This window comes from Lepisma saccharinum, chromosome 29 (genome assembly GCF_977018435.1).
Source record: "Lepisma saccharinum chromosome 29, izLepSacc3.1, whole genome shotgun sequence".
Classification (NCBI taxonomy): Eukaryota; Metazoa; Arthropoda; class Insecta; order Zygentoma; family Lepismatidae; genus Lepisma; species Lepisma saccharinum.
The window spans coordinates 24,415,937-24,488,025 of NC_139257.1; the positions used below are offsets into that span (position 1 = coordinate 24,415,937).

Consider the following 72,089-nt stretch of genomic DNA (forward strand, 5'->3'; position numbering starts at 1 on the left):
CACCTTGCTTGAAAGCAGGGACTGCAGTTGAAACTTACTTTCAGTTTCAGTTTCAGTTTCATTTCGGACCGGAATGAAACATTGCGGTTCACTTTCAGTTCTCGAACTGAAACTGGATTGAAACCGGAGTATATATGTCCGAACCAGAACTGGAATGATCTGATCCAGTTCGGCCCGCAATGAAACCTTTCAGTTCGTATTTACTTCTCGAACTGAAAATGGAATGGAACCGGAATATATATGTCCGAACCGTAACTGGAATGATCTGAGGTTATGGTTTCAGTTCGGTCTGGAATGAAACCTTTCGGTTCACTATCAGTTCTCGAACTGAAACTATAATGAAACCGGAATATATCTATCCGAACCGTAACTGAAATGATCTGGGGTTATAGTTTCAGTTCAGCCCGGAGTGAAACCTTTCTGTTCACTTTCAGTTCTCGAACTGAAACTGGAATGAAACCTGAGTATATCTATCCGAACCGTAACTGAAATGATCTGGGGTTTTAGTTTCAGTTCGGCCCGCAATTAAACCTTTCAGTTCACTATCAGTTCTCAAACTGAAACTGGAATGAAACCGAAATATATCTATCCGAACCGTAACTGAAATGATCTGAGGCTTTACTTCTAGTTCGGCTCGAAATGAAAGTTTTCAGTTGAGTTTCAGTTCTCGAACTTAAACCGTTTCCAGATCCAAATGTTAAGGATCTAGGCGTGTTTTGCGAAGTTTGAGATCGAGAGAATACTGAGTAACTTTTACATTTTCTTCATTTAAGAACTGTATCTCACATTCTACTGACAATTGTACTTTTTTTGTAATTATCTGTGAAATTAAAACGAAAAGTTTATATGAATCCGCCGCGTCATTTTTACCGCAGTTGGTTCAGTTCAAAATGGCATCACACAACGGGATGAAAATTAACTGTGAAAAAGTTACGTATATTCTACTAAGAAAATTAACTTAAATCAATACAAATTGTACATACGATCATAATAAATAAAGCAATCTAATTACAATATACCTCTTATATCTCATGATTCCAAAACAAGATTCTGGCTGATGATGGTATAAACTTATTTTGAGATTTTTTTTCAAGCTTCTAAAATTTTCACTTTTTGAGAAATTGTGTTGATTTGAGTCAAATCATTTGACATGGAATAATACAACTATGTATATATATATATCTAAACATAAATATATATATATATATATATATATATATATATATATATATATATACATATAAGGTATTAAAATGACAGTTATTTCAATATATCTATAAATAATCTTTAAATAACGGCCCTAATAACGGGTACACAGAAATATTCAGTTATGTCAAGGGGGACTCTCAGGCAAAAAAGTTTGAGAAACACTGCTTTAATGGCATTTCGGATCTTATCTATTTCCAAATTTTCTTATCTGGCACCCCCCAAAATACCAAAATTGTTCACTGTTTTATTCTGAAACAGAACTTAAATTGAAAGTACCCGGGATTGTAATCGTGCACGAGAATGTAGCGAAACATTTCAGTTCAGGTGCGAACCGAAATGTTCACAACGAGGATTCATTTCGGAACTGAAACTGAAACTACATAGAGGATTATGGTGCACCGGAATGTAGCGAAACATTTCAGTTCAGGCTCGGGTGTGAACCAAAAGTGCAAAAGTGTTCACAATGAGGTTTCATTCCGGAACTGAACTGAAACTGAAAGTACACGGAGAATTATGGTGCACCGGAATGTAGCGAAACATTTCAGTTCAGGTTCGGGTGCGAACTATAAGTCGAACTGGAGCATGTTTCAGTTCGAGTTCAAAGTCGGTTCGCAGTCCCTGCTTGAAAGTACCATTTTTCCAGCTAATAATAGGAATCGACAAATGACAATTTGCTCATTTTAGCATTGCATATATTTTTACTAAGAAAAGTGCACAGATAATGTATTATTTGTAGGTGTTTTAATGATCAATGGAATTCAGAAATGACCCTGTAGTTCTGGGGATTCCCCAAATCTGATGACATAGGCCTTTGAAGAATCTGCGGCACAGAATATTTAATGCGATGGAAGTCAAATCAAGTGCCCAGGTGTCACTTATACCCTAGTTCGGCATGAAGTACAGATTTTATAGAATTCCACATTTTCTTAATCGTGATGACGTAGCAGAAGCACTACTTGTAATATTAGTGGAATGGTATTTTAAATGCGTGAATATTGAAAAATGTGGTGTCTTTTAATGTATTTGTTGTGTGTTGATTATATAACACAAGCAATGGAAATGAGTGCTCCTGAATCATCAGGGTAGGCGCCAGGAGGTGCGAAGATGTGCTTGTTCACCCCTTAGTTTTCTTCTGCACAACACTTCAGGGGCTCTTTTCCAAAACATATGTGCAACCGTGACTCTTATAATGATAGAATGTACTACATAAGTTCAAAAAGTGTGTTTTTACAGCCAAGGTGAATTTTAATTATATTTACAAGAAATAAGGCAGACTGTAGCATCCATCTCGAAATATGCCATTCGTTAATTTGTCATTTTAGAAATTGCCTTTCGATAGTAATATTACCTTTGTATGCTAATTAATGTAAAGTGACTGAGCCGTTTGCAAGTTTTGTGGGTTAAGCTGATACGCTGTAATTCAAGAAATTTTTCTTTTTACTAAGAAAAGTGCACAGATAATGTATTATTTGTAGGTGTTTTAATGATCAATGGAATTCAGAAATGACCCTGTAGTTCTGGGGATTCCCCAATCTGATGACATAGGCCTGTGAAGAATCTGCGGCACAGAATATTTAATGCGATGGAAGCGAATTTCTCGAAAAATCATGCTTTCATCCCATTGTCGCAGAATTAATAAGTTTTTTAGGCTCAGAACAGTGTAATAATACAACATCTTTCTGAAAATTATCTCTGGTTTGATTTGTGTAGAAAATCAGTAGAAGTTCTTCAATATTTATTGTTGTTCACGAAATATTTCAGGTGGTAATTTTAGGTGACTCACCCTGTATATGGAGGGTGTTAATTTTTCTTTGCATCAATGAAATCATATACTTTTATTTTTATATCTATTACGATTTTAGGACTCTACCAGTACGTTACGTAATGCCTTTTAATATTGAAATATCATTTTATTAATATTATACTATTTAACAGAAGCAGAAGTGTGCCTTGTGGGCCTATGAACAAACAACTAAGAAATAGACTAATAAAATGTTTTGTTTTTTTGTGGATGATGTAAATAAGTGTGGAAAAGCGACTAGAAGTTTTAGAGAAGTAGGTATGGTGAGAAATGGAGAGTGTGAAATGAGCAAGAAAAGTAAGAAAGTAAACTGTGTTGGAAAATGTTCGTGAAAGAGTTCGAGAAAGGAAAAATAAATTGGCTGGGAAGGAAGTTCCTGTTGAAAGACGCACTGGAAATAGTGGATAATTGGATATGGATCAGAAGAAGTATAAGGTATCAAATTACAGTATTAATACTAATGGATCCTACCCTGGAATGAAGGAAGTAGATTCCAAATCCTGCGTAGCTTGCAGTGAAAAATACTACCTACTAAGGAAGAGAACAATAATTATATGAATATTTTTATGCAAGTAAACAGAAATTGTTGCATTGCATAGATAAATAAATTATCTGTACAGAAATCTAAACGTAGAAGTAAATGCAGAAAAGCATTCACTATTTCGCACACACTCCAACATTTTCACAACATTTCAATTGCTTCCCATTATACAAACTACGAGTCCCTACCTCAAAATCCACCGTTTTTCAGACCTAATTTTCCCATTTTATCTCCATTTGCCACATTCATCCTGGTTCTAAAAGTAAAGTCCGTGGCGCATGGGTAACAGTCCAAAACATCATTGAAAATTTTAAGAACAAACATCTCCAAATCCCAGACATTTAGCCATTACTTTTCCAGACAGGAAATATCATGAATCATCTCAGGAATGCCTTATTCAGACATTGCCCAGCATCTCCACCACGAAACATGCCCATCGGTATGTGGGATCGATTCTATTGGGTGTATCTATGTCATCGTTCAACCTCGACAAATGACATACTCGGTGTTCATGGTAAGCTTGATGGTAAGGTGCGAGAGGTACTATCTTACACACATATGAATGGCAATACACAACACTTGAGTTTAAAGCTCCCAAAGACTGGATCAGTATGACTAATGGAAAATGGTATACCTGTCTCTGTTTCAGTATGTTAAGTTCTGCGAAGGATTGTTATGGTCGTGACTGTTCAAAGGGCCTGACTTGCTACTCGCCCTAATCGCCTTCCTGCCTCTCTCTCTCTCTCTCTAATGCTCGTAATTCACTGACCACTGACCCCGTTCTCCCAGGCATTTATTCCAATCGAATTTACTCAAGAATGCAGACTCAGTTCCCTTCAGTCTCTTCCTTGATTGCGATTATTTACACATGTTTACAAAGATGGCGATCAAGGAAGCTTGACAATGTCTCAATAAGGCATTCCTCAGATATTTCTAGATATTTCCTGTCTGGAAAAGTGATGGCTAAATATCTGTGATTTGGAGTTATTTGTACTTAACAGTTTCAATGCTTTTATGGACTGTTACGCATGCACAATCGGATCATTAAGTTTAATACGAGCTAGATCTTCTCTCCACACAATTTTGTTTTTATTCTTAGTACTTTCTGGAAAATCATTAATAGAAATTGAATTAGATTGTTGTCTAGCCACACAGACACGGACCCTTTAAAAAGTTTCGATCTTTATATTTGCTAATTCATAACATATGATATGATAGGGTAAAAGAAGGGATGTTCGCCATGCTGGGAATTTCGCCGTACTTGTGGTTTTTGTAATCGTAGATAGAAACTATATTTTGGAAACACTCAATGGTGTCTGTACAAAATCAAGTAACATGTGCCTTGCTTCCACTAAAAACTACAGTGTGGTGAACGAAGAAGCAAGCATGCTGTACAGTTTGGAATGCGCAGTTGCGTCTACACAGAGGACAAAGAAAACTGCCGAATTTCAATACTACGTTGGGAATTGTCATTTCGTGGCAGATAAGAATTATTATTCTTCCTTTTAATTATTGATATCGTAACCTCAAACCTTAAGAATGTCGTGAAAAGATTTGCTTTGGAAAGCATGCATGTACAAGTAATAAGTTGCTTTCTTTTGACTATGAATTTGCTGGTAAATTCGCCAGAGTAACAGAAAATGTGTCGAATTTCCCTTCTTACACGCGATCATTCACACACAACTTGTTCACAATGCATATGAACATTTAGACCTATGTTTCTTAAACATTTTTGTATTGTATCTTTTTAAGCAGTTTTAAATTGTCATTTGTAGGTCTTTTACACTTTGTTGTCTGAGTTATTGGCAACAACTTGGTATTTCATACACTTAAACTGACGATAAAATGATAAATATGTTATTTTCCGAATTTCCCAGCATGTGGCGGGGATTTCGCAACTTTTTATCATTTTAATATTTTTAATATTACGTCATATGTAACACAGTATTTATATTATATTTCTCATAATCCACAATGACTACTTTTTGTATCGTATAAATTTTGTCCTCCTCGACCAATTCGTTTAGAAGGAAAAAAATGAAAAGCATTTTGGTGGCGAACTTCCTCTCCTTTACAGTATTATATTTGTTATTTAGGTTTGCATTTATGCCATCTTTGGCTAATCGAGACGATGAGGATGATATTTGAATGGACACATCTCAAAGAACACTCTAATGGTGTCTCTCACAGCCAGACACACTGGCCTACAGAATTAGTTTATATTGCAGAGAGTTTCTATTTGATAGGTGAGCCAAACTTGGTTTTGGTGTTGTTAGAGTTTCTGAAATACCAATAACTGACATGGACGCACAGACAGATAGACACGAATGTTGTATAAGTTTATATTTTCAGCTACCAATATTTAAGTTAGGTGTATTAGTTGTAAAATTTTTATGGTGTAAGTTAATGATATCTGAACAAAACTATATCTTATTGCTATTGATGCACGACAAAATTGGTGTTTACGAATTTATATTTTATCTTTAAATTGCACAGTTAATTGCCAAAATATATGTTACTACGGATCAGCCCTCTAATTTCATTAGTACCGCGTCTTTTGCAGACTATATAGAACTGAGATTCTGTGTTGCTATTAAGATAAATTGAACTTAATGTTACAAAAAAATTAATCTGATATTAGGATATACTCCATGGAGTACAATCTAGTACTTCGAAGTCAAGTTCTTGATATAATTATTATTTTATTTTTTATTTTCAGACTTCGACACCAAAGAGAGATGGAGATGAAATATGAATAATCATGTGCACTACAGATTTTATAGTTTTAGTTGTATCATTTCCTGTCACCGATTCAATGTATTAACATTACAATAAAATAACTAGCAATTTTAAAAATCATATTCCATTATTTTCCTTCTAAACCAAAGATTATAATGCAGTACACTACAAAACGTAGTTTGTAGAAAGAAACTTTTGTAGTTATTTAGATACCTTTCAGTCACTAGAAGTTAATCGTAATGATTGATAAGGAATTTATGAAATGAAAATGGTTCAGAAAAAAATACAAATTATTTTATTAGCTGTAGTTTCTCTCTTTTGAATTGCTCTGTAGCGAAAGTAGTTTGCAATGTTCAAAGAAAGTATTGTTGGAAAACAGTCGCGTTCAACTTTTCTTCAAAGGTGATGAGTTGTAATGGGGAGACGATTAACAAATTACTCTTTTCTATTGAGTGACTTGGGAACCATTTAATAGGAATAACTTTATTACAGAACTAGTGTTATGTTATTTATATGTTCACTATATTTTTTTCTGAGTAGGTATTTTGAATGACGTCTGATGTCACAATAGGTACCGTGAGTGTGAACATTAGGGTGTTGCTTCCATAGGTACCAAGCCTGTTTTTTTTGTTTCGTTTTTTTAACACAAAGAGAACTTCTCTGTCGAACCAGACTGGGTATTTGGTAGATCTCGGTTTGGCAGTCGGCACGAAGTCCTTTATCGTGGCATGCAGAATTTCAACAAGTTCTCAACGGCTTCATTCACTTCCTCTTCCATCAACAAAAAACAAGTGTAGGCGTTGATCGCACGTTGAATGACATTCCTCGGAGCTTTTCGCCATAGGTGGTGTGGGGGTTGGTTCTGCTTGACGGAGTCCCTGTCTTTCTTCATGGCACGCAGGTGGGTTGTGACGTCGAGTGAGTCATGGTCGGAGGTTAGAAGATTTTTTCCTGTAGTTATCTGCAAAATTAGGCAGGGTTGCCAGAACATATTGAAGGTTGCTGTCACCACGTGTTTTATGCAAGTTGAACAGGTTTAACTCTATTCCGTGAATGAATGTATCAATAAACCACTGGTCATTTTGGCAGTTTATAGTTCCCGTATTTGGGCTTTCCGAATTGATGGACAGGTTGAAATCACCAAATAACACAATATCTCCACATGTCATTGCTGCTATTACCGAATCCCTGCAGGCTTCGAGGATGAAAATGGGAGAGTTCTTATGTGGGCGACAATACGACCCAAGGAGCAGTTTTTTTTTTTTTTTTGTAAATTGAGTTCTATCCAAATAATTTCACAGTCATTGGTTAGGTCTCTCCGTAAAACGGGAATCATTGCGACCTTCAAACGAAATTCAGAATTCATGGAACCGATCATCTCCATGCCTTCCTTAACAATGTATTTTTCCTAATGCCGTTAGACCAGACCAGATTGAATTGGTGGTGACCAACGAAAAAGAAGAGGTTGTGGATTTGGCACGAGCCCCTTGCACTGCCATCGTGGAGATCAACATATAAATAACTACAATCGTAAAAATGGAATAGGTAGGAAGTTACGAACTGCAATCTTTTCCTCCCAACCGTCGCACGTTCTCAAACCCCAACGAACCGAACCGAGAGATCGAGTTCGACGTGGCCTCCCCGCAACGCAGTGGTAGCGTTGTCGCCTTGTAATCAAGAGGTCCCGGGTTCGATACGCGGTGCAGGCACATAGTGGATCGGATTCCACTTTAAACTGTAGGTCCAGTACCGATTAGCCTTACTGTGCATAAACTGGACTTAAAACTCCAAATCAAACAAAAAAAAAAAACAATCGAGTTCGACGTGGACGTTGAAGACGGATTCGTTCATCCTCACAGGTCAGACCTGTAAGTTAAATTCGACGTAGTGAAAAACGAAAGTGGAGATGCATTCTCGCCCAACGCAAATTTAAAACTCGTAGACAACTTCATGCCCTACCTGTTCTCGCAGGTTGAAGTTAGAAATCATCGATCGAGTCGACCATCGACCATCCAGGCATCACCTTCACGGCCTTGGGGACTTTGAAACTGTCCAAGGCCGATGCCACTTACTACCAAGCAGGAGGATTCGAAGCAGGAACGAAAATCTTGACAAGAAATCACACGGTACAGTTTCCTATGCGTCTACTTCCGGGTTTCTTCTCAGACTACAAGTAGATCATGTGGAAAGGAGGTTTGAGAATCACTTTTCGCAGATCCTCGGACGACAGCAATGTTTTCATGCGATACAGTAACTTGAACGCCGACGGCACCGCACTCCCCAATTTCCTACCCGAAGCTGCCAAGTGCGTGATCCAGAGCATGGAGTTGAGAATGGCAGTGGTAGAATACTAAACCAACTACGCCCTCAAGTACAAAGCGAACATCTTGAAAAGTCCACAAGTATTCATTCAGTTTTACCTTTACCAGTGCGTGCAGAAACCCACTTCGGGCAGCCATTACGAATTCCACATCACGACACCGTTCAACAACATACAGTTCGACATGGCAGATTTTGTGGTTGTGCTTTTTCAGACCGGACACGATAACAACAAGGAGAAAGATTCCAGCATGTTCAACAACTGCAAAATCAAGAAAGCCTACCTCAAGAACGGAAGAAACGAAGTTTTCCCGCTCGAGAACTACAACCTCGACATCGCAACCGGTGATTACCCCAAACTGTACGAAACATACGCCGGGTACAAGAGGATAACCACAGGCAACGTGGACATGTACTACACACACAGCGAATTCAAAGCACAGACATCTATGTTCGTAGTCAACACGTCGAAGAGGAAACAGGTGGTTGTCAACGATCGCAACAACATCAAAATAGTGTGTTTATTTCACGACGCTCTTCCTGATGACACCTTGTGCAGCGTAATCCTGGTGGCAGAGAAGTCATTCGTTCAAGATGCCAAAAATGAGAGGGTCACGGAACAGTTCTAACGCCAAGATTAAGGAAGAACAAGTATAAAAAATTCAAAATACTAAATTATTTAAATTAACTGGCGTCCAGAACCAAATGCATAAAAGTAAAGTGTTCCCCTGTGCTTAGCACCACGCCATGAAGGCGTATAGGGGGTGTGGGGGTAACGCCCCACACTTTCTTGATCCGGTCGTGAGTGGGGGTGATGTGATCAGCACCACGCCCCTGACCGCCTTTACCACCCAGGGTTTCCCCCAGGTACCCATGTTATTCGACGCTGGGTGGGCGCCGGGGCCGCTTCCAACGTTAGAAAAGTTCCCGGATTTGAACCGGCCGGGGATCGAACCCGGGACCTTTAGCATGGTAGTCAGACGCGTTACCGACTGAGCCACCCGCGGCCAAATGCATAGACTATAATTTTTTTTAAAAAAAACAGTAGAATTTATTAATGATAGCATATCATATGCAGTTTTACAATGTAGGTTTCTAATAAATGTTCATGTACCAACGGAAGTTAAAGATAATTCTTATGCAGCGTTAGAACAGGTTTTTTGATAAATTTTGCTAGTATGATATGAAAATTCTGTTAGGTGATGTGTAGATTGGCAAAGAAGAGGAATTGGTAAAGAAAGTCTTCATGAATTAAGTAATGATAATTGTATAAGATTATTTATCTTTGCAACCTCAAAAAAATGTATTGTGAAAAGTAGCATTTTCTTCTGCTTTCCTCCAGATGGAAAAATTATTATATACTCATTGATAAAAGAAGCTATATGAACATAATTGACGTTCATTCACATACAGGTGACCATTATTTACTAATTGCTAAATTAAGAGAAAGACTCTCGGTGATAAATCATAAGTAACAAAATCTAAAAGCTCTTAAATTTAATATAGGAAAATTTGCTGATGAAAGATTATCAAATAGATTAGATATTTTGCAGGAAGAAAGACGTAAATGAGAATTGGGAGCACATACGTAATGTAATAGAATCAACAGTTAAAGAAAGTATAAATCAAGAAAAAGTAAGCCATGGTTCTATAATGAATGTCATATAAGAAATCAAATTAGATTTAGGTGGTTAAGTAATCGCACGTTTAGAAGTAATAAAAAGAGATTATTTGGAAATTAAAATTAACGAAATCGAAATAAAAATATCAGAGGTGCAAAATAGTTTAGAAAGGGGTGGCAACTTGATAAAAAATAAAAAAAGGCAACTTTTTGGCTGACCCAAGCGATATTTTAAATTGATGGAAGAACTAATTAAATGTTCATGTAGGAGATAAATCGGAAGTAAATGAAGTACACACAGCAGAATTTAACTTGATTGAAGTTAAATATGTTATTACAAGACTAAAGAATGACAAAGCACCTATCATTGATTTTAATATCAGCTGAGTTATTTAAATATGATGGGAATTCATTAATATGTCAAATTAATAAATTGATTTGTTTAATATGGAATATAGAAGAAATACCACAACAGTGGAAACAATCCATAATTGTTCCTGTGTTAAAAAAAGGTGATAAAATGAACTGCAATCATTACCGTGGAATTTCTTTACTCTCAACAACATATAAAATATTATCTAACATTCTTTTAGCAAGACTAACCCCATACGTTAATTAAATTATATGTGATTATCAATGTGGATTTAAAAGTAAAGTAGATCAAATTTTTCACATCAGACAGACACTTGAGAAAAGTGGGAATATAATCAAAATGTCCATCAGCTATTCACTGATTTAAAAAAACAACAACATATGATTCATTCAAAAGAGATAAATTAGTCGATTTAGAATACATAAGAATCTTGTTAATATGTCTGACAAATGTACAATTCATGATAGGTTATATAAAAAAAAGATTCAATATCTCCATTGCTGTTTAATTTTGCCTTAGAATATGCTGTTAGGAAGGTAAAAGAAACTAACGTAAGTGTTAAAATTAAACGATGTGACTCAACTGTTCGCATATGAAGACTTACTGGGGATGATGTAAATACAATTAAGAATAATGATAAAATATTTTTCAAACAGCTAAGGAAGTTAGTAAAGGGAAAATTACAACCCGAAACCTTGTTATAATTACTTGTTTGAACCAGTTTCCAAATTCAGGTACTTACGAGTAATACTGACAAATGAAAATGATATTAAGAAGAAATGAAAAGAAGGCTTAATGCGGAAAAGGCTTGTTATTTTTCTCTTCATAAGCGTTTGTCTTCTCGCTTAATATCTAAAAAACTAATAGTGAAAATATACAAAACAGTAATTTACCTGTGGATTCGAAAGCTTGATCCCTTACATTCAAAAGGTAAATACATTGAGAGTATTTGAAAATAAGATCCATAGGAAAATATTTCAGCCTAAAAGGGATGAAGAAACAAGTGAATGGAGAAGGTTACATAATTTATGAGTACATAATTTATATTCATTTCCAAATATTATTAAATTGAAGACTTAAGTGTGCACGCATGGGAGAGGAATAAAGAAGGGTTTGCAGGATTCTTGTTGGGAAACCTTATGGTAAGAGACCAAATCGAAGATGGAGATGGACCTAAAAGAAATAGGTAAAAATGGAATAGAATATTTATAAATCTTGCTCAGGATAAAGGACAAATGGAAAACCTATATTGCTGCAGCCATGAACTTTTGGATTCAAGATGGCTAGAGAGTTAGTTAGTTAATTAGTATTCAATGTAATATAATTTCACATATTTCAGAACCAAAGGCAGCATCATAGAATTCATATTGACAAGGGAATTCCTATAAGACTCATTTTCCTCGTAAGTTTACCAATAGCACTTACATCATATTTTACTTCAAATCTTCAATTACCAATCCTCATTGTTGCGATGCAAAGAAGAGAAAAATTTCCGTGACTTGATAACATGAATTTGTGTGTTGAAGGAAAAATGGAAATGTGAATTAAACAGCTATGCTTAAGAACCAAAGAAACACGCTTTTGACTGACGAGCGGGAAACATATTTGAAATCAAGGACGGAAAATATGAACAGCGAATGCTTGCTTCAGAGGAGAGGGGTTATTCAAAAGGACGTGGAACACGGAAAGGCTCTTCCATGATAATTTCTGCTTTCTGACTCCGAACAAGTTCATAAACACTTTTGATTTAATTATTATCATCATTGAATGGTTAATTAGGTGCTCTGTTTACGTTGTCCCTCCAAACGAAAGATAGATCACACACAATCCTGTGCCTCCTAAATTCATCGTGGCTTTAAGGATGAATCGTGAAATGATACGAACATATATACCGAACCAGAAATTTCCAATAACTTTATTTTTTAGAACATGCTTCATTAAGGATGTCAAATGACATATTCCGTAATTGGATTGCTATCCTCTTTATAACTTGTTAATTTTATTACGAACGAAGAATTACTATCCTATGTACTGACATCTGTGCTCGACGTCAACATTTCGTTATACCCTGATGACCTTGGTGTATGAATTTTATAACCTCCTGTTGCAGTTAACCTGGTATTACAATAGGAGAACCTTTTAACACTGTATCATGTATTATTGAGGAATCTAATTTATATTGATAGTAAGGTAACAGTTCAACTGCAATTTTATTCTTCTCAGGCCAACCATTCAACGTATAGTACTTACGTTTCTTGCATATGTTATCATTTACTTGACACTGTTTAATTTTGTGTAAGTAATAATCTTTCACAGGACAGTATTGAATAACAACATTTACAAAAGTATGAACGTCTTCACCTAATTCCTCTCTCTTACATCTCTCAATAGGATTTTTGGACAGAAAATCTGCTAATATAAGTTCACTGCCTGGTAAATAATTAACTGTATAGTCATACCTCATTAAGCTTATTCTAAATCTTTGCAATCTAGGAGTTAATTCATCAATATTCTTAGAACATGAAATCTGAAATAATGGTTTATTATCAGTTTCCAAATTCACTTTTAGACCTGAAATATATTCTGAAAATTTTTCCATTCCCCACGATAAAGCTAAAGCTCCCTATCAATCTGTTCATATCTTTGTTCTGTAGGTGTCAATTTTTTTAGAAACACAAGCAACATTTCTCTTTTTGTATCTTTCATTTGAAATAACACAGCACCTATGCCGTATTAAGGTGAATCTGCACTAACAATGCACTGTTTACTAGGATCAAAATAGGCTAATGTTGGGGTTGTAGTTAGAGCTTTCTGTAGCATTTTGTAATTACATTCTTGTTCCGCACCGCAAGTAAATTCTACACCATCTTTAAGCAAACCAGTTAAAGGTGGTAAAATATATGATTTATTTGGAATAAATTTTCCTGCCTAGTTAACCATACTCAACAATATTTGATGCTCTGATTTGAAAGTAGGCCTTTCCAAGTTTACAATAGATTTTACCCTCTCCGGGCCTATCGAAATACCATTCTCAGACAGGATATAACCCAAATACTTAACTTTAGTTACACCAAAAATACTTTTGCTTTTGTTAATATTAATACCTTCTGCTTTCAGTTTATTTAAGACTCTTTTAAGAGCTTCATCATGTTTTTCTATAGTACTAACCAAAGAAAAATATGTCATATACATGAAAAATTACAATTCTTTCACCTAGCAATAACATGGACATATGTGTTGTGAAACAATCCGGAGTACAAGACATCCCAAATGGCATGCGCAAAGATTTGAATCATCCAAATGGACAAATGAAGGTAGGTAACAGTTGACTGTTTTCATCTAATTTTACTTCATAAAATGAAGTATTGAAATCAATTTTACTGCAATACCTTGCTCCCTTTAATTGTGCAAGAGTTGATTCTACTTTTGGCATAGGGAAATGTGGCCTTAATACCCACTCATTTAACTTTGTATAATCACAACATAGCCTAACCTCATTACCTTTAGGCACACACACAATACGACTAACCCAGTCTGTTACTGCTTCTACTGGTTCAATTATTTTCAGTTTTTTCAAACGGTTAATCTCAAATTCTGGTTTTTTCGACATTGGTATTGGTACTACTCTTGGTACAACCTGTACATATGGCTTTGCCTTAGGTTTCATAGCAATATAAACTGTCTTCTGAAATTCTTCAATGTTTTGAAACAATCTACAATATTCTGCTGAATAAATATCAAACTTTTGTGAAAGATCGTCGGTCCTTTTGCAGATTATTTACATTTAGCATTTCTAAAGCAGTGACTGCATTTCGACCAAGCAATGGTTTTTGCAACCCTTCTACTACACATACCCTTGTACAAAATTCCTTGCCTTTAAAGCATAATGTAAAATTCGTAGTACCTAACACCTTTAATTGCGTATCATCGGGTCCTTTCAGGCCCGATTGCTTTGCACTTAAATTACTCCTCCTGTTTGAAAATAACACTCTATCAGGTACACATACACAATCAACACCTGTATCGATCAAAAAATTAACATTAGCGCCAAGTTCCTTAATGAAAATTGAAGGATACCAACTGAATTCTGGATTAGATCCTATAATATTTCCAAAAAAAAATTCTTCCACACTCGATTGTTAGTTAGTGTTTTGTTCATTCACATTGCCAAATTCAAAAAGATTGATTGTTTTCGTGTTTTTCTTCCTACAAACTCGAACAAAATGTCCTACTTTTTTATAGTACCTGCGCGCAACTGTTCTAGCTGGACAATCTTTTAATTTTGGGTGAAATGGTCCTGCACAGAAGGGACAATAATTCGGTTTCTCTAAGTTTGTGTTGTACTTACTCCGAGCTGGTGGTAGAGAATTTCCTCCCCTGTTCGTTGCACTTCCGGTCCCGGTTCTACCAGCGTAGTCCTTTCCGGTCGACTGTTCGCGTCGTCTGGTCATTTGTTGCACCTGTCCTTGGTCGGCAATTTTGTGTGAATTCTTCTGTTGTTGTTGGTACTGCTTAATCCAATTAACTGCATCCGCAAGCGTCAATTCTCGCTGCATCTGTAGTTTGTCGGACACAAGTTTATCAGCTACACCGACGACGATCCTATCCCGAATCATGTCGTTCTTGAGATTACCAAGCTCGCAGTGTTCAGCCAGTCTATGCAGATCCGTGATAAAGACGTCGGCTGGTTCCCCCACATTTTGCGCTCTTGTATTAAACTTATATCGTTCAAAACTTACGTTACGATGTGGCAGAAACACAGAATCGAACGTGTTCATCAAGTCACTCACTGAACGTGGTTCCGGGAAACGCAACAAATATTATTCACTTTGTGAACCCATTACGTATAGAAGGAGGTTGATTTTCTCTTCGTGTTTTCTGTTCTCAAAAAAGTCTAGTAGAGCCTCGATATCGGGATCCCATGTTCGCTATTCCATTCATCCGTTCCACCGTATGTCGATCCCACCGCTGCCACCATGTAGTGTTTGCCGTGCAAACCAGAGAGAAGATAAGCAAGGTATAGCGGTGTGGGTAGGAGGACGTACTGCCCCAGGCACTGGCATAGTGTAGCTTTGATTGCCTAGGTGGTAGCACCTTACACAACACTTTGTGCTGTAATATTATTAAATCAGATCATCTTTTATCTTGTTCGCATGATACCTTCATCAGTTAATCTCCTTATATTCTTATTATTCTTGTCGTATTCGTCCAGAACCGCGTCCATCCCTCTCGTTATCATAATCGGGACTTCTGGATTATCATTTCTTCTCCCTACAATTATTTAAATGTAGTTTTTCATGATCATCCAGCGATGGCCGGATAAATTTCAGCAAAATGTCGATCATTCAATGGATGTTGTCATCTTCGTCCGATACAATTTTTGAAAATTTTTAGTTAGCGTTCTGGGGGCAGGTTGGTTAAAAACCGCAATCCCGAAGGTTCCATTTTTTAGTTCTCTCTTATTTAACCGATTTTCGTGTCACGTTTGGCTAATCGCGAAGATCAGGATGACAGTACGTTCCATCCTTCCTATATAAACGTTTCAACTTTCCTGTAAACGATGCAGCGATCCGAAGGTTCATGGTTGCAGTAACTTAGGCTTTCTATTTGTCCCTATCCTGAGCAAGATCTATATATATTCTTTTCTATCCCTAACGATTTCCTTTAGGTCCATCTCTACGTTATCCTTCCATCTTCGTCTTGGTTTTCCTATTAGTTTGTTATTTCTATTTTACTCATATTTTTGAAAGTACACAGAATAAAAAAGAATGTAAATTGAATGTGTTGAGGTTCATTAAGTGGAAATAAGTTTCATTAGTTTTTTGAAAGTTCATTTCATGTCAAGAATTGTATTGAATGTTTCATGAAATTTGGTAGCCAATTAATTTTGATGATGGAGTAGGTTGTCCATGTTCGAGATCCGTCTTTCTTTGATTTACACCGATTTGTAAAAAGCGCCCAATTCATACGAAGCAACTGATAAAATATTGTGTGTGTTCAAGAAAAAGTAAGCCATGGTTTGATAATGAATGTCATAATCTAATAGAAATAAGAAATCAGGCTAGACTTAGATGGTTAAATAACTCTGATGATAAAAATCTAAACAATTATAATAGAATAAAGCGAGAAGTTAACCGCACGTTTAGAAGTAAAAAAAGAGATTACTTGAAAAGCAAAATTAACGAAATTGAAATAAACAGCAAAAAAAAAAAAAAATATCAGAGATTTATATAAAGGTGTAAATGAGTTTAGAAAGGGGTGGCAACCTAAAGTAAACTTGACAAAAGATAAAGACGGCGATTTTCTAGCTGACCCAAGCGATATTCTAAATAGATGGAAGAACTACTTTAATGACATTTTAAATGTCCATGTAGGAGATAAATCAGAAGTGAATGAAGTACACACAGCAGAACCGTTAGTTCCAGAACCTAACTTGACTGAAGTTAAAGATGCTATTAAAAGGCTAAAGAATAACAAAGCACCTGGCATTGATTTAATACCAGCTGAGTTAATTAAATATGGTGGAAATTCATTAATATGTCAAATTCATAAATTAATTTGTTTAATATGGAATAAAGAAGAAATCCCTCAACAGTGGAAAGAATCCATAATTGTTCCTGTGTTTAAAAAAGGTGATAAAATGAACTGCAATAATTACCGTGGAATTTCTCTACTCTCAACAACATATAAAATATTATCTAACATTCTTTTAACAAGACTAACCCCATATGTCAATGAAATTATAGGTGATTATCAATGTGGATTTAAGCGTAACAGATCAACTACAGATCAAACATTTCACATCAGACAGACACTTGAAAAAAAGTGGGAATATAATCAAAATGTCCATCAGTTATTCATTGATTTCAAAAAAGCATATGATTCGGTCAAAAGAGATCAATTATATAATATATTAGTAGAGTTTGGAATACCTAAGAAGCTTGTTAGTATGATAAAAATATGCACCAGTGAAACAGAAAGTAAAATTCGTGTGTGTATTAATATGTCTGACAAATTTACAATTCATGATGGGTTAAAACAAGGAGATGCATTATCTCCATTGCTCTTTAATTTTGCCTTAGAATATGCTGTTAGGAAGGTAAAAGAAACTAAAGAAGGACTAAAATTAAATGGTGTGACTCAGTTGTTAGCATATGCAGATGATGTAGACTTACTGGGGGATGATGTGAATACAATTAAGAATAATGCTAAAATGTTTTTCAAAACTGCTAAAGAGATAGGTTTGGAAGTTAACAAAGAGAAAACTAAATATATGCTTACAGGCCGAAACCAAGTGTTAGGTAATAATCAAAATCTAATTATTGATAACAACTCGTTTGAACCAGTTTCCAAATTCAAATACTTAGGAGTAATATTAACAAATGAAAATTATATTAAGGAGGAAATAAAAAGTAGGCTTAATTCAGGAAATGCATGTTACTTCTCTCTTCATAAACTTTTGTCTTCTCGTTTAATATCTAAGAAACTAAAAGTTAAAATATACAAAACAGTAATTTTGCCTGTAGTATTAAATGGATGTGAAACTTGGTCCCTTACATTGAAAGAGGAACATAAATTGAGAGTATTTGAAAATAAGATCCTTAGAAAAATCTTTGGACCTAAAAGGGATGAGGAGACAGGTGAGTGGAGAAGGTTACATAATTTAGAACTACATAATTTGTATTCATGTCCAGATATTATTAGAATAATTAAATCAAGAAGACTTAGGTGGGCAGGCCATGTGGCACGAATGGGAGAGGAAAGAGGAGTTTACAGGATTCTTGTTGGAAAAGAGTATATAGATCTTGCTCAAGATAGGGAAAGATGGAAGGCCTGTGTTGCTGCAGCCATGAACCTTCGGGTTTAAGAAGGCTGGAGAGTTAGTTAGTTAGTGTGTTCAAGGTGAAGGGTGGTGAATAGTTTTTCTTTACCGTTGTTGGTGTAAAAAGCAGAAAAAAATATTCCGTAAAATTTTGTGTTCCGTGTTAGAAATGCCAATAACCGTTATTTTTAAAATATATAGTTTCGTTCGTGATATTTTTTTTTAAATGGATTTTCTTCTTTAAGATTTTTTACAATATTTCATGTAGCAATTTCACAGATCATTTTTTATCGATGATGGTATGTTGTAGTATTATTGGAAAAAGATTAAAAAAAATATTTTCACAGCCTGTAGTTTCCAGTCGTTTTTCTTAATGTATGTCACAGTTAGCGAAAGTGTGTTTTCGAATTATACTCTTGACGTGATGAGGCACGGAAGTAGATTGTTAGCGTGGAGGAGACTGAGAGTGAAAACTACAAGTTTTGCATCCTTGAACTGTTCGGAACATGCAGTTTTTATAGTGACGTGCACCTGGTATCGAAGATTCTAATGTATTTTTTGTCTTGTGTTATAAGTGTGTTATTCAAAACAAAACTGGATGCCCTTTCTCGTAAATCTAAAATTTTTGAACTCCACATTATTTTTACTCCAACCGATGATTAAACGGGGGATAATGCAAATGGATGACATGATAGCAAAGAATAAAATGTTGCAAAAGTTGATCCGTTTATCTCCTTGTTTATATCACGATAGGGAACTCAAAATGTAAAATTTTCATTATCCTCCGCTTACACATTTTCTCTTTTCTCACGATCTCTATCTTGATCAATTATCTCCCTACCTCTTAGAAACATGTTCTATACCTTTTTTTTAAAATGTACAACAAAGGCAGTCGAGTGTTGTTCGTCGCAGAAAGGGAACAATATTGCTCAAGGAGGGGCGTGGTGGTTCAATTGTTGCGGTTTAACACATACTCACAAAAACCAATCGTAAAATGCCAGTGTGCGTCAGTTTCCAAATTCAAGTACTAACAAATGAAAAAAATGATAATAAGCAGGATTAATTCGGAAATGTGTGTTACTTTTTTCTGTCTTCTGAAAGTTAAAATATATACAAAGTAATAATTTTGTCCATGGATGCAAAAAAACGTTGTCTCTTTCATTGAAAGAGGTACAGTGGTGGAAAAAAGTTCTTCCCCATAAGACTTTAATGGCAGTAAATAATGCCGGAAGGGTAGGCAACACACATTGCACCATTAGGTGATCGGGTGATTCTGTCTGTCTCAAGAGCAACTCGTCTTTCATGCAAAAGCCAACAGGCACAGGAAATGTAGGAAAGTCACGTGACTTGTCAGGTGGAATGTTGTTCGTCAGAAAATCGCCTTTTCTCAACCCAGGTCGCAGAACCGACAAAAGCTACCCATTGTATCTCCGAAAATGATTCCCCTAAAAACGTTGAGCGAAACGCTAAAACAATTCTTGCCTTAATTACTGTATGTGCCGTAGTAGCACAGTCGTTAGGGCGTTTTATTACCATGCGAGAGATCTGGGTTCGATCCTCGACGGGGGATAATCGGAATTTTGTCCATCTGTTCAAGCTGCTTCGGTGCCCAGCCAGCGTCGTATAAAGTCGGTACCTGGAAGAAACTCTGGGGAAGGGGGGGGGGTATGGCGGCCAGGGGCGTGGTGCTGATCACATCATTCCCACCTTCAACCTGATGAAGAAAGCGTGGGGCCCTAACTCCACTAACTCCACACCCCCTTAACGCCTTCATGGCTTGGTGCAAAGCACAAGGTAGGACTTTGCATTTTAATTTACTATACATCCCAATTTTGTCGTAACAAAACTTCCCAATCTCTACGTGGGCTTTCTTCCAAGTTCCGTAGGGATGTGACAATTCATACATGTTATATTTCCTTATAAGAACAACAGCCGATATATATTGTGTGTCTTTTTTTTGGCGGGGAGGTATAATCCAAACATGTGAGGTGATCCTTTTCCCACTACTCACTCCATTCTCGGAAATAAATCGCAATTCCAAACACTGAAAATGCAGCACTTTCTACATCTTAGCATGCAAATATCTACATAGTAGCAAAGTAATGTGTGGAAAGAGAAAAATTAACGATTTGTAACGGCACTCTGGAAATCTTTTACATTAGTTTATTTTTTTCAATTTGAACTGACATTCATAACATTCATTAACGATTCCAATATTGACAAAAGAATAGCTTAGGCGTTCTGCTACTTTCAATTCTTCATTATCGTACTCACCGTAACTCTCTCTCTCTCTCTCTCTCTCTCTCTCTCTCTCTCTCCCTCTCTCTCTCTCTCTCTCTCATCCTTCCCGATGGCGCTGTAGTAGAGGAGTCGCATTGTAATCAAGGAGTTCCCTGTTCGATACCCGGTGGAGACACAGTGGTTAGGATCCCACTTTAAACTGTAGATGCAGTTTCGATTAAAATACCAAATGAAAATAAAAATAAAAATCACCGTAACTCTCTACAAAGCCAGAGGATCCATTTTTGAAACCTGTTGAGGCTTAGATGTAGCATTGCATTCGTATCATTACCCATCATCTTCGTCGTCGGGATTATCGCAAGAGGTAAAAATGCGACACAAAATAACCCAAACAGAAGCTTGGAATCAACCTGAATATTGGTTACGTTGGATACGTGGTAGAATTGTTTTAAATATCACTTCCTGTAATGCAATAGGGTTTTTGATTAAGGACCATTTGTATAATGCATGTCGTTGATGCTAACAATAAGTAGTTTCACGTTCACCACACTCTTCGGTTGTTTAGAAATCGTAAGGAAGAAGGATCTCTAAATTTCCGCTTTCACATGTCAATGAAACTTTAAAATAAGTTCAGTGTAGGTCACAAAAGAGATTTACATATTGCTATGATATCTTTTAAACACCACGAAATCTAATTCCAATAGAATACGATACTACTCCTTACGTTCCTGTAAATGTTCACCATTAGTCTGGCGAAAGAAAGTAACTAAGATTTCCGTGTTTCCTTGAGGAAAGATAAGGCGCCTGCTTGTAGTAAGCAAGCACCAACTGCTTCGATCAGTGACCTTCACTGCCAGAGTGACTCACAGCAGGCCTGCGCTCGTTGCAGTGTGCGTATAAAACAGGTATTTTATTTCGTTCGGTCCAATCCACAGTTATATCAAGCTAACATTCTAATATTTTCGTAAAATATGTAGTAAACAAGTATACATTATGGTCTTCCAGAGTGTTGTTGCCTGCTATTCACACGCGGGAGATGGGGGTGTTGTAAACATTTCTGAACCCAAAGGTCGAGCACGAAGGAAAAGTTGTGTAAACATTGGAGGTAATAACAAGGTAATAGAAGTTGAAGGAAATGCTGGAATAAATTATATCAGAAATTGAGTAAAAACAGTTCTCATCACACATAGGGCTATCAGATCACTCGTCAGCGGAAAGTAGGACAAATTGTCTCAAAATGTTGAACACGATCGTATTTGCAGTAACTATAATAGGTTACTAAGACATCTTAGCATATAACGAGAATATGACACATCTTCAGCTGAAAAATTAATGTTGAAGTGAACGGTTGAGTTCAAAATTCCTCAACTGCTAATTAATAGCACGGCTGTATGTGATTTCAACTTGTGTATTTAAGACAGAACGTTGTTCGTCGATGTGGGTCCAGGAAGAGAAAACAATCCATGAATTCGGGAAGGAAAAAATTCACAATTTCGTAAACAAAGTCTGGAAGTTCTTGTTTATTAATATGTAAAAAAACTACTATACACTGGGAAAAAACAGAATGGTGTGCCTTATTTCTCCAATAACGAGAAAAATTACTTGTTACTTCGAACAAATTACCGACACTTAAATCGATAAAACTTCACAAAGTAAGCATTTTTATACATATATCCGGACTTTTTCGGATCTAGAAAATCGTGAAGTAATTTCTGAGCTGGGATTGTAATTGTTTTTCCGAACATCCAGTAGCAACCATGCACACTCTTTGATTTAAGCATACTTCTCTAAGGAACCACGTTATCTTAGACTTCCCTCAGTTTTTCTGTTTCTCCATCTAATTTGAAGTTACGTGATGCTCAAAATACGTATAAGACATTTGAGATTTCTTTCAAATTCCTTCCGGAGGCCAGACACAACTATAAAATGTAGGACACGTCCGGAAATAAGATTGATTCTTATAAGTCTTTTTATTTTCTTATTTAGCGTCGTTTTACTTTCACCTCTTGCTAATCGCGACGACGAGGATATGATGAAATTGATGAAGGGGAACTCACAAAGAACACCAATACGCACGACGGGATTCGAACCCAGGACATCAGACATCGTAGCGCACTGTGCTAACCACTCCGTCACGGACGGAATTTTTATAGCCCTAATCGTTCCTCAAGCATATTTGCTATATTTAACTACACACGAAACATAATGAACAATCTAAATAAACAGGTGCCAGTTCACACTCTAACCGTAAAAAAAACATATGCATGTGAAAATGCAAAATAATATTTATTTTTAGGTAGTTGTGACTTATTATTGTATATTAAAGAAATATATTAGTGATAAAATGACGGAAGTAGAGGGACATCTCCTATGAAACACTCATGCCTTATGGATATTTTTATTTCTTGCCGAACAAGGTTCCGAGTTCGAGTTCCGACCATAATGGATTCATTGGGTATGTTCATTCATGTCTTTAATGTAATCATAAATCGTCGTCATGAATAATTTAACTTCAGAGGAAGAAAACTGAGGTAATTACTAATAAAAACAATAACAAAACAAATTTGATCTTAAAGCCTTGGCTTTGCGCTACATATTACATCACGGGGATCATAGGCGTGCGCCCATGGGGCCAGGGGGAGGGCAAATGCACCCCTAATCATGAACGTCTGCAGATTTTTTCCACGAAGAGACAAGCAAGGTATTTTTCCATGGGGCATATTACCCCGATAATAGTGTTGCATTTTCGCATTCCTGCATCCTCATTATAATAATTAATGTAAATTATTATGACTGAAATCAAATTATACATGTGAAAACGTACTTTTTGGTTGGCATTCGTTTTCTATGGGGAAGATGTGGCAATCCTTGCCTCCCTTTCAGACATCTATGCCCCTATATTATTATATTTTCACCTAGAAATTTAGGATAGATGAATCCTATCGCCGTTATTAAACTATATTATACTCTTAAAGAAAATTAAGTATTTTCAAGCCGATGAAAGTTCAAGGCAACTAGTGTTGCCCACGGGACGAGATGGGACAGGCTTTTAAAAATTCGAGACGAGATTGATCATGTGTCCCGAGACAAACGAATATTTTCGAGACGAGACAGCATTTCACAGCATTTCCACGAGACGAGACAGGCCAATGTCTCGTCTCGTGGGCAACACTAAAGGCAACTACGGGGAAAGGGGGTGCAGTGGCGAAACCACAGCCCCCCACAACCTTGAACGGAAATCAATATTAGGGGGGCAAACATGGAAGTAAAGGAAAGCAAGAGTAGCAGGACAAAAGGATACTCAAGATGGATTTTGTTTTCATGTCTTTCTTGCATTATTTCTTCCTGACTGCCAAGAGCACCTGCGGGGGGCGGGGGGGGGGGACAGAGCTGCAATTGCTCCCTTGATTTCAAATTTTATACAAATATAAATACCTTTTGTAAAATGTTCTTGCTCGCTTCGCTCGCAATGTCTGCTTTTCTTGCAGTCTAGTCAAGTTCAGAGCCGTAGCTAGGGGTCGGCGGGAGTTAACCCTGGACGCCAAACGATCTAAATGAAAAAAATTGTAAAAGAGAATAATATGGCGCTCCATGAATTTTTTCCCATATTAAATCGACATTGTTTTCATTTTACAAAAATTTGGATCTGAAAATTTATTGGTCGCTTTGCTCGCAATTTGTTTTCTGTAATGCATTTTATATTACCGAGGAGAGAAGTACTGCTGCTAAAAGGTTTTCTCTTAAGTGCATGAACAATTGTTTGGAGGAAAAGGAACGCGCAGATTTGAGAGACAATTTATATGATTTTTACTGTTGGTATATATGTGTGTGTGTGTGTGTGTGTGGGTGTGTGTGGGTGTGGGTGTGGGTGTGTTAATACGTTTTCTCTAGTTTTAAGTGTAGCCAAAAACAATATCAAGAGGGGCTTATTTTTAACAAGCTTATGGACAACAATCTCACAGATGCAGCTTTTGTAAGTGTAGCCAAATCAATCTGAGGGGGGTCATACTTTCCCGGGAAATTCCCGAGTGCATTTTTACAAAAATCTTGGATTAGACGGAGTACCACACTTGAGCAAAAAGCTCATATGGGCATGTTGAGCAAGTTTTAAGTGTAGCCAAATCTGCCTGAGGGGGGTTCATACTTTCTCGTCCCAGTATTATAGTAAATTACACTACTCCTGACAGAGCTGTGCTGTGATGCTGTTATTAGGTACAGGCTTCAGGAAATTATACCCAAGCAAATATCAAAATTTTATGTACCATTGCAGGTGTCATGCCTGTTCCTGCATACAAACCAAAACATAGCGGATATTTCCACAGCCCTGCTGGGCAGGAACATACAATTGCTGTACCTGTCATACAGGACAAAATCAAAAATCTGCATAACAGATTGGGTATAATTTCCTGAAGCCTGTACCTAATAACAGCATCACAGCACAGCTCTGTCAAGGATAGGGACATTATTAAATATGTATACAGATCCACTTATGTATTCTTATCTTAAACACAACACAGCTCTGTTACTATTATTTCAATAACAATATCAACAAAACAAGACACTATACACAACATAGAACAATTCTATGCTTGTAAAAATATCAGCAAGGCTCCATTCTAAATATTGATTCAATTTTTCACTTCACCTATCCATAACAATTCCAAGCTTGTTCCTCATAACAGCATCACCGCACAGCTCTGTCAGGGAAGAAACATCTAGATGCTATCAACAGTTCCCTACTTGTAATTGTTAGGGATAGGAATATTGAATATAGTTTGTATCTTCTATCTATTAAAGATTCCAAGGCTCTGTGTGTGGGATTTGAGCATCACCACACAGCTCTGTCAGGGATGAAACGTCTAGATGTTATCAACAGTTCCATACTTGTAATTGTTAAGGATAGGAATATTGAATTAAGTATGTATCTTCTATCTATTAAATATTACAAGGCTCTGTATCTGTGTGGGATTTGAGCATCACCACACACCTCTGTCAGGGATGAAACATTTCAGCAATAGTTCCATGCTTGTATCAATATTTATAATTGTTAGGGATAGGGATATTGAATATAGATTTAATTAAGTATGTATCTTGTATCTATTAAAATATCTAGATTCCAAGCCTCTGTATCTGTGTGGAATTTGAAGCAGCACAGCTCTGTCAGGGATGAAACATCTAGATGTTATTCCAGCAACAGTTCCATGCTTGTATAAATATTTGTAATTGTTCGAGATAGGGATATTAAAATATCTAGATTCCAAGCCTCTGTATCTGTGTGGAATTTGAAGCAGCACAGCTCTGTCAGGGATGAAACATCTAGATGTTATACCAGCAACAGTTCCATGCTTGTATAAATATTTGTAATTGTTCGAGATAGGGATATTAAAATATCTAGATTCCAAGCCTCTGTATCTGTATGGAATTTGAAGCAGCACAGCTCTGTCAGGGATGAAACATCTAGATGTTATTCCAGCAACAGTTCCATGCTTGTATAAATATTTGTAATTGTTCGAGATAGGGATATTAAAATATGTAGATTCCAAGCCTCTGTATCTGTGTGGAATTTGAAGCTTGTTCCCAATAACAGCACAGGTCTGTCAGGGAAGAAACATCTAGATTTAGTTCAAACAGTTCCATGATTGTAATTGTGAGGATAGAAATATTGAGTATAAATTTAATTAATTATATATCTTCGATCTATTAAAATCTCTAGATTCCAAGGCTCTGTATCTGTGTAGGATTTGAGGCTTATTCCCAATAACAGCACAGCTCTGTTATGTATAGGAAACATGTAAATGTTGTAGAAATATTTGTAATTGTTAGGGATAGGAATATTGAGTATAGATTTAATTAAGTATGTATCTTCTATCTATTAAAATCTCTAGATTCCAAGACTCTGTATCTGTGTGGGATTTGAGGCTTAGTCCCAATTACAGCACAGCTCTGTTAGGGAAGAAACATCTAGATTTAGTTCAAACAGTTCCATGATTGTAATTGTTAGGATAGAAATATTGAGTATAAATTTAATTAATTATATATCTTCGATCTATTAAAATCTCTAGATTCCAAGGCTCTGTATCTGTGTAGGATTTGAGGCTTATTCCCAATAACAGCACAGCTCTGTTATGTATAGGAAACATGTAAATGTTGTAGAAATATTTGTAATTGTTAATGATTGGAATATTGAGTATAGATTTAATTAAGTATGTATCTTCTATCTATTAAAATCTCTAGATTCCAAGACTCTGTATCTGTGTGGGATTTGAGGCTTAGTCCCAATAACAGCACAGCTCTGTTAGGGATGAAACATCTAGATGTTACAGCAACAATTTCGTGCTTGTAGAAATATCAGCAAGGCTCTGTGTCTGTGTGATTTGTAATTGTTAGGTATAGGGATAGGATATTGAGTATAGATTTAATTAAGTAGGTATGTATCTTCTATCTATTAAAATATCTAGATTCCAAGTTTGATGCTTGTTCCCCATAACAGCACAGCTCTGTCAGGGATGAAACATCTAGATGTTACAGCAACAATTTCGTGCTTGTAGAAATATCAGCAAGGCTCTGTGTCTGTGTGATTTGTAATTGTTAGGTATAGGGATAGGATATTGAGTATAGATTTAATTAAGTAGGTATGTATCTTCTATCTATTAAAATATCCAAGACTCTGTCAGCACAGCTCTGTCAGGGATGAAACATCTAGATGTTATTTCAGCAACAGTTCCGAGCAAGGCTCTATGTCTGTGTGATTTGTAATTGTTAGGTATAGGGATATTGAGTATAGATTTAATTAAGTAGGTATGTATCTTCTATCTATTAAAATATCTAGATTCCAAGTTTGAAGCTTGTTCCCAATAACAGCACAGCTCTGTCAGGGATGAAACATCTAGATGTTATTTCACGGCAACAGTTCCGAAATATCAGCAAGGCTCTGTGTTTGTGTGAGATTTGAAGCTTGTTCCCAATAACAGCACAGTTCTGTTATGTTTAGGAAACATCTAGATGTTATTTCACGGCAATAGTTCCGTGTTTGTAGCAATATCGGCAAGGTTCTGGGTAGGATTTGTAATTGTTAGGGATAGGGATATGGATATTGAATATAGATTTAATTAAGTATGTATCTTCTATCTATTAAAATATCTATTATAATAATTCTAAACTCAACAAGGCTCTGTGTTTGTGTGGGATTTGAAGCTTGTTCCTAATAACAGCACAGTTCTGTTATTTTCAGTTTCATGCTTGTAGCAATATCGGCAAGGTTCTGGGTGGGATTTGTAATTGTTAGGGATAGGGATATTGAATATAGATTTAATTAAGTATGTATCTTCTATCTATTAAAATATCTAGATAATCACGTGTAATTGAATCTTGTACCTAATAACAGCACTCACAGCTAAAGCGGGTGTTAAGAATATATTTATCTTCTGTGTTTGTGTCTGGATAATTCACAGGACATAGCACAGTTTTGTACAGGGATATGGAGTATAGATTTCTGGAAAAATATTATTCAAAATCTGTTACCTATTCATAATAGTATCTGTGTTGGGATATGAAACCTGTTCCCAATAACAACACATCTCTGTCATGTATAGAGATATGGCAATTCTTCCCCACTAACAACACAGCTCTGTCAGGTATAATGATATTAAGTATTTAGGGTATCTGTGTGTGATTTGAAGCCTATTCCAATAACAGTAACACAACTCTGCTATAAAAAGATCAGAAAATTATACCCAAGCAGATTTCAAACAAATATCTTACCTCTTCCTGCATACAGACCCGAGCCTGGCTGTGATGGGCAGGGATTTACACTTGCAGCAAATATTTATTTACCTTGATTGCTGTCTCTGCTGAAATAATCAGGGCTGCCTGCTGCGGATTGATTCCCAACTGCCAAATTCCTGTGCCTGAAATCACACTGAGAGGCTGGACAAAACTCTCCCACAATTGCATATATCATGCAAATTATTCTGCCCCAGTGCCTCAACAATACAATCATAAGTGCAATCTCTAAATTTTTGCCTTATAAAATACATGATAAGCTTATTCAAATATATATATAGTCGGAATGTGATACAAACTCTGGATTGAAATCTTCACCACTGTACAAATTCCCATTATCAGTTGTAACTAATTCAATCTTCTTATATTTAGATATCTTGTTATTAATTTTATTTGAATATTTATAATGTCTCCAATTTAAACTCTGAGATGCAATCATGGGCATCCTATACTCCAAACAATGCTCATAGCAGTTGTTGAACCAATAATTGTCAAACAATTTCAACCTTAAATTATAATGGCACCTGTCTGTATAAAAATTAACAAACAATCCAACAATTCTCTGGTACTTGTTGTATACAAGCCTTTCAAACTCACTGATAAAGTTGAGATACAAGCATTGAAATGGCCTGTCACTGGCAAGCACCCACTGCATTTCAGTTTCATTCTGCACAGCAAACAGGTCATACTCGGACAGGCCAAAGAATCTAAGCTTTAAATCATCAACAAGTGACTTAGATTTTATGTATTTTGAAATACATCTTCTCTCAAAAAATCCTGTGTCAAGATTATCCATGCAATTAGATATGATACACACTGCCTTCTATAAATTAATTGCTTGCTGCTGCTGCTGCCTTGTATTCCTCAGAAATTGCTTATGTGCTCAAAACTTGTTGTACCTGTTAAACAAAAATAAATATTAGAATTTTGTTATGTTTATTATATAAAATTTCTTGGGGTTCAAATCAAAATTCTATGCTTAATAAAAAAATATCAGTTGGGTTCAGCAGTGTGTTTTGTATATTTAGTGTGTGTGTGTGTGTATGTGTGTTAATATTTTTTGGCTTTTGTATTTATATAAAATTTCTTGGGGTTCAAATCAAAACTCTATACTTAATAAAAAATATCAGTTGTGTTCAACAATGTGCTTTGTGTGTGTGTGTGTGTGTGTGTGTGTGTGTGTGTGGGTGTGGGTGTGTGTGGCTTAGTTTTAGGCGTGGGCAAAAAAATATCAAGAGGGGCATATTTTTGACAGGATTATGGATAACAATCTGACAGAAGTGCCTTTTGTAAGTGTGGACAAATCAATCTGAGGGGGCTCATCATTTCACAGGAACTTCCCGAGGGCATTTTTACAAAAATCTTTGATTAGACGGGGTTCCACACTTGAGCAAAAAGCTCATATGGGCATGTTGAGCAAGTTTTAAGTGTAGCCAAATCTGCCTGAGGGGGGTCATCATTTCTCGTCCCAGTAATATGGCCTTTTACACTACTCCCATTCAAAGAACTTATTGAGTACAGTTCTCTATTACTATTATTTAACGCAAACATCCGCATAGCGTTCTGCCTATACTACTATCACAATATAAAATTATTAACATTGAAAGAATTGAAAAATGTGAGGTAACGCTGGGTTTCGAAAGAGTATTAAAAATAAGGTTAGGTATTCAATCACCATCCTGATTACCTTCCTTTCACAAAAATATAGAAGCCGGTCTCTGTTCCAAGGAAAACTTTATTCCGAGTAAATGAGTATTTGCAAATGACTAAATTAGTTGTTTGTCTACTTTCGGGAGAGGACCAGGCTTTCGCTAGTCGTCTCATCTCGAATTAAAAAAAAAATTCCCCTTTTATTTTCGAGACTGGATACTTGACGAAACTGGAAATGTCTCGTAACCAACATTAGCACCTTCCATTAAACAAAATGAAGATGATTCCAAGATGGAAGCTATCCTGATTGCTTGGCCCAGATGGTTATCCTCCTCACCCATTGGCGTGTGTCAGCACCTTTTATATATAGGATATTTAGGGGTGGTTTTACCCTTTTGGTATATACCTAGTATATAAAGGGTGTCCCAGTTGAAAGTAGCCTGGCTCCAATCAACAGTTACATATCAAGTATCATGAAATGATATGACCTTGAGTACCTGCCACGGATCACGTTAAAATGAACTATTCCAATTTCCTGGTGCAATGTAGCCGTGATTTACCTCATAGACAAATGTATTTGAGCCAGGCTACGTTTAACTTGGACGCCCAGTATTATATACGTGTATGTTTCAAATTAAGGAAATATGAAACTTTTGCACCTAAATGCTTTTATTGCAGTGATAAGGAATACATTTTAACTGTGAGGTGAATAATAGAGAATTAGTACTAATGCTGCATTGAAGTCGTCCATTTTTTCTTCAAATGATATTCCTTTACGGATTCACCTAAAATACAAGTAGAGAAATGTTGTTATAAAAAATTCAAATTGTATAATTTTAGATAGTCATTAGAAATACCGAATTAACCTTACAATTAGTGTACAATTAATTTGTCATCAATCTCAAATTATGTTATTGCACGAATTCTATAAATTACTTCTTCCAATCTCAAAGCAGAGGTTTTCCGCTCAAGTTTTATATAAATTATTAATATCATAGTTGGTAAATTTTGAAAATATGTTCCAAATAATTTCAGTTTTAAGAAACCTTACGTGATTTCTTAAAATAAGCTTGTTAGAAATTATGCATTAAAAGAACGAATCTTTAATGTATTTCAACTTGTGATACACAATTTTTTACATCAAATGGTCTATGCAGTCTAACATAAGAACACTTACCTTGAGTAAAGACCTGAAAAGATATTAAGTTTTCTTAGTGTATGTAAACTACCAACATTTGGTCTTATAATTTGAATTTTCTGCCACTTTTACCCTATCCTGAAGATCGCAATGCTTAGAAATAACATGAAATGTGTCGAGAGCCACTCGCATAGTAACATTCATTCTCAGGAACGAATCGAACCCGGAATTTCCGGTAGGAAGGTCGCTAGTTAACAACAATGGGAAATTCTATCCACATTTTGAAAGAAAATCTGAAATAAGAATCTACCTATTGGCTTACGAACATGTGCTCTCTAGAACCACAGAAAGGAATAGAAAAGTGCAAAGGTTCGGTGGAAATATCACATCATTGATTCCAACTAATTCTTACGCAATTGCGAGATAAAGTTTATAACATATAGTTCTTCCATAAGTTTTGAAGAGACTTTCGTGGTAGAATCGCTCATTTTTGCTCGTGAATTTGAAACTCATTTTTGGATTAGAGTAGAAGTGTTTGATAACAACGTAAGATACGAAATTAAACACTAAAGTTTGTTGAACGTAAAATGTCTGTTGAGCTAGGGCTGGACCTGCAGTGCAATGTCCCTTCACCAGGCAGGGCACAATTAAGCATATCAAATATATTTATATTTTGAACTTCGTATTGAAAATAATAACTTATCCTATGATGAACGAAAATTATGATGATTGTAAAATTAATTATTTTTAAATAATAATTACCCTCCAGTTCCTCTGAGATCCTCTGTAACATTTAATACTGAAATTAGTTATGTCCACGTAGCATATTTTATAGAACAACTAAGTATTTAACACACAATGAACAGCTTAGGAAATAAAGTAGAATTAATGAATTATCAGATCGACATAACTCGGATAGATATCAGTGTATCATGTCTGGTTATGTACGTGCATTGCATGTTTTCATAATATAAGTAAATTTTGGTGCTTTACAGCAAGTAACACGGAATTGTTGCGTTGAAATGAAACCTTCATCATACAACAAAGCCATGTTCATGATCTATTGTTACACAGGGTGTTTCACAGTTGGAGTTCAGATATAACAATAATTTTTATATAATTGATTCATTGGTTGATTTAGTTTGTTTTACTTCACTTTTTTGCCACAGATAGCTAATTACGAAGATTGGAATGAATGACGATATGATGAATGCACACTCACACATACCCATGCCCAGGCCGGGAATCGAACCCGGGACTGCTGACAAAAGATAATCGATCAGACAATATGATTATAGATGGCGGGGAAATTACTTTCGGTTTAGGTAATTTTCCAATGTAAATAAGTGAAATACAGATCGTTACAGAGCATATTTTCTTATAAAAGATGGGATACAAAATGGAGGACTTGAAATTTTTGAGTGATATAGAGAAACAAGGAACCTAGATTAGATTGGCATTTTCCCGGATCGTTTGGATGAAGATTTACAGAAAAATAGTAGTCTTTTCAAGACAATATTGATCTTCTTCCTACAGTTTCGTGTTAAGACTTCTGCAGGTTTAAATAAAGCTTACATAAATTATAAACATTGAAATACTTCTATTTTACAACAGTGAAATGTATAATTGTCTAGTCAAACACAGCCCCTTTAATTTTATCACATGGCTTAGAGAGTGCGTCGTCAGAAATTTTTGTAGGGGTAAAGGCCAGTAATAGAAGTAGAAAAATAGAAATAATAATAACTACAACTGTTATAAATGTTATACAATAAATAATCACTAAAGTGATGAAAGTTGTATTCTAAATTTATTATTATTTACTTATTAATAATATTCGAATGCATATCCATTCCAACAATTACAGTACTGAAATGCACAGTTATTGTTATTTTATTATGAACTTTTTCAAATGTCTTTCAAGAAAAACACTTTAGAAGTTAGTAAAAATTTTATTACAAATTTTATATTGATTACATTAAATTATAAGATTAGAATTTTTGGAATTCTGGATGATAATAAACAGTTAGTTTCAATCTTAAATATAGTAAACACATGTGCGGTAGAAAATTATGACTTTCTAAACAAGTAAAATATTTTCATTTGAATTAATCCGATGATGTAGTGTCGACTATAGACTGATTTTTCCGTATCCGATGAGAAAAATATTTGTTCCCAACCTCGTGTTGTAGCCAAAAGCCACACAATGATTGCCGCCTTTTCTTAAGACACACCTTTGAACACCATGTTAATCATTTGAAAACCGGAAGTAAAGTTTCCCCCCGCGCCAAGGAAGCACAGAAATGTAAACATCCGGTGGTTAGCCCACATTTCCTACTCATATCAAAATTTTGTGATTTATTATTTTCCAGTTTTTCTACATACAGTATTATCGATAAAATGTCAAGGTAGCAAAGAGTTCTACATCGTCCATTTAGTAAGAATTACATCTGAAAAGTAAAAGTTGTACTATGGCTGCTATGCACAGGTCTACAGAGAGTTGAAGCCATACGCTTGTGAGTAGTGTAAGTTAAGCGTTTCAAAATAGTACTTGGTACGAGCTCTTTTTTAGCCTCTTTTTTTATCAATTGAAAATCAGTTTTTGACATATTTTGACAATTTTTTGTCGATGTTTTAGCGTTTAGCGATGTTTTAGTAAAATTTCCCTTTTTTCCCACTCGTACTTGGTACGAATGAGACGATCTTACGTGATATAACTTAACCTATCTTTTTTTTTATTACGTGCTAAACTACACGAGAGCCTCTACATGCTTTGACCTACTTTAGAGTAGACCCAAATGGACAGTTCACAAACCGAAAATGAGGCTCGGAGTGAGGCTCGGTGAGGCTCGACTTAATGGTTTGCTCTTGTAAGACATAAGCCTCATTTTCTCGCAGTGTTGCCAACACCTTACTCGAAATAAAATCACCAAGGTTTTTTTCTTGGTCTAACCTATGTTATTGAACTGCGTCGTCACGTCCAAACCCGCATGAATTCCGGACACTATTGGTTCTATTCATATTTTTTCTTACGTATAGGTGTACATGATGAATCCCCAAACAGAATTTTCCTAAGTCTTACAGTTTCCAAGATAACCCCACTTCCGGTCGCCATTTTGGATTTCCGAGCATAGGTTCTATTCATACTTTTTCTCACATATAGGTGTACATGATGAATCACCAAACAAATTTTTCCTAAGTCTTACCGTTTCTAAGATAACCCCACTTCCGGGCGCCATTTTGGATTTCCGAACATAGGTTCTATTCATACTTTTTCTCACGTATAGGTGTACATGATGAATCACCAAACAGATTTTTCCTAAGTCTTACCGTTTCCAAGATAACCCCACTTCCGGTCGCCATTTTGGATTTCCGAACATAGGTTCTATTGATATTTTACTTACATATAGGCGTACGTGATGAATCCGCAAACAGATTTTTCCTAAGTCTTACCGTTTCCAAGATAATCCCACTTCCGGTCGCCATTTTGGATTTCCGAGCATAGGTTCTATTCATATTTTACTTACATATAGGCGTACGTGATGAATCCGCAAACAGATTTCTCCTAAGTCTTACCGTTTCCAAGATAAACCCACTTCCGGTCACCATTTTGGATTTCCGAACATAAGTTCTATTCATACTTTTTCTCACGTATAGGTGTACATGACGAATCCGCAAACAGATTTTTTCTAAGTCTTACCGTTTCCAAGATAACCCCACTTCCGGTCGCTATTTTCGATTTCCGAACATAGGTTAGTAGATAGTAAATGTGATTCCCACTGCAACCCTGATTTCTTGACCAAACGACCTAAAAAACCTGAAAAACTCACTTTCTCTCCACGTGACGCAAACAAGCAAATAATAATTGTTGTTTTTTTAGGATCCCTGGCCCCTATAACCTCGCCAGGGGTGCGTGGTGCCATACCAAAAAAAAGTAAAGGTTCTCTAACGGCTGCGGTTATAGATTACCACACCTCTGTAGAGTTTCACGTGTTTTATTTTCTCAAAGGTCCTATGGGACACCTCTGTTTGTCAAAAATTCGAGATATTTGCAATTTAACGCAGGACTTAGAAAATTTTCGATTAATGAAAAAAAATTGGTTCTATGACGATATATGTTTATTTTGGTATGGGTGGACAGAGGACACCGAGACTCGACCGACGCACTAAACCCGACCTCTCTACGACTATTCGTTCAAAAGTTACGAGTGATCAAAGTTTTTGGGAGGGGGTGGGCTAACTTCTTAACCCTTAACCCCAGGACCACCAAAACTTGGTACACGTATCCTACACCTCCAAAATCGACAGGGGGCATCTAACGATGCCGTATGGGGGTGTTTTTCGATATATTTTTTCGATAACTCTTACTATTTTCGAGATATTTGCAATTTAAGATTTTTTTTAACGCTGGACTTAGAAAATTTTCGGTACATTTTTTTTTGTTCCATGACGACCTATGTTTATTTTGGTATGGGAGGACAGAGGACACCGAGACTCGACCGACACACTAAACCCAACCTCTCTACGCGTACTCAACGTCACCAAAAAAGGTTAAAGGTTCCAAATAACAATAGTTAGAGTTTCGCCAATCTAGTAAAGTGGATTGGTTGAAATCTCCAAGGCGTATTTTGCTTTTTTTTTTCAAATATGAACACGTTAAAACTGAACTGTCTTGGATTTTTTGAGTTTTGTATTCGCCCTGAGAAAATTCTATATAAAATAACATACCTGAAAATTATATTCGCAGTAGATTGATTTTTTTTGAGTTTTGTAATCACCTCAAGAAATTCTATATAAAATAACATACCTGAAAATTGTATTCACAGTAGATTGAATTCTTGAGTTTTTGTATTCGCACGCAAGAAATTCTATATAAATAACATACCTGAAATTCTATTTACAGTAGATTGAATTTTTGAGTTTTGTAATCACTCCAAGAAATTCTATATAAAATAACATACCTGAAAATTGTATCGCTATATACTAGTTTTTTTGATTTCTGTGATTTTGGAGAAAGCAATGGCATCCACCACCAGTTTCAATCATAAAAATGATAAAACTGAATGTGTTACTTGCGAAAAATTAATATCTAAAACTAATATCAGCAAACACAGGGCAAGATGTAGCGAAACAGGTTCGAGAATTAATTGTTCCTTACCTTCTAAGTCTTGTGCTCGATGTGGAAAGATGATTAGCATTACAAATTTAAGTAAACACCTCAAAATTTGCAAACCATCGACCGGACAAGCATCGAAAAGGAAAATCGATAATGCAGATACGGAAGCTTCCACTTCCAAGCAAATTAAATTATCCAATGAACGCAAACCAATTAGATCTGCATTCAACGACCAACTCCAGGATTTTTCAATTAAGTCAGAAGCAGGCCGTGACATCCTTAGTTTCTTGCATGAAACGAAAACATCTGTACTAAATATTTTGAAAGATAAACTTGAAAACAACTCTATAAAAGTATACGTTGTTCTGTTTTCCGAATACGAGAAAGTTGATGGCACAACGAGTATTTTTTATCATCGTACAAAAAACCAGACTCTTTATTTTGCTGACGTCGAAAATTTGGACAACTTCTATTATAAAGTTTCCAACGAGCTGGTTAAGAAACATGACGGTTTCGAGGCTAAAGGGTCGGGATGGTCTCTGTGTGGAAGTCCTCACACGTTAACTGTTTACGTGAACCGATTCTCGCCTCTTCGCGCTTCCAGCTACGTTCCTCTTCCACCGAACATTCAACACAAGAGAGCTGTGTTAAATATACAGAACAGCGATAACAAGTGTTTCCTTTGGTGTATATTGGCTGCACTGCATCCTGTTTATTGCAAAAATAATCCACAGTGGGTTGGACATTACAAACAATACGAGTCCGAATTTGAAAGTGTAATGTCTGGCATCGAATACCCGGTGACATTGTCGGATATAACAAAGTTCGAAAATCGTGCAGGAAAACGCATCGCTATTAATGTATATTCCTTCACGTCAGATAAATATCTCGTGCATCCCGTCAGGATAAGCGATATCGACGATGACGATGCTCGTGTAATAAATCTTCTTCTAATTTCAAACGAGGATGTTCATCACTACACGCTAATTCGTTCTCTATCACGTTTGGTCAGAAGTCAAACTACCAAGTATAAACATTGCATCGAAGTTTGCCCGAGATGCCTAACCACGTTCGACGATCAAAAACAACTCAATTATCGAAAATACACCGGACGTCAAATTGCTATCGAGAAACTTGCCGAACATAAAATTTATTGCGGTGACAACAGGCCGGCTAGAATGTTGATGCCCGAAACGAACGAAGTCGAAGAATTCAAAATGCACAAGGCATTGTTGGAACATCCCGCAATCATCGTCGCAGATTTCGAGTCTTTCCTGAAACCACTCTCCTACTGCGAACCAGATCCTGAAATTTCCTCCACAACGCCGTACCAGCTTCATCAACCTAATAGTTTCGGCTATGTTGTTGTGCGACGTGATAAAATAAATGAAGCATATATATACCGCGGACCAAATGTAATCGAACACTTCCTGGAAAAAATGGTGGAGGAGGTTGAGGTAATTGGTAGCGTACTGCTTACATCAAAACCGATGGCATCTTTAACTGAAAATGAACTTCAAAATTACAATTCCACTGAGGTGTGTCCGGTATGTGATCAAAGTTTCACTGATGAGAACAAAAAAATATCCCACCACGATCATTTCAGCGGAAACTACATAGGTGGAATTTGCAACACGTGCAATCTTAAAATCCAGAAACCTAAATTCATCCCCATATTCTTTCACAACGGAAGCGGATATGATTTTCACCACCTGGTGAGACATCTTGGCTACGATCCGAAACGTATAGGTGTCTTGGCCGAGAATGAAGAACGCTACATTAGTCTCAGCAAGCAAGAGTCGATTCCGGGAACGAAAAATACAATCGAGATGCGCTTCCTGGATTCGTATAGATTTCTCTCTGCAAGTCTGGATGCTTTAGCGAACAAACTCACCGACGATCAATTCAAAATAACTAGAGCTAGTTTTCCCAACCTAGACATAGAACTCGTTAGACGTAAAGGGGTTTATCCTCACGAATACGTTAGTGAGCATTCTAAATTTAACGACGACGCTCTCCCACCTCCAAGAGAATTTTACAGCAGACTCAGAGAGAAAGGAATCACGGACGAAGAATACCAACACGCGCAACTCATGTGGGAGAAATTAGAATGTAGGACACTCGGAGACTACCACGACGCATACTTAAAATTAGACGTGACGATACTCGCGGATGTTTTTCAAGCGTTCAGGAAAACGGCAACGAATATTTATAAATTAGATCCAGCGTATTTCTACAGTCTACCGGGATTAGCGTGGTCGGCAATGTTATTCCAGACAAAGGTCAAGCTGGAACTGATATCGGACGTGGACATGTTGCTATTTATCGAAAGAGGGATACGAGGTGGAATGGTGCAATGCGTACAGAGACATGCAAAAGCTAATAACGTACACATGAAAGAAGATTACGATTCAAATCGAGCATCGAATTACATCTTCTACGCCGACGTTAATAATCTCTACGGACATGCCATGGTTCAGAAACTTCCTTACGGGGGATTCGAATGGTTAGATCCCACTTCGATAGACATTATTCATTTCGACGATAGCGAGTGTGGTTTCTTCGCAGAGGTTGATCTCCAATTCTCCGACCACCTGCACGACACGTTTTCGGATTTGCCTCCGACTCCCGAAATCAAATGTCCACCCGACTCGATTCAAGACAAGCTTTTGTTAACATTGGACCCTAAACAGAGATACGTCGTCCACTACAAGAATCTCCGGTTTTTGATTGGGAAGGGTGTTCAGATAGTAAATGTTAGAAGAATACTAAAGTTTAAACATTCCACGTGGTTAAGACCTTACATAGAAACTAACACACAACATAGAACAGCTGCCACTTCCGATTTAGACAAGGACTTCTTTAAATTAATGAACAATGCGGTGTACGGAAAGACCATGGAGAATGTTAGAAAGCACGTAGACGTGAAATTAATTTCCGATAAGAATAAATGTCGGAAGTGGATAGCCGATCCTAGATTCAAGTCGAGAAAAATTTACAACGAGAATTTGCCACTTTTCAATCTAGATATAAAATTGATCAAATTCAGAAAACCAATTTACGTTGGCGCAACGGTTCTCGACTTGTCGAAACTTTACATGTTCGAATTTCATTATGACGTGATGAAACCCTTCTACAATGATAAGATGTCACTTTTGTACACGGACACCGACAGCTTCATTTACAGCATACAAACACCTAACCTCTATGAAGACATAAAAAATCCTTCCATGCTTGAGTATTTCGATACTTCTGCATATCCTCAACCCAACAGATTTGGGATTCCTTCCCTATAGGTTATAGGGTTATAGGGGCCAGGGATCCTAAAAAAACAACAATTATTATTTGCTTGTTTGCGTCACAATACGGAAATAATGAGAGGCACGCGCGCGCGTGTGGCACATCGTTCCCCCCGAGAGAGGTTTACAAAGGTCACGATATATAAACATTGGTCCCGGACTTGGAAAATTACGATAAGGTGCACTCATCCTTCAAAGGATGAGAGGATGAGAGAGTGAAATTCACTCATCACTGCTTTTCTACGCTGTGAAACATCGTCAGCGCAATAAATGAGGCGCGGAACGTGGAGAGAAAGTGAGTTTTTCAGGTTTTTTAGGTCGTTTGGTCAAGAAATCAGGGTTGCAGTGGGAATCACATTTACTATCTACTAACCTATGTTCGGAAATCGAAAATAGCGACCGGAAGTGGGGTTATCTTGGAAACGGTAAGACTTAGAAAAAATCTGTTTGCGGATTCGTCATGTACACCTATACGTGAGAAAAAGTATGAATAGAACTTATGTTCGGAAATCCAAAATGGTGACCGGAAGTGGGTTTATCTTGGAAACGGTAAGACTTAGGAGAAATCTGTTTGCGGATTCATCACGTACGCCTATATGTAAGTAAAATATGAATAGAACCTATGCTCGGAAATCCAAAATGGCGACCGGAAGTGGGATTATCTTGGAAACGGTAAGACTTAGGAAAAATCTGTTTGCGGATTCATCAAGTACGTCTATATGTAAGTAAAATATCAATAGAACCTATGTTCGGAAATCCAAAATGGCGACCGGAAGTGGGGTTATCTTGGAAACGGTAAGACTTAGGAAAAATCTGTTTGTTGATTCATCATGTACACCTATACGTGAGGAAAAGTATGAATAGAACCTGTTCGGAAATCCAAAATGGCGACCGGAAGTGGGGTTATCTTAGAAACGGTAAGACTTAGGAAAAATTTGTTTGGTGATTCATCATGTACACCTATATGTGAGAAAAGTATGAATAGAACCTATGCTCGGAAATCCAAAATGGCGACCGGAAGTGGGGTTATCTTGGAAACTGTAAGACTTAGGAAAAATCTGTTTGGGGATTCGTCATGTACACCTATACGTAAGAAAAAATATGAATAGAACCAATAGTGTCCGGAATTCATGCGGGTTTGGACGTGACGACGCAGTTCAATAACATAGGTTAGACCAAGAAAAAAACCTTGGTGATTTTATTTCGAGTAAGGTGTTGGCAACACTGCGAGAAAATGAGGCTTATGTCTTACAAGAGCAAACCATTAAGTCGAGCCTCTCCGAGCCTCACTCCGAGCCTCATTTTCGGTTTGTGAACTGTCCATTTGGGTCTACTCTAAAGTAGGTCAAAGCATGTAGAGGCTCTCGTGTAGTTTAGCACGTAATAAAAAAAAAGATAGGTTAAGTTATATCACGTAGGATCGTGGCATTCGTACCAAGTACGAGTGGGAAAAAAGGGAAATTTTACTAAAACATCGCTAAACGCTAAAACATCGACAAAAAATTGTCAAAATATGTCAAAAACTGATTTTCAATTGATAAAAAAAGAGGCTAAAAAAGAGCTCGTACCAAGTACTATTTTGAAACGCTTAACTTACACTACTCTTGTGCACGGGGGACAGGGGGGCAATGCCCTCCAAATCATGGAATTCCGCATGAAGGTACAAACAAGGTATTTTTCCATGGGACATATTACCACGAAAATAGTGTTGCTCCTTCAAATAAAACCATCACTTGAATTTGAAATTATCACGTTAATGTAAATTAATACGATTCAAATCAAATTATACGTGGGAAATATATACTTTTAGTTCACATTAGATTTGTAAGGGAGAAATGTGGCCAATCATAGACGGAAGGCAATTCTATGGGGCAAATATTATGGTAAAAGAAAAGAAGACTAGTAGAATCTAAGAGTAGCAAAACAATAAGATACTCAAGACGGAATTAGTTTTCAGGTCTTCTTGCACTATTTCTTCCTGACGCCCAATAGCACCTGCAGGGTTCACAAAGGGGCAATTTTCCCCCTCGATATCAAATGTTATGTTAAAATAATACATTTCGTAATATTTTCTTGCTCGCAATATCTACTCATCTTAGTCTTGTCAATTTCAGATCCGTAGCTAGGATACGGCCTGAGTAAGCCCTGGATGCCAAATGATTTAAATTTAAAAGAAAATTGTAGAATATAATGCCAAGGCTTTTGCCCCCTTCCTAATCAGAGGGTCTGAGTACGTGCGGTTTTCATGCCTTTTAATGAAGATCTGCTTATATATCTTTATCTATGGTATTATCAACTCAAAGATTTGAGACAATTTGTGATGAATTTTAAAGACAATAATAGTGTAACGTAACATATAAGAATAACCTTACAGAATGTCAAAACGATGTTATACTTACATCCTTCTTTGGTTTAGTTTTAGCTGCACATATTGCAGTGATAAAAAGCATCATCAGAACAAGAGCAGAGACCAATTGCAGTTTCGCAATGATGTCTATCGAATGTATGACGCGTTTCCAAACGTGAAGTCTGTATTTATAGGCATACTACTCCTACACGAATGACCTTGCTGTAAGTAATTTAAACACACTTGAAATTTCCTGTGTTGAAAGACATATGGAACGGAAGCGTTCACAGTAGATGACTACCGGGATCAAATGCACATTTAGCTTATTTAAACGGCTATTACATAACTCAAGAATTATATAATTTCGATGCCCACACATCCTAAATATTTCCCAAATGATTTTCACAAATTAATATTATATTTGCAGACCAGCAAAATATCAAATACGTTCATATAACCAGTGTCGCAATAGCCCGTAGGGGCCAGGAGTAAAGCCCTCACTCCAACCTGCCTAGGTGGAAGATCATCCAACCAGTTACGGCGTGACGTGTGGTCAGCACGACGAACACTCTTTCGTTGTAGGATTTCAAGACTGGGTCACGCTACTCATTCTTAGCTCCCCAATCTCCTCACGGTGATGGGGGCTGCTGGTCCCATATACAGGTTGAAATCTTAGTAGAAAAGATGTTACGCTTCCCCTAGAAGACTTGAACCTACGCTGGTCCTGTAGCCCGATCCCAAATCCTGACGCCTTTGACCGCAAGGTGGAGTACTCGTATAAATAATAAATATAACAACTGTAAATAATCCACTACTTTTGTTTAGTGATTATTTTAAACCAATTTGTGCTTCTTACAAAAATGGCCACCTTTCCTAGTACGTATATGGTACTAACCGTTAACTGTGCATTCCTTGCAATAACAAGTAGGGACATTGATACACATTAGGAGAAGGTATGACTATGTTGCGCATGTAACTCCATAGTGGCAAACATTTTTAATGTTATTGCACTTTATATTAAATGTGGAAACCTTTAAGAGCAGTCTTGGAAATTTCCTAGGCGCCGGGAAGGGGAGGTTTCACTCTACAACACTTAATTCATAAATTTTTCGAATCGGGACAGCTTGATTACAAGGCGACGACATTTTCACTTCTCCACATGGGAGGTCACCTAGTGTGAAGACACCATTTCCAACAATTTCCCGTGTGTTTCAATAGAAACGTTGGGATTTGTACTCTATCCCAGGAATATGTGGAGCAAGACCGCACATAACGACTGAGAAGGGTGGGGGAAAGGTAGAGCGAAACAGTACACGCGGCTGCGAAGGCTAGTACCTACATTCGTTTCCCCCTCTACGTAATCCCGTTCCCTCTTACATATTCACTGGTGGAGCCGTCTTGCGTCGAGCTCCACAGATACCCGGGACAGAGTATTATTTTTTGTTCGTGAATAGCTATAACCGGTGTTTTTTCCGAAGATACATACGTAGAGGTCATCTAGAATGAAGAATAGGAACCCCATTTCTGCTTTAGGCTTATTCGTGTGGGGATACACTTCCGTCATTCCATTCAATTTGAGGATTAAGTCCACTTTAAGCGCAGCTAGACTAATCGAGACTGTACCTACAGTTTATAAAGTATCAACTTTCTGGATTCCAGAATACGCCAGGAATATTGTATTTGTAACATATTGTATTCACTAACATGGAAGCTCAAATAAATTTTGTGAATACCTAAAAGAGGGAACCGTAATTCAGATAAAACTGACGCCCTGATTTTTATTTGAAGGCACCAGGGCATAAAGCACATACCCCTGAATGTATGCGGGAGGAGGCGGGTATTTCAGGGGGTTCCCCCCTTTATATACCTACAGTTTACAGTGGGATACAAACCACCATGTGCCTCCACTCACGGGAGAATTTAATTTGAAGGTGACAACGTTACCACTGCGCCATCGGGGAGGCTCCATTCTATATATTTGGATATTACTATAATAGCATAGCAACACACCTACTCGCACCAGTCACTCTGTAGGTTGCTAAAGGACATAGGAATAATCCGTGATAGTCATCAGCGTAGGTCGTTCCATTTCATTTAAACAAGGGACAAAGCTATTTGTTAAATGATCCGAAAGGTCCACGTCTCTCAGAAAGCCATTACATTTTCCTGCTCTACTTTCCTATAAAAACCCACTTCGCATGACTTCAAGTTCTTCATCAACCGATTCGTTCATAGCTGCACACATTCTGAGCACGATCAGGTTCTGCGTGATGTTCGTTCTGCTGGCAGCTTCTTTCGTCTTCCTGTTAAGCCGAGACATGGTTGAGGTCCAGGTGAGTAGAAAATTGCATTGCACAACTCTCGATACATTTTGGTTGATATAGAGCAGCGGCTCTCATTGTACCCTTTAGTCGTAACTAAACGTCTAATGTACCCCCTATCATAGTTTTTTTTTTAATGGATTGGAGGAGTTTTTTGGCTGCCTGATTGGTGTGGCTTTATTGATATGTTGGAAGCGTGTATCTGCAATAGAACAAAATGGCTTTCAACCTGATGTGGAAAGATTGTGAACATATAAACATTAGAATACAATGTTTATTATACGGCTACAATTTTTATAATAGTCACAAAAATAAAAAAATGTGAAACACACAATTGCTAAGAAGTATATATATATGGGCCTCCCGATTGCGCAGTGGTAACGTCGTCGCCTTGTAATCAAGGAGTCCTAGGTTCGATACCCGGATAGAGGTTCGGAGCCCACTCTCAGCTGTAGGTCCAGTCCCAATTAGTCTTACTGTGCATAAAGTGGACTTAAAACACCAACTAAATCAACACCAACTAAAAAGTATATAAAAAACTAATTTTCATATATTTTTCCAAATTTACTGAAAAAATTAAAGTACAAAATTACGTTTGTAAACAAACAGAAAAGCATAATTTTGGAGTTTTTATTGTAAATCCTAATCCTCAGAGCTTCTAGTGACAAGGATTCGTCTGCATAGACTGACACAGTTTCTTGATGATATCGGCTTGTTCACTGGAAACCTTCAAACGGAGATTGGGTTCCAAAATTAGTCTGTTATAGACTTCGAAGGAGCATTTTATTTCAAATCACATGAAACAAAGATAAGAGTGTCAGTGACAAAATCATCTATATTTTCCTGTTAGTGTTCAAACTATGAAGTCTGCTCCACACACCTGCAGTTTGAAAACCACTTATATAGAGCAAAGATCACCAGACATGCAATATCTTTGGAATGATTGCTGTTTGCATCCATTGTTAATAGGCTTATTTATAGTAATGCGTATTCCAGAAGTTTCTGATGAATTCCGATCATTATGAACTCAAGACGTGTTGAGGGTAGCAACTTAAGGTGTTCTGCACTGCAATTATCAACTCAAAAAGATTTTATACACTCCTCTGTGTATCTGTTGTAGTCGTAGCAACGCCGAGAGTGTGTCTATTCAGACAAAAATTCAGGTGCAATACAGTACAATGCTGATTGATAGATGGAATTGATTTTTTTTACATCGCTTTTCTGCAACTTCTGGATCAATAGACAATCAAATATACACTAAACTCAGTCAGAGACTTCTGGAACACCCTGTATGCTCATATAGGATTCACGTGAATGCACGCTGATGTATTTTTAACAACGCGTACGAAGCTCTTGTTAGTGAAGCGCAAATTCATTTGAGTTAGTTTCGTCTGCGTGAGCCTTCGTTTAAAAATATTTTAGCCACTTGTAGACATGTAAGTAGACAATAGTCAATTTTACCTACAAACCTGTTCAGAAAGAAGTAACATTTATTTCAACTGTCAAACCGTATGAGTTGTGATATATAATTGTTACCAAAAGAGTAAGAAACTGTTCACTGTAACAAAATGGAAATTTATCTCATATCTAGGCGTATGAGGTTTGTGCTGTATTAATTCACTGAAAGTAACTGCCCGTAGTACAGGGTGTCCAAAATGTCACGCAAGAGATTTTGAACGCACGTAACGTTTGTATAAAGAGAGACAGAAACATGAAATTTTCACTGGATGTTAACTCTATGTGGATATTTTTTTAAAAAAAATATTGAACAAGAATTGTATGCCCTACATGAACGTTCGGTATGAACAAAAGTTACTAAGGTGTAAGAAAGATTGTATTCGAAGTTAAAGTAATAACAAACGTGAATCATAAGCAGCTGTGCAAAATGTCGATCTGTATCATCTGTCTGTGTAATTATTCATCGAGTTAATAGTCAGTGTAATTTTCTGTCTCTATCGCTCTTTCTACAGAAGTTAAGTACTTTCAAAGACTCGGTTGCGATAATTTTTGAACACCCTGTAGAAACTACACATAACGGTTTCACTTTTTAAAATGTACAACTTCAAGTAATTAAAGCTTCAACACTTTGAATGGAGTTTGCATACTTAAGAGTTTAGAGTCCAGACATTTCCTAGACAGATAAATAGATATCGTGTTTCATAACTGAATTGAATGAAATTCTAATAGCTCAGTAGCATGGAGAAGAACTCAACTACTCTTACTAAATGTTACACTATCAATGTTAGTTTGTATCTTCCATTAGTATATTATTAATGTTAGTTTCTATATTGTATTAGTACTGTAGTTATTCTTGTTCTGAACTAACGTTACTTATTTTTCTACATTTGCAGGGCACGCCTCAGTCTAAACCTACGGAAATAAGTGAGTTCAATAGCAAAATTTCAACGGCAATTTCTATCGTAAATTTAGGAAAAACCACAACGCCTTTCAGGCAAGAATGTATTTCAGTACCTAGGTGTCACCTTTGTATTGCTGCTGACTGTACACTTATGTATTCATATATTCAATGTTTAATATCGGTGTCTGGATAATGCATTAATGTCCTATCATATGAGTTCACTGAATCGCTTCTGTCTGAGCTCAATGCGCACAAATGGTTTTACTCCAGTCATGTAAAAAGCAATGTTCATGAAGTTCCTAATCGGATTTACTCCCGTTTCACCGAATCTCATTTCGCCGATTCCCGTTTCACCGAATAACCAGAGACAAATATCTCACCTGAGGAAAATTTTCGTCAAGAACGGAAATTTCCGGGAATACCGGATATGGATCGGATATTTAAGCATTCCACAGAATAACGGTGTATGGCACTTTTGGGAATGTGCTGAGTTACCAGTGCAATCATGCTTCGGCCCTGCGGCTATAGGCTCTAAGCTGGCAAGTCATATGGTCGGATGTTGCCTAAAAATTGATACTATGTTTGCCTAAGCTTTTATGATTTTTTTTCTCCTGGAGGGGAGTAACATTCAACAGGTTGTATCCGTTGTTCTCGCATTCACTGAAATGCGCCGTAGAGCGTTATTCGGTTCAATGCTTCAATTATATAATTAATTGTTTTATTTCTGTAAACATTTTCAGATCAAATCAGTTAAATATTGTCATTTTGTATCGCCAAGTAAAAACTGGCACTTTCAGGTAAACATCCTATCAAAAATGGTTTGCTGAAATCCATCAGATACAATACCGTTGGCTTTTCTTATTTCGAACCCGAACGGGACACGACAAAAAGATTAGAAAGTTCCAAATTTCGAATTTAAAAACTTATCATTAAAGATATTTTGAAAGGAAATATACCCAGGAAGTATCCTCTCATAAACAGCCACTTGGATTCACAAGATCACTAATTCACCGTTCTCTGGGAGCTATGTTCGAATTGAAGAGTGGAATACAGGGGATTTCCTCCTTCTACATTTTCATCCCCGGCTCTACGTTTATAATTTCCTTCCCAACCAGGGAAAGAAAATTTCCCCCTCTAATTGTGTACTCTATTATCATTTGGGATGGCAAGACCATCATTCACTGCTGGCGTCATAAATTCGAGATTAATATTTACGATTTGCAAAACAAAATACAGGCATGGCATTTTAAATCTCTAACGGATTACGTAATGACTTATCTTAGGCAAGGAACATTATTTGCATGATATATCATCAATCTGTGACAACACTGAAGAACAGTTATTTTTTTCTGATAAAATACCGGCCTTTTTTAACATGAATATTTTGGATTTTTCAAACAAACTTTTTGGATTCTTTCCAACTTCGGCTGACCTATTTCAGTTGTAGTTTCAGATGTGGGTTTTCAAATTCGAACTTGCCAAATTAAGCAAAAGGAAAAAATCGGAAGAAGCCCATCGAAAGAAACTTGGTAAACAACAGACCCCCTCCCCAAAACCATTTTACAAATAAATTTCAACTATATTTCCAGGGACGATATTCCTGTGACAAAATTTTCTGAAATGCTGCATCATTCATACAACAAAATCTGTTGCTCCAATTGGATTCCAAACCTGGGGAAATGGAAGGGGAGGAGGACAGTTTACTCTCTCTTTGTAGCCAAGGCTTAGCATCAAGAGCCCGTAGTGCATGTGCAAAAGAGGGACAACTACCAAAGCACGAACCCTTGTTGCCGCCACTGACCTATGGTCCCTCTGCATTTTCTTCAATTGGAAGAATATCTGGGAGGAAGAGGGGCGTAAAGGCGTTCGAGTGTGGTGCTGATGTTATCTTTACCACTATAGCCGACATCGGGAATGAAGGAAGCCCTAACTCTAACACTCGTGTGCATTCATGTTAGATTGCAATGTGCAGAAAAGTGTTTGATATAAAAATATATAAATTTAATATGGAAGTGAAAGTTTTATTAAAAACGTATAATCCAAATCCTACATGTGAAATCTTCATTATAAGAAGCGTAATGTTATTGAGGAAAACGTTTCTTAATTGCCATAGTCGAAATTATTCTTGTAGAAAGCATTTAAATTGAAAATTATTAAATTCAAATGCACAAGCTGCTAACTGAACTCAACGTAAAATTTTGAATTTATCTATATATATATTTTTTTTTACACTATCTTCACGAAGATTGTCTTATTGCAAAGAAAGGACAGATATATCATTGGACAACTATCAGATTCATCAGTAATAAGCCCGACCCTGTGGCCGAGTGGTTAGCACATCGCGCTGCGACGCCAAGGGTCCCGGGTTCGAATCCCGGTCGGGCTTGTTTGTTTGTGAATGTCCATTCATCAATTTCATCATTTCATCACTCATCCCCATCTTCGCAAATTAGCCAAGAGGTACAAAACGCGAAGTAAAATAAACTAAATCAAAATCAAATCATCAGTAATAATTACCAGTGCATTCCATTTAACATATGTCTTATATATACGTGCATATGCATATAATATACATATGTATACACAATGTGTTTATTATTTCAGTTACACAGAAGAAATTCAACGGAGATGTAGCAAATGTTCCATTTCATTTTTCTACATTTGAAACAAAGATGAACACATTAATATTACAAAATACACTGTGTATCAGAAGTCCCTTACGATTCATTGTATTTTCATGGAATTTGATATGGGCAATACAAAATAACCTTAGGGTGTCACGTTTTGGAGTATGCACGCGACGGCCGTCATCTTCGTTCCGCCATCTTGAATTCAAGTTTTTCATTTAAAATAATAGGTTGATCATGTGATACATGACCATATGCTAGAATTTCGTCAAGATGTCAAATCTGAAATCAGATTTCATGTAATTTCATTTGGCGAAAAGTTATTAGCAACTGAAAGTCATGTTTGTTTGTTACAGAATGTGCTCCACATGTTGTTTGTGTTGGGCAATACACGTTTACAGACGCTTCTCGCAATGTCTGTGGACACCGAGCAAGTTATCTGGTGAAATTTGCTCAAAGGCAGCCATGATACGTTGTTCCAGTTGACGAAGATCACTAATTTTCACCATAGCCTTAACATGTTAACAAAGGTAGAAATCTATTGGCCTTAGGTCTGGTGGTCGGGCATGCAATTCAACGGGCGTTGCTGCAGTTGCATCTTATACGGATGCCACTTGTGTGTCTGTAGAACCATGTACTCATATCACATTGCATTGCTATACGACGTGTGCTTTGCTACGGTGATGTCGAGAAAGAGGCCAACACTGCAGTAGCTTGTGCTACGTCCGTGATTCTCTGTGACAGTGACAATACGCGGTCTGTCCAAGACCGCCCCCGTCTCCTCGGATTTGGTTAATAACTGAGACACTGCAACATGTGACACAGGGTGACGTTCTGGATGACGCAGGTTGAAATCGGCAGCCACTGCACGGGCAATTCTCCAACCCCACAGTTTGACGATCTGGATGCGTTCCTCAGTTTTTAACAGCATGGTTCAGCACCTGCAACAAACAGGTAAACATCCCTTTCAGTTCCCAATAATTTTTCACCAAATGAAGTTACATGAGATCTTTTCGGCTTTGACATCCTGACGAAATTCTAGCATATCGTCATGTATCACATGACCCAACTATCATTTTAAATTAAAAAGTTGAATTCAAGATGGCGGAACGAAGATGACGGACGTCCGCGTGACATACTCCAAAAGGTGTCCCCCTAGGCCTATTTTGTATCGCTTATATAACATTTCAAAAAAAAAATCACTGCGGATTTTACAAGGAGTGGTAAGGGACTTCTGATACACCTGTATTTTCTGAAATATTGCAAATTAACGGACTAAATTTCTTCAATTTTACATAAATTGAAGGCAATTTTAAAAATTAACCAACACATTTCACTGAATTTAGTGTATCTACATCCCTTTACTTGTCACATTTAAAACACGAACAGCAATCGCTGTTATTCACTTTGTTGATTTCTGATTAAATATTTTTTTATTATTTCGTTGTTAATTTTATCGAAATAAGAAATTCTTACACTCTGGTGAGGATAAATCATGTATTAATTTCCGAATAATAATTAATCACCATTTTATATCATATGCATGTCATTAACATTCTTCTGTTAAGCCTTGCATGTATCCTGCAGCGAAATACGGACACCTGTCAAAATACTTCACCGCAACCAAAGCAGTGGGACAAAGGCCACGACTGTAGAAATGCAGGATCCAACGAACGTCTGTTTCAGGCGCCAAAGCGTCTGGAGTTGTGTCGGTGAGAGCTCGAGTTTCGGTTTCGGTTGTGAGTGAGTGAACACTTAGGCTATATACACAAGCAACATTGGAGTGTGCATGGGGGCAATTGGTTGAGAATACAGTACTTCCAATATCGTTCAAGCTTGCTGTACAATTAACTTCAACTGCAAACAAAGATGGCGAAATGGTGTGAATGTTGTCTAATATCGCAATTGTCCCCAATGGCATAGTGGTAACGGTATCACATGTAATGATGCGGTCCGGCGTTCGATCACCATTAGAGCCTCAGCGGCTGTTTCCATTGGATGATATTCAGCCAACAACTTCCCCCACAATTGTTTGCGCGATATCACACCCATTGAAATGATTACGGCAAACGTTTCGGAGCGTGTTGTAAACACACTTTATACGCATTGCACCTACAGTGCTTGTGGCAGTGATTGAAGGTGCAAATATAACGATTATATTCTAAATATAGTCCTGCATTTTGTTTAGTCTCTTAAAAATGACCAGACTATCTCTCAGAATATATAAAACGATGTGTAGGGCCTCACACAACCTTATATCGCGGCTAATTTGGAGGTGATTTGATGTGAACAAGAAAAAGCATTGGTTCAATATTAACATATTACTTTGAGGTTTAGAAAATGATAAAATATGTGTGTAACACAAACTAACTAACTAACTAACTCTCTAGCCTTCTTAAACCCGAAGGCCCGACCCTGTGGCCGAGTGGATAGCACATCGCGCTGCGACGCCAAGGGTCCCGGGTTCGAATCCCGGTCGGGCTTGGTTGTTTGTGAATGTCCATTCATCAATTTCATCATTTCATCACTCATCCCCATCTTCACAAATTAGCCAAGAGGCACAAAACGCGAAGTAAAATAAACTAAATCAATCAATCAATCAATTAAACCCGAAGGTTCATGGCTGCAGCAACACAGGCCTTCCATCTGTCCCTATCTTGAGCAAGATCTATGTACTCTTTTCCATCCCTACCGATTTCCCTTAGGTCCATCTCGACGTTGTCCCTCCATCTTCGTCTTGGCCTTCCTACTGGTCTCTTACCATCAGGTTTCCCAACAAGAATCCTGTAAACTCTTCTTTCCTCTCCCATTCGTGCCACATGGCCTGCCCACCTAAGTCTTCTTGATTTAATTATTCTAATAATATCTGGACATGAATACAAATTATGTAGTTCTAAATTATGTAACCTTCTCCACTCACTTGTCTCCTCATTCTTTTTAGGTCCAAATATTTTCCTAAGGATCCTATTTTCAAATACTCTCAATTTATCTTCCTCTTTCAATGTAAGGGACCAAGTTTCACACCCATATAATACTACAGGCAAAATTACGGTTTTGTATATTTTAACTTTAAGTTTCTTAGATATTAAACGAGAAGACAAAAGTTTATGAAGAGAGAAGTAACATGCATTTCCTGAATTAAGCCTACTTTTTATTTCCTCTTTAATATAATTTTCATTTGTTAATATTACTCCTAAGTATTTGAATTTGGAAACTGTTTCAAACGAGTTGTTATCAATAATTAGATTTTGATTATTACCTAACACTTGGTTTCGGCCTGTAAGCATATGTTTAGTTTTCTCTTTGTTAACTTCCAAACCTATCTCTTTAGCAGTTTTGAAAAATATTTTACCATTATTCTTAATTGTATTCACATCATCCCCCAGTAAGTCTACATCATCTGCATATGCTAACAACTGAGTCACACCATTTAATTTTAGTCCTTCTTTAGTTTCGTTTACCTTCCTAACAGCATATTCTAAGGCAAAATTAAAGAGCAATGGAGATAATGCATCTCCTTGTTTTAACCCATCATGAATTGTAAATTTGTCAGACATATTAATACCCACACGAATTTTACTTTCTGTTTCACTGGTGCATATTTTTATCATACTAACAAGCTTCTTAGGTATTCCAAACTCTACTAATATATTATATAATTTATCTCTTTTGACCGAATCATATGCTTTTTTGAAATCAATGAATAGCTGATGGACATTTTGACTATATTCCCACTTTTTTTCAAGTGTCTGTCAGATGTGAAAAATTTGATCTGTAGTTGATCTGTTACGTTTAAATCCACATTGATAATCAACTATAATTTCATTAGCATATGGGGTTAGTCTTGTTAAAAGAATGTTATATAATATTTTATATGTTGTTGAGAGTAGAGAAATTCCACGGTAATTATTGCAGTTCATTTTATCACCTTTTTTAAACACAGGAACAATTATGGATTCTTTCCACTGTTGAGGGATTTCCACATAATTTCTTTATAATCAGAGAAAAATCCAAATAGCAATCTCATGGGGAACAGTACTGTGTGACTTTTTGCTTGAATTTTTGTTCCAGCTTCGAACCCACCAACTTTATAATATGCACTCTCTGATTTGGACAGTTTCAATGTCCCCACTGTAATGGATGTAATTCTAGGACAATCAATCCTGTCAATCACTGTACCATGATTTCTGACTTCAATTTGAGAAATAAGAATGGAACAAAATTGTCTATAAGTTTTACATTAGCCCCGGGGAGGGGATATTCTTCACCATTACTTTGTTTTACAATATCAACTTTTATATACAGATCAGATCTATGTGGATGAATTAACCCATCCCCCACCGTGATGTCATACTGTATCTCTTTATTGGGCTGATTCAAATTTGCAAATGTCCTCCTGTTTGGAGGGAAGGACTGTAATTCATAGCTCTCAATATTTTCCATCTTGATATTTATTAATATTTTATAAATATTAATTTCTATTATCGAAGTGCTATTAGCACCAGCAAAATCGATTATTTCATTTTTCTCATTCGTAATTGTTATTTCTATGTAATTAACTATATCAATAGAAACAGGGAAATAGACTGGTGGGACTGGTGAATAGAAGATAGGTTCCATAAATTCCGAATTAGGTTTAAATGTAGCAATAATACCTAATTCCTTGTGACTGCCAATCGAATTTTCTTCTGCTTTGATAATCATACCTTTGGTAATGTTACAGTGAATACTCAATGTCTCAATAGCTAAGAATTTTGGTATAAATTTACCCATGTGCGTAACACCTGGTTCTAATTTGCTATTGTTCTCAAATCCTAAACATTCTCCCATGGTAGATAAGTCCACTGTTTCATTGGTAGTTACAATCTCTACTCTGTGTGTTACAGAATTTTGAGAATGCAAGACAGTGTTTGGAAGTTCAAATTGTAAAGTAGATAAGTTATACTGTCCAGGAGGAATAATTATTTTTTCATTACCTACTAATATAGTATTGTTGTAGGTTGTTACATTCGGAATCAGATACATATTGTAGAATGCTCTTAGAGCTATGGATTTTGGATAGATAATATCATCATGAAGATGTAGGTTCAAAACCGAAGTCTCGATAGAGAGATGAAAAATTCCCATATTTAATATGTGATACACTTTTTGAAAATTTTTAATTTGATGTTCGGTATTTTATTTAAAATTCTGAGCATCGTAATGCAAACATGGCCACGTATTATTTGATGGAAATATTGAATACGATCGTCGTTGTAATAAGTTTTAACATGTTTCAAGTAACGAATTAATTCTGTAGGGGGTACCAACCCGAAACAATTGAAAATAAAAGCACTGTCATTTTGTTTATAATAGCATATCCAGTGAGTACCAACGTTTTTGGACTTGTCCAAATTCACCACGCCACATTCTCGAGAGTGAGGACTACCTTTAGGGAGAGAATCAGACATGAAAGCCCCCCTGAAGTGTTTAATTTTAAATATTTTAATTAAAGATTCAATGTCTTGGTTGGTAAGAGCTTCTTCTTTTTTTAATTTTCTGATTGCTCTAGACTTCACATCTTTGCCTATTTTTTTCTCCATGGCAAGATTATGACGCTTTTGCTCTTCTAGTTCTGCCTTATTTCTTTTCGAATCAATTACAGTTTTGGCAATAGCAGCACTACCCCCAGCCAAGCTCCCAACTGCCCCCAACGCAGCCAGGATATCTTGAATGCTGAATATAAATCCTACACTATGTGTTTTCTTTCTTGTATTTTGCAATCGTTTTAATTGTGGCGTACTGAGTAATAATTTCATTCCATTTCCTTTGGCTATACATTGCCTCTTCTTTTCTTGTTTTTTAGTTAAAATCGAATTAAATTTTAAATTTTTGAGATCATGATATGGTATTTGGTATAAAACTCCATTTGGTTTCATGTTGTTTTATTATTATTATTATTATTTTTCAGGGTATTTATATTACAAGCCCCACACTATTTTTTGTTTTGTATTCATAGCAATAGTTGTACCCAATGCTGTTATTTTTTACCCAATGATGCATGTCTGCTTGTTAATCTTCCAAAAGCTGCCTCTTCCAGTTCTTGATCAGCCACATGACGATCATTCAGATCTTTGTGTGTGTTGTATGCAATATCATGTTCTTTACAAGCTACATCCAGAGGATTAATACCCCTGTCCCCTCTTTCTATTCGTTTCTCAAGTTTTGTACCGGGACCATAATACGCGTAACTCGAACGGAAGTTTATTAATAATATCATTCACTAAAGCTCGACCCTCTGATATATTCCAGACTTTAGGAGGTAAAGTATTGATAATTTGAATTAAGTATCCTATACCTTTATGATCGTTTACAATAAAATTAGTTAATTTGTCACGAATCATGTTTACAATACAAATTTTCTCATTATGGAAATTATTGTTCCCAGCATTTTCCTCCCCTGCTATAACCAGCAACCTATCTATAAGTTTTCTCACATCGTTTACCCATACAAATTCCTTAGGTAAAGTATTGTATTTTTTTATACCACTACCGGTTTTTAGTTGATTCAAGATAGGTTTAATGAGATTTTTGTATTTGTCCCAGCTGCTCGATTTCACACGCTTTTGACTAGCATCGTTATTTTGGTACAAAGCATCAGAGAGTTTCAAAATTTCAGAGCAACTTTGATAATCATCTTCTGTAAAAATTTTTGGTTGTTTTTGGTAATGAGCTCCCATAGCCCTACGGTACCAGGATATCTGGACTAGCTGTTTCTCCCACCCAAATTAATTTTTATGTTGTCCCCTTCGAATGTTACTTTAGATTTGCAAATTTTCCATACTACGCCTTCATTATGCTCCATAGTTGGATTCAATCCATACTTCATCTGTTTCGAATTTTCCAGTACTCAGGTAATCCCTTGCCAGGGGACCCAACTCAATTTTCTCTGATTCTTCTATAGCTGCTTTAGCAGTTGGTTCCTTAAGTACCAGGGGTGTGTGGATACTAGATAATGGCGTAGGAGGGAAATCTGCATAATTTTTAGCAGTAAGAAGTACCAATTCATTAATGAGGTTTTTATTTTGTTCTGTCACACCCTTAATCTCTTTACCAAGACCACTGAATGCATAGATAATAGGTTGGTCTTGACGCTTGTGTTGTTCGTAAAAACCTAAATTTTCTGATTTCGAACCTTTGAAATGTTTGGACAAGTACTCTCGTAATTTCGAATTATCTTCTATTTTATGTTTTGTCATATTTTTTTTTTGATTAATGGTTATTTTATATTGTCAACGTTTAAAAAATCGTTGATTTTATTTCCAAACTTACCATTGTTAGGTTTCCGAGTCATGTCGATAGTAACAAATCAAAAATCGTCGCTGTTCCAACAAGACGAACAGAATTTTGAAAATTGGTTATAATTTAAGTCTCCACCCACATAATCATCGTATACATGTTTCAAATTAGTATGATCTTGAGGAATCAAACAGATTAGGTTTGTATTATCTCGTAGTAAATGTTTGGGAATTTTGGAATAAGTTTGACCTAAATAAAAGCAGTCTATTTCTTTGTGACGACCCTGTGTAAAAAAAAATTCTAATTTCATTCTGATGTAGCTATGCCCAGTCCCTCGTACAGCTTCATGAGTTGTTGGTATTTCGGTTGTTCTAAACTCTTTGAGAATACATACAAGTGTCTATTTTTCCAATCTAGCCAATTGGGGGCAAGCAAGAAATTATCAACCAGCAAAGTGGTTTTTCCACAACCTGATGGGCCTGCAATAAGGCATCTTATGTTATCAGGTAACAACTCTCCATTTTTTTATTAGTTTCCACTACATCTGTTAAACGCTGTACCACATTCCATGTTGGTGTAAAAGAATCACCTGGTTTGCTTCTATCCAACTTTTGTCTGGCAGACCTAGCCACTTCACATACAATTAATTATTTTTCCTCTTCAATATTTTCTCGATTAGATATGTATCTCGATATTTTGTTTTACTAAGTTCCTCTTCATAGAATCTCCCTTTCAATATTTTGTTATGATTATATTTTATGATACAAGATGTATTTCTATTCCCTGATAAAACTTGAACCACTGAAAATAACTCCGTACTCCAATTTTTAGTAAAACCCTTCTCGAATAACTTATTATATTTAATGACCCTTACCTGATCCCCTATTTTATACTTTGGCTTCTTGGTAGTGTATGTATATTTTTGACAATAAACAGTAGAAATCAATCGTTGCTCATCAGATTTGGTTACCTCAGAAGGTTCATGTGAATAGTACTTTGTACTGTATTGTTGTAATCATGAACTAGCTCGGGTAAAATTTGTACCCATTTATAATTACCTTGTAGAGTAAATTGTCTCCACATACGATTTTTTAATATTCTGTTGAATCGTTCCACTATACTAGCTTTCAGATCACTGTATGTAGAATAATGATTAATATTACGTTGTTGCATTAACTTAGCAAATGTAGAATTGTAAAATTATTTCCCTCTATCCGTCTGTAAATATTTTGGTGTCATTCCCTCACTAAACATCGACTTAAAAGCCTCGGTAACACAAGCACCAGTCTTGGATTTTAGGGCAACAGCCCATGCATATTTGCTAAAGGTTTCAATAACTGTAAGCATATATTTGTAACCATGATTTATCTTATCCAAATTTTTTAAAGTCCCCAACTCAATCAGATCAGCCTGAAACAAATCATTCACACCTTTCGTTACCAGACTCAGACTTTTGTAGTTACGACCGACCAACTAGTCTGTGTAATTCATTAACTATATCTTGTCTTGACATCGGATTCTATAAGAAAATATGACATAAAATGGATTATCCTCGGGGTATAATTGTTTCACTTCAAATAATAATTTGCCATTAGCTTGCACAAGTAAAACATAATTCTTGATCCTCATGTATTTTTTTTCCAGATTCGTCCCAATATGCAACAGGTATCTTTAGTGCTCTGTAGACGCCATCTTTTCTCTGTATGGTGAAATTTGGTACTACCACATGCTTTCCCTTCTTCATATAGCCAAATTTTAAAAATTTAATTTCGCCATCAAGGAGAAATTCATGAGACTGACTGTAAGAGCACATTTTCTAAACATTTCCTGCATTAACGTAAGTCCAGTGCCCTCGTACATTTGGTACACTCTCAAGCCTATCTCAACAGTGAAAAATTGACGTAATTCGAGATCGTCTAATATGTTTAATACCGTTTCTTGATATTCGTTTATGGTGCGTACCACTTCATCGAAGCTGGGTTTGATTTTCACATCGACATACAATTGTTTAAATTGTTCTTTGAGATCGTCAAGTTCTGATGTGAAACCTGATAAAGCAGATTCCTGACTTGTTTGGAGGGTAGCAATTTCTTCTCTAATGTTGGAAGTAATCTCCAGTAAACTTTCTGCAAGTTTCAATTTAGTACTCTGGTTTGTAAGATCAAATACCTGCCTTGTGATTTCTTCAAACAATGAATGTAATTCATTCACAATCTGATTGGTAGGCTAAGTAGCAATAGTATCTTGAATTATGGCAATTTCCGCTTGAATATTCTTAATGTCATCCGACTTTAATATTATATTTAATGCTCTTTTTACAGATCTCATCTCATGGGAAGTAGGTAAATTGGATACTGTGTTTTGAAGTGAGGTTAAAGCTTGCTTAACTACATCTAATTATGTTGCAGATGGTACACTGGTTAAGACATTTTTAAGTTGCTGTATGTCATCTTGCGTAGGGGTAGACTGTTGCAGTATTTGCAATTTGTTCTGTATGTCGTCTGTGAGGTGGTGAAAATGAGATGGTTCAGATTCAGTGTTGTGATTCTCTAATTTTGTGATCTGTCGTTGAATTACATTTAAAGATTCGGTTATGCTTGGCAACTTAAATTCCAGAGTTTCTTGTACATTCGTCAATTCGTTTCTCATGGTTGTTAAAGTATCTTCAATATGAGCTATGGTACCCTGTATTTCTCCAAAATATTCGTAAGTTTCTAATTGCAATTTGAGGCTTGCAACACTGCGAGCGATGGCATTTAATTCGGAAAATGAAGGTAAATTATTAATAAAGTCTTCTAATATTTGTAGTTTGGATTGAACTTCTGTTATCGCTGCATGTAATTGTTCTGTTTGCAGTTCGGATTTTAATATATTCCAGTGAGGGAATTTCAAAAGATAAAAATTGCTCCCGTAATTCAAGAATACTTGCATTGAGCAGTTCATAATGCTCTTGAGTCTTGATAGTTTCAATTATGGAAAGTAGTTCGGTACGAATAGTATTCGCTTGGTTATTTAGTTCTTGTTTTATATGTTCCGAGGTAATTGTTTGAATTTGACGGAATTTCTCAAGATCATTTTTTTAATTTAGCTAAATTCTCTTTTAAATTTTCAACTTTATCGAGAGACGGTAAATTAGTATATTTTTGAAGTAAAGACTTGAGTTCCCCATCAATTTTTATTATTGGATTAATAATTCAGACTGTAGATTGGTAATTTCAGCATGTAAGCTTACATTCAAAGAATTTTGTAATATTAATAAATCTGATTTAACCTTTTACACGCCGAATTGTCTTTGGATTTGAAATTAATGAGTTTATCAGTATTGTTTTGTTTCTTTGGTGTACATTAAAGAGAATTATTCAAAATATTGTTATTTTTTTTATTTTCTCTACATGTAAACTGGAGTGTTCCCAATTGAAAACATTGGCGTTTCATGTGAAGTATATTTAGAGAGTTTTCTAATTATAATTCAACTGGACCAGCATCTTTTCCGTTTATATATAAGCATAGTAAGTGTACAGAAATATTACATATAAGCTTACAGAGAGTGAGACAACATTACAACCTTCAAAATACAAAATACTGATATAAATAATAATAGGATAACATAATTGTATAAAAGTGAGAAACCATCATTGTGCAATTTTACTCCAGGAGAAAAGGATTTGTTTTATTGAAAATGTAGCAATACCAAATTTTAAATATATGTAGTTTACACATTTGAAAAAAAAATACAGACACACACAGAATGTCCTAAACTGGTGATAAGCTATGGAAAGCTGGGAAGCAGTGTACATGCATATTTCTTGCATACTCGCGACTTTTTTTTGGCAAAATGTACACCTTCCTTGTCCTGCTTCAATCAGAAAATGACCATCTGTTTTCCCCATATACCCTGGAATTTCAAATCCTGGTCCTGGCCTCGAAGATGTTCGTGGATTTTTGCGAATGAGGACGGTAGCTACTTCTCTTCGAAATTGCAAGTAATTCTTTGAATTCTTCCCATGAAGTTCTTGGTGCATTTTCCAGACTGCAACAACTGCCACATTCCAAGCATTGGAAAATAAATTCCTCCACCATTTTTTACCTCGCAGCTGAGGCCTGTAGCTGGACAGCATACGGTCGAAGACATCGACGGCCTCCATTCCTTTATTGTACTTTCGTACTAAGTGAGGTTCAGGGACATCAATCCTCTTCTTTGATTGCCGAGAGTACCGCTTTGCTGTTCCTAATGGCAAGTGTGTCTGGTAGTTGGATGCCAAGGTGACTACGGAATTATCATTTCATCTACACATATAAATATCACCATCACATCGAAAGTGAAACTCTCCTCTTTTCTTTTCCTTCATTTCATTTGTGTGGGAACCAAGGGACATTTACCAGTCCTTCCTTCTGGTACTGTACCTATTGCTTTGAACCCCTTTATTTTGAGCTCTTTCAGCAATGTGTATGATGTAAAGAAATTATCAACGAAAACCTCAACTTGCAGAGGATTAGCGACAACATTCAATAACTCTGTCACCACTTTAGTCCCAAGAGAAGAGTTAGATTCATGTTCATCCTTTCCTTGGTAGATTTTCATAACATAAGGATATCCATCACTTCAACTAAGAGTCCAGATCGGTTTTCCCTTTATGAACATCTTGCAAGAATGATGCCCATAATAGGGAACCATTGATTCGTCGATGCTGAGTTCCTTATGAAAAATTCCATATTGCTGAAGATTGTTTTTTAGCTCATCATATAATGGTGAAATTTTTCAAAGTTTATCCCCTTGTTTCAATTGAGTATTGTCCTTAACGTGGAAATATTTCTTTATACCCCGAAACTTCTGCCTGGGCATCGCAGTTGGGACAATTGGTACAGTCACGTCTTCTGCTGTTGACAAGTACATATCATCTCTTGGAACATTGTGGTAGCCGCTGATTAGAAGCAAACCAAAGAACTGAGCCTTTGAGGTATGCCTCTGGTAAAATTTTGTGAAACAACTGAATAGGTTCCAATGGCAGTAATTCTGGGTGTTTGTCGGATAAGCACTGAAATGAATCATCTCAATGGAGCGAATTGTTTTCTACAACCGTAGACTTCTTCCACGAAGGATGTCCTACCTGTTTACTTGATGCTCCTTTAGCCTTTCTTGATGTGATTGGCTGAAGTGTCTCCGGAGTAGATTGTTCCACGTTAGTTGTGACAACCAATTCAGAACACACATCTGAAGGAACCACTTCTTCCAAAACGTTGTCATCAATTTTTTTCCTCATCGGTAAGATCTGCAGTTATTTTCTGGAGGCAACTGACAAATATCCACATCTCCAATGTCTTCAGTATCGTCATCTAAAATTTCATTCAAATACAGAAAAGCTGCTTCCAATGTTAGGAAATGATTCGATGCCATGTTCTTCGTACAAATGTTGTTGAAAGACTGAATTTTATAACAACGAGACGGCATGAATCAACAGAAGCAGCTAACAGAACATGGCCCAAAACACGCCGGGATCTTTGTTATACAAACAATGTAAAAACAGTTATTTCAAATGTACTTGTAGCTAACAATAAGCATGATTTTTCTTTTCATTCTTGACCAACTTACAAAACAATGTTGCCCCACAACTGTGAGAAAGGAAAATTTCTTTTCAGTTTTTTTGTGCGAGTTATTTGTTGTCTGTAACCATTGTTCATGCAAAACGCCCATTTTGGAACATGATAATAATCTTAGGTCCAGACTAAAAGAAGAAGAAAAGAAAAACCCATTCTAATGAATTTCAGGTAATACTAGCATTATATTCTTCCCGATTATGTACAAAGAAGAAAAATTAATTAATTTGGGTGTAAATAAAAAATATATAATATTATGAATGCAATTTTAACCATTTTGGCGTAATTTCATAGTATACTATCCAGACGATAATAATGAAAATATTAATTAAATGTTGTTAATAGTAAATATACACCCTAAATTAATAGATCAAACAAGAAAACTATGGAAAATTTTGTTTCAGTATAGTTGAAATTGAAAATAATTTGACGTTTCCAATTGGGAACTTTGGCAGGTAAAGGGTTAAGTTTCTTTAGACGTGCATCTAAACTAGCAATCTCGTTGAAATTATCTGTAATCTCCTGTCGCCTTCTATTACCAAATATATCCATTTTTTTAGGTATTTTATATATTAATAAGAGGATAGATTATTCTTATTTCGATAAACAAAGGAATCAATTTATCATACTCTCCAATTATCTCAGCATACAAAAATTCACCAGCTTCCACATCACAAGACGTATCAGGAAGTAATGTACTGTGTTTAATTCTATACAAATTTCGACCTATGTGCAAAACTGCCGCATTGGGTGGTGAAATGTTTATTTGAATTTTCCCACTAACAGGTAACTTATATGATAATAAGTTATTATTAGATACAATTAAGTGCTTTCCAGTATCCTCGTCAACATGAGACCAAATACTGTTCAAGTGAACAAGTAGTAACCCTTTCAATTGATGATAAATTTCTCTAAATACATCCATGTTTGCCGGAATTCTCTCTACAGGCTCATTATGTCGTTGCTTCTTAAACCCAAAAATATTCATGAAGTTTTATTTTATATTAGCTATTTTTTATTATATATAAAATATATATTTGTACTAAGTATAAAAAAATAATAAATACATCAAAACTCAATCATTACTATGAAAAAAGATCACTTGATACACTTTTTAAACTTAAAATAATAAATAATGTGTAGTTTTAAAATAAATTAAATACTTAACTTTTAACAACAAAAAAATATGAGGAGCACTGCAATAACACATCCATACTCTTCAACCACTCTCACGATACTAACTAATCTGTAATGCAAAAACCCTTTACCTTACGAACCATCGCAATGTTGCGTAATAACATGTTGCATAACATGATGCAATAATTTACCTTTACGAGCCATTGCAATGTTGCGTAATGTTACATAATTTAACTCGAAAGAAATTATGACACTCGTACCAAGTACGAGGTGAAAAATCACATAAAATCGACAAAAACATCGTCAAAATAGGTTTACCACTTTGCTTAAATTAATAAAAATAATAGGCCTCGTACCAAGTACGGCATAGAACGTATCCAATATACCTACTGCAGCAGATCTTTGAAAACATTCATTTAGTCTGAGGGTAATGCTAATTCCATGTTAAAAAAGGAACATCCCAAGGACGACCGCAGGACTTGTTCTCAGGGAGGGCAAAGTCAATGAAACATTATTATTATTATTATTATTATTATTATTGATACTACTACTACTACTTCTGCTGCTACTACATCTTATGTTATTTTAGAATACATTTTCAATTTGTATTATGTATATATTATATACGATTTGCATAACTGTATGCTTAACATATTAATTCGTGTAGGACAAGGAGCTGTTTTTTATTTTAGAAAATCAGTGTAAAACAGACTGTTTAAATGTAACCCTACTGCAATTAATAATAATAATAATAATAATAATAATAATAATAATAATAATATTAATAGTTTCTGTAACTTACGTCATGTAAATCACAGAAAAAATATATTAGTCATAAAATGTCGCTACAATTACACCATTAGAATTACATGAACTCTTTCCAAAAGTCTCAGGAGGGGCCGCCCTTGGAACATACTGGTACTAAATTCTGTGAAATTTGCCTTGTAATCAAGGGGTCCTGTGTTCGATGGAGACATATAGTGTTATGATGTAGGTCTAGATTGACTAGCCTATTTCATCATAAGGATTTACAATAAAAGTTGAAGAAAATTTATCTCATCTGATTGAAACGTATTAAGCAAAAAATATATATATATATATATTAATGAAGGAGTCCCGATTCGATGTCCGGTGGAGGCCCATATTGGTACGGATTCCGTCCAGTCCCGATTAGTCTGTCTGTTCACAAAGTGACTTGCAACAACTCTTTAGCTCTTTGCCTGAATATCCAGGAAAAGTAACTTGTTGATCTAAAGAAATTCAATAATTCTACATATGTTTATGTAGTTCATTTATTTATATTAACATCGTTAGAATAAAATACAAAATTAGTAGTATGATTTGTGGTATTATAAACTCACTTATAGCGTAGAAATGAAGAGGTTATTTGATTGAACAATCCGATTTGGCTATACTTAAAACAATGCCAAGAGGGGCTTATACCCCAATTCTTCAAGTGTGATATGATCTTAATTTAAGAATCTTGAATCCTAGTGTAGAAAAGAAGAAGCCTCAACAGACAGATTTGCCTACACTTAAAACTATGCCAAGTTCCCATATGATCTTATTGTTTACAGTATGTTTTTCTGTCAAAATCCCAGGAATCTTGAATTCTAGTGTAGAAATGATGAGCCCCCCCTCAGATTGATTCTAGAGGGCCGACTCAAACACAGAAGCTTATTGATTACTAAACCAAAAATATTTATATTCTCATGCTTTTCAACTTAGAGATCAATACATTAGGACAAGGGGCAGGCGTGCAAATTGCTTGCATGTTCTTTCTAATCTTTGATCAATTCCATGTCCCAGCCAGCAATAAATTATGCACGCCTGGGAGATTATATCTGCTGGCATGCAAGAAATATAATCTACACTGTGCCCTTTCAGGGAAAATTGCATGCCATCCATCATGTCATTAACTCAAAGGGAAATTCTTAGTAAAGAGAATATTGGCCTTTTGCATGACAACAAGGCAAGCCTGAATTGGCCTTGTTGTGATAATATAAACCCGAGAGAGACTTACAGAATATTAATTGCATATTTCTGTGTTTGAGCTTTCCTGCAAAAAGCAGAAGTGCTGTATTTGAGCTTTCCTGCAAAAAGCAGAAGTGCTGTATTTGAGCTTTCCTGCAAAAAGCAGAAGTGCTGTATTTGAGCTTTCCTGCAAAAAGCAGAAGTGCTGTATTTGAGCTTTCCTGCAAAAAGCAGAAGTGCTGTATTTGAGCTTTCCTGCAAAAAAGCAGAAGTGTTGTATTTGAGCTTTCCTGCAAAAAGCAGAAGTGCTGTATTTGAGCTTTCCTGCAAAAAGCAGAAGTGCTGTATTTGAGCTTTCCTGCAAAAAGCAGAAGTGCTGTATTTGAGCTTTTTAGCAAAAAGCAGAAGTGCTGTTTTTGAGCTTTCCTGCAAAAAGCAGAAGTGCTGTATTTGAGCTTTCCTGCAAAAAGCAGAAGTGCTGTAGACATAGTTCCATGGCTTACATGTTTTATAATCAAGAGGCCCCCCCAGGTTTGAAACCTGGTAGAGTGTGTAACTTACAGAATATTCATTGCATATTTCTGTGTTTGAGCATCCCTGCAAAAAGCAGAAGTGCTGTATTTGAGCTTTCCTGCAAAAAGCAGAAGTGCTGTGTGTTTGAGTCGGCCCTCTAGAATTGCTCTGTGACTCTCTCATTTCTTACATCATAAACATATCATTTTTCACCTATGACAATAACACTACATATGGTGTCATCGGGGAGTGTATCGTGGAATTCACAGATAATTTTAATGTTTGTCCTGTCATTAACCACAACTTGTTTTCTATTGGAAGTGTTGATGACAAACATGGGTCTCTGTGCTTTGAATTCATCTGGTGTGTAATACATGTCAGTATTGCCAGTAGTGACCCTTTTGTATGCTGTAAATGCTTCATATAATTTAAGGAAATCATCCTTGGACATGTCTAAATTATAATTTTCTCTAGGGAATACCTCATTTCTGCCATTTTTAAGATATATGTTCTTGATGTTGCAGTTATCAAATCTACTTGAATTTTTTTCCTGATTATTGTGTCTTCCAGTCTGAAACAGTACCACCATAAAATCCGGCATGTCATATTTTATACTGGAGAATGAATTTGTAGCATCAAACTCATAATAAGTACCAGCGGTAGGCTTCTGTACACATTGATATGTATAAAATTGTAAAGGTACTTATGGATTTTTTATTATATCAGCTTTGTATTTAAGAGCATAACTGGCCTCATATTCAACAACTGGGATTCTTAGCTCCATAGTCTGAATAATGCATTTGCCTTCATCAGGTAGGGTATTAGGCAAAGCTTCCCCTGTAAAGTTTAATGTACTGTACCTCATCAAAGCATTATTATCATTGGCAGCTCTTCTAAATGTGATTCTTAAACCACCCTTCCACATAATATCTTTGTAATCTGAGAAGAATCCTGGCAACAGGCGCATTGGAAACAGCACTGTGTGGCTCTTAGATATAATTTTATCACCAGCCTCAAATCCACCTATTTTGTAGTAAGAAGCCTCGGTTTTGGATAATTTTAGTGTGGTCAAAGCTGTGGAGGTAATGCCGGGATAATCCACTCTGTTTATAACAACACCATGCTTTCTGATCTCAATTTCAGAGAACAGATGCGGCACAAAATTATCTACCAATCTTATATTTGAATTTGCCGCATAATCTGTTCCATCGAGCTTTACAACATCAAATTTGATGTATAGATCTGCTCTGTGGGGGTGTATAAAGCCATCCCCTACATCAAGATCAACCTCAATTTCTGTGTTGGGTTGATTTAAATTTCCAAATGTCCTCCTGTTTTGGGGGAATGATTGTAGCTCATAACTCTCAATATTTTCCATTTTTTTTGTATGTATTTTTATTTAAATATTAATCTCTATGATTGCAGTTGTTGTGGCTCCAGGAAAATCAACTAATTCTTCTTTTTCATTAGTGACCATCAACTCAATGTTATCTATTCTATTATGGCACACAGGAAAATATAATGTTGGGGATGGAGTGTAGATGATTGGCTCCATAAATTCAGAATTAGGTTTAAATGTTGCAATGATGCCAGTTTGTTTGTGAGTGCCTATGCCATTTGATTTGGTGATCATACCCTCTGCCACATTACAGTGAATATTCAGTCTCTATGGCTAAGAATTTAGGTATATTAATAGCAGTGTGTTTTTTGGCTGGTTCAAGTTTTGTGTTGTTCTCAAAGCCTAACAGCTCTCCTATAGTACCCAGATCCACTGTTTCTGTAGCAGATACAATCTCTACTCTGTGAGTGAAAAATTTTGAGTTAATACTATACCTCTGGGTAATTGAGCATTTAGAGTGAACAGATTATACTGCCCTGGAGTGATGACAATTTTTTGATCCCCTACTGCAATTTTGTTGTTGTGGTGTGTAATATTAGGGATCAAGTACATGCCATAAAATGCTCTAAGAGCTATTGTTTTGGGATACACTATATCATCATGTAATTTGAGTTTCAATATTGAATTTTGGCTGGTGAGATGGAATACCCCCATGATGTTTCAGATACCACAGGGCCTTTTGAAAATTTTCAATTGATGGTTTATTTATTTGAGACATATATCTAAGAACAGATAAACACAAATGTCCACAATTAACATCTTTGAATTTTTGAACACGGGCATTATTGTAATAAAGATTAGCTGATTTTAGATATTTTACTAAATTTTCAGGTGGAACCCCTCCGAATGAATCAAACACAAATGCCTCATCTTTTAAATATTTAAGATAACAAATCTAGTGAGTGCCCTGATATTTGTACTTATCCAAATTAACAATGCCACACTCTTTGTTGAGTGTTTGTGCTGGTAAAGAATCAGACATGTACACACCTCTAAAATTTTTGATGCCCAGTGGTTTGATTAAAGCTTCAATATCTTGGTTTGTAAGCGGCTCTTGTTTTTTTAAACTTATTCATGGCTCTCTTAACACCTTTGCCTTGTTTCTCCATGGCCAGGTTATGGCGCTTCAATTCATCTAATTCTGCCCTATTTTTCTTGGCATCTATTACTGTTTTTGCTATGGCAGCTGATCCACCAGCCAAGCTCCCAACAGCCCCAAGTGCTGCTAAGATGGCCGGGATAGTAAATATGAAACCCCCCACATGTGATTTTTTTCTAGATTGTTGTAATTCTTTTAATTAGGGGGTACTAAGCAACAATTTCATAGCATGGCCCTTGACAATACAAGAATTTTTTCTCTTGCGCTGCTTTTTGGTTAAAAGACTATCAATAGTTTTAAGAGATTTAAGACCTGCATAAGGTATTTGATACATAACACCCTTGGCCTTCATTGTAGGTCTATTATATACATATTCACAGCCCCCACCCCAGTTTTTGTTTGGTGTTCATAGCTATGGTGGTCCCCAATGCTGCTATTTTTCACTTAAAGAAGCATCTTTGCTTACAAATCTACCAAATGCAGCCTCTTCTAATTTCTTGTCTGCAACATGTCTCTTGTCAAGATCAGTATGTGTGTTGTATGCTATGTCATGGTCTCTGCAAGCAGCATCTAGGGGATTAACACCAGGATCACCTCTGTTTAATCTATGGTCCAATTTTGTGCCTGGACAACAATACTGATAGCCTGGAATGTGTAGTTCAAATGGCAGCTTGCTTATAATGTCATTAACCAACCCCCGACCCTCAGAAATATTCCAAAATTTAGGAGGTAGAGTATTAATAATTTTTATAAGATATCCAATCCCCTTAGTGTCTTAGACAATTTTGTACTTATCATGTCCATAATTCCAACCTTTTCATTGTAAAAATTGTGGTTGCCAGCATTTTCCTCCCCAGCTATCACCAATAACCTATCTACAAGTTTCCTGACATCATCAACCCACACAAATTTTTTAGGCAGGGTGTTGTATTGTTTGATTCCACTGCCAGTCTTGATCTGTGACCATATGGGCTTGATTAAATTATTGTATTTTGCTCCACTGCTAGACTTGACTCTTTTTTGTGTGGGATCATTGTTCTGGTATAGAGCATCTGATTTTATTAATATTTCTTTGTAATGTTCATAATCTTGATCTGTATAGCTGCCAGGTCTCTTCCTAGTCATCAGTTCCCACAATCCAGGTGTTCCGAGATACATAACAAAACTACCTTTTTCTCCAAGATGAGATTCTGAATATACAATTATATCATCTCCCATAAATGTTACTCTGAAATTGCCAATTCTATGTATGATGCTACAATCACGCTCAGTGTCGGCATATAAGAGAAAAACCTCATCTTTGTTGTCTTTAGGTGTGCTTAAATATTTTTGAGCAAGAAGACCCAATTCAATAGGATCCTGAGTAGCTTCAATTCTTCGAGGAGCAACAGGATTAGGTGTATGAATATTATAAAGTGGGGTGATTGGATAATCTAATATGTTCCTTGCAGCTACAGGTACAAGCTCTGTGATCAAATTTTGATTTTGCTCTGTAACAGTTTTGTAATTTTTACCTAATTCACTAATAGCATCAATAATAGGCTGTTCTGTTTGTTTGTGTTGTTCATAAATTCCTCGGTTCTCTGATTTCCATCCTTTAAATCTTTTTACAAGATAATCTCTTAATTTAAGATCATCAATGATTGGCCTTTTCATGGTTATTTATATATGTTTCAATGTCTAGAAAATTGTTAATTTTATTTCTGTATTTACCACTATTGGGTTTTCTTGTCATATCAATTGTGACAAACCCATAACTGTTTTTATTCCAGCACCTACTGCAAAACTTGGAAAAATCATTGTAGCTCAAGTCCCCACCTACATATTCATCATGTATGTGTTTGAGGTTGGTATGATCTTGATGAAACACACATATAAAATTGCTGTTGTCTCGGATCAGCTGCTTCGGTATTTTAGAAAAAGTCTGTGCCAGGTAGAAGCAATCAATTTTTTTTGTGTCGGCCCTGTGTAAAAAAAATTCTAACCTTGTTTTGATTATCCAGTATAATGTCATCAAACAAAACAACAGAATTATCGAGACATTCATGGAGTGGCTTAAGATCTGATTCAAAAGTGGCTATATCCAGTCCATCATATAGCTTCATCAGCTGCTGATATTTTAATTGTTCCAAGCTCTTAGAGAAAACATACAAGTGCCTGTTTTTCCAATCTAACCAGTTGGGTGCCAATAAAAAATTATCAATCATTAGTGTAGTTTTACCACAAGCCGATGGCCCAAAAATAAGACATCTAATATTATCAGGCAGCAACTTGCCATTTCTCTTAATCTGCTGTTCAGTTTTTGGCAGCCTTTTTATAACATCCCAGGTGCTCATATTATCACTTTGTTTGCATCGATCCAGCTGTGTTCTGGAAGTCCTAGCCATTTGACAAATAACTTGTTGCCTTTTCTGCGGATGATTTTTTCTATGAGATATGTGTCAGGCTGTTTAGTTTTGTTGAGTTCTTCTTCATAGAACCGGCCTTTGAGAATTTCTCCTCGGTGGTCTTTTATTATATATGTTTTAAGGGTCCCAGGTTTAACTTGAACCACTGTAAATAATTCAGTGCTCCAGTTTCTTGTAAAGCCTCTTTTGAATAAGTGCTTATATTTGCTGATTCTTACTTGATCACCCACCTTGTATTTGGCTTTTCTTGTTGTTGGCTGGTATCTAGGATAATAAACAGTCCTGATCAATTTTTGCTCATCAGATGAAGTTACTTCAGAGTTTTTCATGTTGATTGTGGAATGGACCGAGTTGTTATATTTATGTAGAAGTTCTGGAAGAATATTAAGCCATTTATAATTACCTTGAAGTGTAAATTGTTTATACATAAGATTTTTTAGGGTTTTGTTGAATCTCTCTACAATTGAGGCTTTGAGATCACTGTAACTCGAGTAATGTTTTATTGACTGGCTTTTAATAAATTGTTGGAACACAGAATTATTAAATTCTTTGCCATTATCTGTTTGCAAATAGCGCGGTGATCTTCCACTCTGATTGATGATTGTCCTGAAGGCTTCTGTAACACATTTTCCAGTCTTGGAGTTGTGTGGCACAGCCCAGGCAAATTTTGAAAATGTGTCTATTACAGTGAGTAGATACTTGTAGCCCTTGTTGATTTTGTCTAAGTTTTTCAGCTGTCCACTTGCCATCTCAATCAAGTCGCTCTGCCATAAATCATCTATGCCTTTTGTGACTACTGGCAGTCTCTTATAATTATGTCTGGCTTGTCTGTGTAATTCATCAACAATAATTTGTCTAGACATAATATGAAAACAAGAATATTGCAACTATGGGGTGTTCAGCAGCTGATACTACAGGATTTTCTAAATACAGTTTGTCTCCTATTTGTATATGAAATTCCAGAGAGCCATCATCTTCAGCAAAAGATGTTTCTAATTTATTGGGATCTGTAAAATCCTCTAATTCTACACTGGTGATTTTTGGTTTGTTGTCAGCATTTGTTAATGATAAGGTGCGGTAGTGGTGTGCCTGTGGTTGAAGCCAATATTTGATCTTGATTGGTCTCAGTGTGCCCCCAACAAAAAACTGGTAATAAAATTGAGCAGGGGACACCATATATATTTTGCCACCTGGTGTAAATGGTGAATCATATTCTTTGTTGGGGATGCTGTACAATTCAAGAATTACTGTATGTTTTGGATTCTCAATTATGCCGGTTATTTCTTTTTCTGCTGTAAGCAATCTACTTGTTACAGATTCAAGGTGCTCATTGATAGTCCTAACAACATCATCATGGCCTGTCTTGATTTTATGTCCACAACAA

The 72,089-nt window shown here is 36.2% G+C and overlaps 1 long non-coding RNA gene across 1 annotated transcript; it reads right to left on the reverse strand.

The window, feature by feature from the left end:
- Positions 1 to 30,749: 30,749 nt before the first annotated feature.
- Positions 30,750 to 42,145, reverse strand: LOC145981508 (uncharacterized). Its single transcript, XR_014440965.1, has 4 exons — positions 42,048 to 42,145; positions 31,999 to 32,020; positions 31,276 to 31,288; positions 30,750 to 30,883 (listed from the first exon to the last, which is right to left on the reverse strand). It is a non-coding gene; the product is annotated as an uncharacterized LOC145981508 (long non-coding RNA).
- Positions 42,146 to 72,089: the final 29,944 nt, after the last annotated feature.